The sequence below is a fragment of the Athene cunicularia genome (genome assembly GCF_003259725.1).
Source record: "Athene cunicularia isolate RWA chromosome 2 unlocalized genomic scaffold, athCun1 chr2_part1, whole genome shotgun sequence".
Classification (NCBI taxonomy): domain Eukaryota; kingdom Metazoa; phylum Chordata; class Aves; order Strigiformes; family Strigidae; genus Athene; species Athene cunicularia.
In genome coordinates this window covers 27,437,856-27,509,944 of record NW_020799095.1, presented here as the reverse complement: position 1 = coordinate 27,509,944, position 72,089 = coordinate 27,437,856, and the positions used below count along the sequence as shown (strand labels likewise).

The 72,089-nt window shown below is 37.9% G+C and overlaps 3 protein-coding genes across 3 annotated transcripts in view; 1 reads left to right on the top strand and 2 right to left on the bottom strand.

Annotated features, from left to right (window-relative positions):
* Window positions 1–25,403: 25,403 nt before the first annotated feature.
* Window positions 25,404–33,679, bottom strand: LOC113477240 (sterile alpha motif domain-containing protein 9-like). Its single transcript, XM_026843466.1, has 3 exons — window positions 33,572–33,679; window positions 33,282–33,382; window positions 25,404–30,291 (listed from the first exon to the last, which is right to left on the bottom strand). Exon 3 carries the CDS (start codon window positions 30,288–30,290, stop codon window positions 25,506–25,508), a length of 4,785 nt encoding a protein of 1,594 aa, XP_026699267.1. The 5' UTR covers window position 30,291; window positions 33,282–33,382; window positions 33,572–33,679; the 3' UTR covers window positions 25,404–25,505.
* Window positions 33,680–46,293: 12,614 nt separating this feature from the next.
* On the bottom strand, window positions 46,294–69,968 carry HEPACAM2 (HEPACAM family member 2). The gene is made up of 10 exons (XM_026842860.1): window positions 69,898–69,968; window positions 63,922–64,272; window positions 62,714–62,998; window positions 56,510–56,806; window positions 53,227–53,352; window positions 53,116–53,140; window positions 52,954–52,991; window positions 51,581–51,654; window positions 49,576–49,688; window positions 46,294–46,320 (listed from the first exon to the last, which is right to left on the bottom strand). Exons 1-10 carry the CDS (start codon window positions 69,965–69,967, stop codon window positions 46,311–46,313), a joined length of 1,389 nt encoding a protein of 462 aa, XP_026698661.1. The 5' UTR covers window position 69,968; the 3' UTR covers window positions 46,294–46,310.
* Window positions 69,969–71,982: 2,014 nt separating this feature from the next.
* Window positions 71,983–72,089, top strand: part of VPS50 (VPS50, EARP/GARPII complex subunit) — a 97,779-nt gene continuing 97,672 nt past the window's right edge. The window contains exon 1 of the mRNA XM_026843225.1: window positions 71,983–72,078. Coding sequence (XP_026699026.1) covers window positions 71,983–72,078 — 96 coding nt within the window. The remainder of the gene's footprint in view (window positions 72,079–72,089) is intronic.

Sequence of the window (72,089 nt, the reverse complement as noted above, 5' to 3'; positions counted from 1 at the left end):
TATCCAAAGAGAACACTTCGTTGTCCTAAGCAGCCTCTGGTTGAGCAGTGTGAATATCAAAGTTTGATTGGGTTGCATGGGGCTTTTTAAGAAGAAGTTTTGTATACCTCCAAGGATGACAATTTCACAGCATCTCTGGTATCCTGCTCCAGAGCTTCATAACCCTCAACAGTTCTGTCTTCAGAAGTATTGCTGCTTGGTTCTGTTTCCATACTGTCTGTTCTTGGTACTTTTAGCTCAGCCTATACTAACAATCAAAGCAGGGCCAGGATCCCCAATTTCCCATACTGCTTAATTGTTACATTGATGTGGTTTTGGTTTGTGCTAGTCAACAATTCCCCAACCAGTGCTTGGGAAAGGCATTTGATATGCACTGTGAATCACTGTAATAATGACTGTCCACAGTAGACAGTTCAGATGTGTCTACCCTGTGCTGGATGAGGGAGAAATAAAATGCATGAACAGATAGCTAACTCCTTTTGCTTAAATGATGCGCATTTAACCTTGTGGCTTAAATGTGCATCGGAACCAGAGAACAATCCCAAACCTGTTCTGTTTAGTAGTATAGCTATGACATTTATGTCCCTCTCAAAAGTCCTCAGTACTTTTTTTCTCTTATTATGAAGCACTAATATAGGGATTTGTTGCTGAATTATGAAAGGATAAGTTATTATTAAATAGAATTAGCAAATTTTTTCTGACACACAAGACAAAAAATGTATTCTGACCTCATGAGGAGGTCTGAGTTGGTGACCAGCGTACAAGGCTAGCTATCCTGGTAAGATACATGGGAATCATAGACATGTCTGCCAGCTCAATTCTATAATCCAGTCTAATAAACATTTTCTCTTTACTCTTACATGGGAATCATAGACATGTCTTCCAGCTCAGTTCTATAATCCAGTCTAATAAACATTTTCTCTTTACTCTTGTGTAATCTCATTACAGTCTGCCCCACATATACCTGTCTGCTTTTACCGCTTCCTTGTTTTAATCTCGGTTCATGTACACTGTACAAATAAAATGGTGCATTGCTACTCTTGTAGAAGTGCTGGTATTACACCTGTAATGAGAAGTCACACCAAAACTGACATCTGTGCATGTTGTCTAATCATTATATTAGTAGTGAATTGCAGAGATATAAGTCATCATAAACCTAGAATTTTTCTACTGATGTGCCCCAGACTTATATGAAAACTTTTGCCTTGACCTTGACTGTCTAGATGGAACTCCTTGAAGATGTGGAGAAGGAGAAGCACAGAGACTTTAAAAACTTTATGAGGTGGAAATGCTGAAGTGTATTGCATTTTATGGTGAATCTCAAACCTTAGAAGTACTGTGTACTGCATTCTTCCAAAAATATGAAAAGAGGGAAGTTTTAAGGAACTGTCAAAGTTCTACTAAGAAAAAGCTTGAAAACTCTTGAAGTAAGCTATTAAAATAGCTCAAGTCACCATGCCACAGTGGACCAGAAAGACAGCTTTCTATTTCTTTGCCTAGACACACAACATCTTCCAAACTTTGAAATCTCAGTTAGGATATACATGGAATAATATGTTTTTCCCTCGTGATTTCACCATGGTGCAATATTAGCTTGTTTAATGCTGTTTCTTGCTGTACACTCATTTATTCTCTTAGTAACATACAGTACTGCAGCAAGTCACTATTTGTACAGCTGAATAGAATGAAGGTCATCACATCGCATACAGTCTAAGAATGTAAGATACATCTGTGCTATGAGTCCATCCACATGCCACACAACATATGCTTCATGAGTAGTCACAATAATAGCGATAGAGATTTATGTACAAGTCATAAGGCAGAGGCAAAAAAAGGAAGTACATTGCTGCAGCCACATGCAGGCTGAAATAGGTGGATGGTTTTCACTTCACATTGAGCAAACCTTACTCAGGACTGCTGCAGAGAAAGGATTCCAAGAACTCAAGCATCTACTGACACAAGAAGTGGGAAGTTTAGCTTGTCGACAGAGGATCTACCTTGCTACTTCTGTTCTTCTAGCATGCACTGGTAGAACAACTTCTGCAACACTGTGTATCAGCGTAGAACAGAAGAGTAGCTAATGCTACACATTTACACCAGCCTTCTCCAGATGCTCTTTCCCTACCACTCCTGGCTACACCACTTTGATCTCTTAGCTATATGTATGAAGAAAACCACTATAACTTTGTCACTGAATATCCTCTGCAAAAGGAACAATATTGTTCCAAAAGTACAGGATGAGGGCAAGTTGGTAGGGGCCAGGTTTCAACACAATCTGTACCTGAGCTGAAAATCAGACCTATTTATGGTAGTGCCGCTGGTCTGACCTTGGCAAAGGTAAGTTCTTTCTGGCAAAATTTTTTCATCCTCTGATTGAAAAAAAACTAATAGCAGAGAAAGGGAAAGAAAATGTGACAAGAAAGGAGGAAAAGAAGAAAGAAAGAAAGAAAGAAAGAAAGAAAGAAAGAAAGAAAGAAAGAAAGAAAGAAAGAAAGAAAGAAAGAAAGAAAGAAAGAAAGAAAGAAAGAAAAGAAGAAAAAAGAAAAGGAAGGGAGGGAAGGGAAGGAAGGAAGGAAGGAAGGAAGGAAGGAAGGAAGGAAGGAAGGAAGGAAGGAATAAGGGAAGAATAATAGGAATTGATAAAACAATAAAAGGAGAAAGAAAAATAACTTCAGAAAAACTGATTCAGAAAATGGGGAAGAGGATACTGAGAAAAGGAACAGAAAAGAAAAGAACAGAATGGAATGTAATATAGAATGTGTGTAATTTAAAATTGCCTTTAAATTCAAAATCTATTTAAAATTTAGTTGTGCTGTTTCTGTGTACATGGAACACCCACAGTCCTTGGATCCCAAATGCAAATCCAGTGACATAAACTAATGTTATCCCATTTCAGTTCTATTGGAGCAGAAAGGGCTTCATGAAGGCATTGTGCCACTGAAAGCATTAAGTTCACTAGAAGAAAAAATGAGCATCTGTAACATACAAAGTATATATCAGTTACAAGTTGTGTCTGAAAGTGAACTGATACCATCTATAAATTAGTTGCTTATCATCTTTCTTTGAGCATAAACACATTCTATAATTGTATGCTCCCAAGGCAGCTAAAATCTTGTAGAAATTGATACCTATGCAAAAATCTTAAATAAAGACTATTGATTAAAGAATTGTCAGATCTAGAAACATAATGGAGAGAAGTACATCTTTATGAAAACAATCTGAAAAAATTTTGGAACAACCTGAAGTAGAATTTGAAACAACTAGAAGTACAGAGGTAAGTAATAATCTTCCAAAAGCATTTTTTTCCCTGATTACAGTTGTCAAACAAACACCCAGGACTTTATAAGGAAAGATCTATTTCCTGTTCTCTTCATAATTTTATACTGCAATTTTTAAAATGTGCAGTTGGGGAAATAAAGAATTTTGACATAAACAGTCCAGGAGTTACTAATACTGGGAAAGGTACAAGTTCAGTCAAACTAAAATCAAAAGTTCTAGCGTGACTGGAAAGTTTCAAGTGTTTTGAATATCAATATTTTGTCTTAGTATTTTTATCGCAAATAACTCTCTTCTGGTTTTGACCTTCACTTGGTCACACATGACAAAAACTAGCTGAAGTGTTTCTTGTACATCTGAAAGACACCTAGAAATATAATTATGATGAGAACCTAAGAACCAGGATAAACCAAAATTCACTTTAGGGTCAACTTCTTTGGTTATGACAAACATAGTCCTCAAGTGAGAGGAAAAAAAGTGTGGGCCTTTTATGGCTGCTACAAATTACCCTATAAGGCACTATTGGCTATAAAGACAGTTGCCTATAAAGACAGTTTAACCTAACAATTTATTAAAATCCCCCAAACAAAAATCCCTGTCCTGGAATTGCCTGTGCCCAGGGCTAGGTCAGCTCTTCCTGAAGTCAGCGCTAGTTGTGGATGCACAACATCTCAGAAAGTTAGATCTTAAAAGGTCATACACCCTACCTGAGCAAATACCACTGAAAATATCTGCTCCCACTTAGGAAAGTGGATGGTGATGGTACTTTTACATTAGAATATAACTTACATGGACTTGTTTCCATTTATCAAGGCAACACCTGGGAGCCCAAGGGTGAACAAGAACACCATATGCTGTTATACAGACACAGCACAGAATGAGGGACCCTGGCTGAGGAAACATAAAATCTGAGGATGGTGTTTCTGTGAGTTATGTGTAAACTTTTTTTTTTTTTAGTTGCATGGTGCAGTGAATTCATTAAGCATTCAGGTAGTAGCAGATAACTGGGCAGTTGCCCGAGATCAACCAGACATGAAGCAGCTCTGATCCTGAAACAAGTACTGTGGTGCTGAGACCCCATTAAATGAGGTCTGTTTCAAAGCTAGAAAAATGTTTACAAGGCTTCTGGATCAGAGCTGGCTTTGTCTCAGGCAGTTTGGATCACAGGGGAAGTGGCCATGCAGTTGTCTGTGTTTCTCTATGCAGATATGTTCTGCAGATGCTTGTTCCCTGATTCAAATGCTTTTAAAAATTTTCTCTGGGGAGCGATTAGAGTAACCTAAAAATCCCCAGAGCTTGGAAAAATACTGGGTGGGTGGGAATTTTACTAAACATGATAAAATTGTGCTACTTCAAGTTGACTGAAAAATTCTTAAGTCAAAATAAAACAATCTGTAAAGAAAACGTAACCTTGAGACTGATTTCATGCTATCCAGCACCTACTATCTATTTGAAAATGAGTGTAAATTTTATGGTACACAGATGGCACTGATCACTTACTAGGTACAATTGTAGATGACTTCATGCATTGTAGGGCAATAACTCTATAGTGAGTCTGCAAAGTAATGGCTTGATCCTGTGCCTTGCACCATCAATAGTAAGGTTTTCAGTGCCTTCAGTCATTTAGGATCCAGACACCAGAATGACATCTGGAAAAAGCCAGTCTGATTGTATGAACCTGGATTCCCAAATGATTCTTCATGAGTTCCTTAGAAATCCCATTCCCTTAACACTGTGCTATGGCACATTTTACCCCAACACTTGGATGTATGCTTCATGTCACCCAGAAGCACATGCTCTTTTAATGCATACTGTTTTCAGGGTGGTCACACTGACATGGAAAGAAAACACATCACCCAAAACACAGTTTTGAAATTGAGCTAATCAGCACTGTCTGGGATGTATACAAAAATGAACTGAAAGGCAAAAATCTTGTGAACAGGACTTAATAAGAATTTTGCATGTAGAATTCCCTTTGACAAACACCCTTTTGGTGGTACAAAGGGCTCATCTTGCCCCTTTGCACATTAACTGGTGAAACGTGCAAAAGACTCTGACAGTCAATTAGAAAAGACCACCTTAAAATTAAGCTAATTTAAATTTGCCTTCATGTGAAAAGAATGGCCCTGCTTTCTACAAACATCAGTTGTAAAATTGTATCAAATGATCCAATACTTCCTACAACCATAAATTATGTGGACACTGTGTGCAAGCTAAGTCAGCCTGCGAGATTCCAGTGAAATGCTGAAAAGAACTCCCTGTGTTTGTGGAAGATCACATGCAGCAACAGTCTAAATCTGCCTTTCTCTCAAATGGAGAGTATCCAAAAGTTAAACCATCTGCTGGGGCCTATATTCAAGATTAAGTACTCAGGCTGTCAGCCATGAGACATGATAGATCCTTAGTTTCAGGACACAAAAATCTGAACATGATATATTTTTTTTCTTATGCTCTTTGTGAACATTTCCCTTTTTAACCTGAGTCCTCTCAGAACTAATAAGATCCACATGGTTTGTTATACTGAAGTACTTGTTCCACCTGCAGGCATCTGAGACTATATAGCATGTCCAGAAAGAAACTTTAAAAAAAAAAAGAAAAAATGGTGGGAAAACAAAAATCTTTGCACAGAAGATGCAACTGTCAAAGAACTTGCAAATCTGAGTTAGTTTTTCAGGTATAAATGGGTCCTTCTAATGCAGGCCGACTAATATTTGCACACCTGGGCTATTACATACCTCTCAAAGATTGCCACAGTAAACTTTTCAGTTTTAGGAATATTAGAAAAAGTCTGCTTCTTAACAAGGCATACTTATAGCCTTGTTTGCTTGGAAATAAAAAGATATCCTTTTGTTGAATAGTCAACACGCCTCTGTAGGAACAAGTGATTCTGAAATAATAAAGGCTTTCTGGCTCTCCAGAGGTTCTTAGGTCCTTATTGCTTTTGGATGATGGTCACCTTCAGTTTAGATTTGCTGAATGTGTCTACCCTGGCTGACAGGCCTTCTGATACGCATAGAATTGACTGCAGGGTTGTGTGTGTGCACTCAAGCTTGCATGGATTCTAACAAAACACATTGTTTAGTCTGCCCCTAACCAGGGACATGCTATTTTCTTTGTTTTGTTTAAGTAATCACCACAAAGCCTGTTAGACTAAATGACCTTATACTGCTGATAATAAACTGCCTGAAGGAGTATTGACAACAAATACCAAAACTGATATTTGTCACTTTCTTTGTGGAGCTTTCCAGAGGATACTCCATTTCTAGCTACACCAGTATCAGATCTGCACTTATGAGACTGAGTGGAGCTGTGACTTACTAACCTACAGGCCAATCATGACCTTGACAAAGCCAGTGCTCAGACTTCTGCTCACCACAGATCTGTGTTTTTCTTGTCATAAGCAAGATCTAGATGAGAGGATTTAGAAGCTGACCACAGCAGGACCCTGACTGAAATATCTGCTTTGACTTCTCCTCTGAGAGAACCTACATGTCTTCCCTAATCACTAGAAAGCCCTGGGAGACCAGCCAGGTGCCTAAAACTGAAACTGGGGAATTTAAAATCCAATCTCCCCATCATGAGTGAGGTGAAGTACTGGGGCCTCCATCCTGCTGGCTGATTTTTGTGGGTGAACTCCTGAAAAATGACTATTATTTGTTACTGTGTATGGTGATCTTGTGTGATTAAGTTCTATATAAAAACCATTTTAAGGTGTTTTGTGCAGTTAGAGCTACCACTGCTTACCTGTTACTAAAATAGCACTGTAGTAATGTAGACACAGTGATTGAAGAAGAAACCACTTCAGGCTGACTGAGTAAGCAGTGATGGAGCACTTTGCGTGGGAGCACAATGCAGTGTGTATGTTGATGTGTGGTTGTGTTTTTTTTTTTCCCAAAGGAATATATAAACTTGATTATCCAAGATATCTATACAAAGGCTTGTTTCATATTCATGACTCTAAACACAATATTTGCTACAGGCTATTTTTAAATATGGTGTAAATTAACTTTTGCCATTTTCTTTCACCTAAAACCAAGACCAGTCATAAGGATAGCTTCTAAAGATATTTGGTGTGAAAACTATATGTGAAACTCCATACATAGCTACTAAAAGAATGCATGCCCTCTATAGTTCTCAGTTTAGAGAGCTCAATTACACCACAGATATACATATATAAATACACATAAAGAAATGTTACATTAAATAAAAAGTGGCAATAAGGAGTTACCGAAAAGTCAGAACTCTCTAAGCAGTTTAATCCTATGATATAGTTCCAAAAGACAAGTCAAATTATTGATGTGCATTGTGCAAAAATGCAGAAATACTCAACAATTGTTTCTGTCCTGTATCTGGAAAAAAAGCAGGATTACACATTTCTCATGCATTGATGATGGTGTAGTTTGCAGTCCATTAGCACCTATGTTAAACAACATCTACTATAAATAAACATTTTAAAATCACAGCTAGATAACTAGCACCCAAAAGACCCTTAAAGAGGTGGCTGAGGAAATGTCTTGTATGCCAATACTGATTTTTAATAAATCTTGGAACAGTGAGGAAAGTCTAGAAGAGTAGAAGTGAGCTAACACTGATTCAATATTAAAATGAAGGACATAAAGGAAGGCCTGAGGAATTATGCTGCTGTGACATCAGGCCCAGACATAAAAATAGGGAATAGGGCATGCAGTTCAGTAAATAGAGTGAATGGATGAGAATGGAATTCATGTTTTTCAGTAAAGCTCTATGTTCTTTAAACTGAGGATTTTAAACTAAGCTGTTGCCATTTTTAAACAAAATTCCAAGTTTGTTTGGTAAAGGTAACTGGACAGGTGAAACAGTGTGATGTTTAACTCTAACCTGTCACTCTGCTGGGCATTACCACTGTTCAGTGCATCACGCATTAAAACAGTTTATGAACAAGTTTAACAAGAGTTTTAAAAAGTAATTGACAAATCAGAACCATTTTTCCCTGGAGACTTGTTCTGTCATTATTATGCCTCATGCAAATTAGCATGTTTGCAAATGATCTGGGAGTAAAAACTACCAATGCTAAAGCCAGCAGGCAAAGAAATGATTGTTGGAATAATGCAGAGGAACCAGATTAAGTAATAAACTGATCCCAACCCAGAAAGACACATTTTAATACCGCTAAATAGAGGACATACATACATGAAGGCATGACAACACCACCTTCTGACTGGGGAACAGCAAAGCAAATTTTATATGGAAAAGGTTACTTTAGCTGTCTTACAAAAAGACAATCTTTCTCTTTGTATCTTATCTTGTTTGTATCCTTAACTAAAGCAGGACTGCAAAGCTACAATGTCTAGTCAAGCAGAACCACTCAGAAGTTACAGGTCATGCTGGAGATAAAGTTTACAGGAACACCTAGTGTGATACATACATCCTTGGACACATTTATTTGGAGTACTGAGCAGAACAAGAGAGGTGATGGCACTGCTGTGAATTGTTTTGGTGTGGCCAACATTATGGTACTACACACGGCCTTGCAATGGATTTTGTCTCACTTATTCATCACACACCCTCACAGTGTAGACTTCTGCATGTGTTAATCTCTAGATGGCTTTCATAGTTAATGGAAATGAACTCATTTAGGGTGATGCTCTTTTCATTATAAAAGGCATCCTAAAATAGCTTGAAGATGGCTGTCTGTGGCCCACCGCAGGTGCTTCTCCTTAGATTAAATGAATCCCATCTGTGGTGTCAGATACTTTGAAAATTACTGAGAAACTGGAGAGCATGCAAAGTTATTCCAAGCTGCCTGAGAATCACGTAGAAGAATACACAACTGTTTATGTTATCAGAAGACTAAAAAAAGGTCTTAGACTATAGAAGAAACAGAATAACAAAAGTATAAATTGGTGGTAGCTAAACAAGGAGGAAACTGCTAAGGGGAAATGGAGAAATCTCCTGTCTGAAGAACAATTGGATATCTTCTTAGAATACATGGTTTAGCTGAAGACAAGATAGAGTACAGCAGTGAATGAGTGAAAAGCAATGGCCTGTGATGTACTGATTAGACTGGTTGATCCAAGGATCTCTTGTCATCTTAACCTTGACGAGACAATGAATCGCTCAGTTTAACTGCAGGAAAGATAAGGTTCTGATGTAGAAATGCCCCCAGTAGAAGAATGGAGGCAGGCTTATTGGCAAATATAGTTAAGACAAAGTACAAACCTGTGATTTGAAGTTTATTACATGTTAGTTAATAGCATTTGTTTTTTTTCCATACAGTTAAATTTTTGTGCATCTGCTTGATGCTAAAGCTATATAGCACAAAGAGGGTTTTATTATGGGGTAGGTACCATATGGAACTAAAAAAATATAATTACTAGATAAGTTTTTTTTATCATGCAGGTGGAAGGAAAGTAAAAATAAAAGGCAGATAACTCCTCTGTTGGCTTGTCTTAATTAAATAGCTGTGACTAGTAACCCCTTGCCTATATTCTGGAAATGTTTGGTTAAAGATAAGCAGTCCTTTGTGTTCTTAATGCATCAAATAATGTATTACCAAGGCACAACTTTGTCAAGTTGTCTCTCACCTAGAGAGCTACAGCTGTACCTCCTCAGGCTTGTCTTATGGTGTAGGACAGTTTGTGTATGTCCATACAGATCTCCATACTGGGCTGAAGTCTGCTCCTGTTAGTTCTCTAACCTTAAAATGGGACAGTTTAATTGAGTTGGTTGCTTTCCTGGTAGATGAACCTCCTAAGGATCAGCTCTTCCTAAGAAACTGCAGCAAGTGTATTTATATCCAGAATGCTCAATAACATAGTAAGAAAATGTATGGTAGGTAGAAAAAAAGAGCAGAAAAATTTGCAGAAATATGTTTGGCTTTGTTAATTTCACTACATTTACATGCAGGGCCCTGTAAAATACAGAACAGATTAGGAATGGCATAGAAAGTAGCATCAACATAGAGCGAGCCACCTACCACTATCGATTCCTAGAAATGTGAACAGAACTCTGGTAATAGGGAACAAACATTTCAGCAGTGAGTACAACGACCAGAAGCAAACATATCTGAATGTGATGTATACACTCATTTACCTTTTACTCACTGCTGCTCCTGATGCATGTCTAGTCCATAGCACAATTCACAGGTTTTTTACCTCCCATTCCCACTCCAAAATATTCAGTTGAATGTTAATAAAAGAGCTACTCAGAAAAGTCTCCAAAAGCAAGTTGCATTGTCCTCCAGCTTCTACGATTTTTTTCAGCTCTCAGACTTGTACTCATGATTTACTTATGTGAAGTATCAACTGTTGTTTTGCTAGCTTGAGTAAGTCACCCTCTTTGCTTCATTCTGTTCCCCTTCAGATCATGCTAGTCCTTCTCTGCAGCTATGCATGTAGAGTTTTTCTTGAATGTGAATAACCATGGCTCTACTCAGCATTCCTGATGCTAAGAGGTTGCCAAATGGAGACCTGATCATGGATATGATAGAACTCACTAGCCAGTGTGGCTGCTGTACACTGTGGAGACACACTAAGAGAGGGAAGCTCTTCTTCAAAGAGCTGACAATAGATAATACAGTTGAGATGGAGAAAAGATATGATGTGAGATGGAAGGTCTTGCTTCACTATGGTGAGGTAAGAAGTTGAGGACTAGATATTAAAAAATACTTAAGGATCTCAAGTAGATTTGAAGTAAGAATTTTAAAAATCCTGTAGCTGACTAGGTACTTATATGTTGCTGATATAGGAACTAGAAGCTGGATTCCTTATCTGCTAACTGCAAATCCACAGCTTCAGGTTAGCACAACCCAGGAAGTCTCTTGAGGTATCAGAATGAGGTGGGTGGATTCCTCATAGTTTATAGAATTTTCACCAGCTGCCTTGTCCCACTAGTTTGGGGGTGACAGAGCATGAACACATTACAAACCAGAGATAAGTGTAACGCTAAGTGAATTAACTCCTTAAAACATCTTCTCCCTGTTGGGAAAACCTCGTGAAAGCCACTACGCTGTGATGCTGCAAATAGGTGGCAAAGAGCCAGGTTCTAGGCTAGGTACTTTACTTCCTAGGCACAAACACGATCCATTTCTCTAGAGCGAGGTGTTAATACCCCCTCTTATGATGGGACCAGCATCTATCAGCTCCAGCAATGTTAGTTTTAAAAACCTTTACAAACCATCACTAGCTCTCCAGGATCAAGGATAATGTTCCTGAATTTTCAGGATAAATTGTTGTATGATCTGGCATTTCCAAACTCATATTCAGTTGGATATATATTTGAAGTAGCTAAAGTAGTAAAGCTTTTTAGTAAAGCTAAAGGGACGAGGGGAAGGAAACTCTATCTGATTAATACAGTGCTAACAATGTTAAAAAAAGTGAGCATGCCAATCGTTAATGCAACATTTCAACAAAAGTCTTTGCAGGTTTCATCCAAGCTGTATCCCTATCCAGCTAGTGAAAATGCCGTAACCTCCCATCCAAACATGCCCCTCTAACCCTTACTAATTTCCACATTTTTCTCATTCCTCTTCTGTAATGTTAGTTTGCTTACTGAAGTGTGGGTACCTAACTTGATGTCCAGCTGCTACTGTTTGTGAGCCAATCCATAGGACTGTGCATATTTTTGAAACACTGAGGCTGCTGTTTCTCTGTAGAAAGTAAAAGTGTTTCCCTGATAATGCACAACCAGCTGGCTGACCAGTTTTTGCATATGTACAGTCAAGGTCTATTGTTCTTCAGTTTGCAGTGTTTTGAGAGATTCACCACTGATTATTGTCCCGAAAAAAACCTTACCATCTCTTAATAGATTCACTCAGAATTCTCAGGAACCCTTAATTTCTTCATGCTCATCAGCTCTTAAAAGAAAGCAAGAGTAAAAGATGTATTACTGTCTGACCTAAAGGTATTTATTAAAGATACTTTATGCAGCATTTAAATAGATGTTTATAAAGCAAGATAAACTTTGAAAACAGTAACTTTGTGTGTTACTACAGATAACTATAGATAATACATAAGGAAAAATAAATGCGATGAACTGTGGCACGAAACACTTTAGCTTTTGTTTAAGCTGAGTTTTAATGTCTTAAAAACACATTTATGTTGTGGTATGTTTCCTGGACGGAATATGTTATATAAAGGCCACTGAGGTGCTCCCTTCCCCCTTCTGTTTATAGCCCTTTTAATTTTGATCAATTGTCATCCATCTGAACGTGAAAAGTCGCTTCTGATATTTTTCCCAGTGTTTTCTCTATATGCAGCAATCACTAAACAAAATTTAAAAATATAAAAAGAAGAAATCAATGAAATTTTATCAAGCATGAAATGGCGTTTTAACTGAAGGTTTTGCTGAAGTAATGTTTCAGTAAGGAAGGAAATACCATTGACTTTATTACAGCTGCCTAATGTTTTCCACGAACTGCAGAAAATAATTCATTGTATCTTAGTGACCTACAATAACAGCTGACTGCTCGCACTTGATGGAAATGTGATTTGTTCCTACTAAAAATTAACCATTTAACTTCTCCATATTCTTCTCTCTGGTAACATGTTAGTTTCCTTTGCATTCTGCTTTGAACTGCTTCCTGAGATGTGAATTCCAGTAAACTCAAACCCCAATTGCTATGCAATTTTCTTCCATGAAAGAAGAAAAATATGGGCAGACTGCGTGTTTCTGTAAACTGTAAAACTCATGCTGGATTCTAAAAAACTGCACTCAGATGAGGCCCCTTCTCTTTAGAAGTCATTTTATCTCACAGGTTCAGTAACATAATAAATATAAAGGAACATTTCTGACAGTTGTACATGTGCAGACACATGCATACACATGAATGCTCAGCAGGAAGTTTCAGAGTGAGGATGTTAGAGAAGATGCAAAACTAGCAAAGGTTCAGACCTGGGCTGGATAAAATGACAATGTAAAGGGAAAAGTAATAATTTTTCTAAATAGTGTGGAGAAAAATGAGTAGGCATGAGGCAGGAAGAATGGGAACAAAATCTTTGTCTACTGAGACTTGTTAGATTTACTCCCACCATTGTTGCTGCCTCTGAGAAACAGGAGATGGATGCAAGCTGCCCTGCTGCAACTGACTTTTCTGGAAGTCCGACAGATTTCATATTTGCCATGTAATATCACCCCTTCATTACAGAACTTGAAGAATATGTTTTGTCCTTGCTCACTAATAGTACCAAGATACTGTACACAGATTATGAAGATAATACAGTACGTATATACAGTATCTATCCATATAGTGTAAAACTGTATATGTAGGTACATCACATATAAAATATATATGAATATATGTATCTACATCACATGTATATACAAGTGCTAGTGGATAGATTTGTTGTTTACTAGGGAAAGAGAATTTGGCCAGGGACTGCAAGCAAATTTTACTTTAATAGGTGACCTGGGATCCTTCATGTCCATTCAGAATAAACAAGAAGGAGTATTTAATCTTCAAATTTGACCAGTAGTATATGCCCCCATAATTTGTATGAAAAATAGATATACCTACTTTGATTTTGCTGTGTATGGCATGTAAAGAGGACTCTTTCTTCACACTTGAAAAGCAGCTGTATATATTTGAAGGGCGCTGCCTTTTTCTTCTAGTCTTACTAGTTGAAATTGGGATAACTAGCGTGAATCATGTATTACTTCCACTGAAGTAATGCAACTACACAGAGGTAAAACTGCAAGGAGACCCTGGAGGCTCCATGCTACTATTTCACACTGGTGGGCTTTTGTTTTATTCTTTCAAATGTGTGAATGGAAGGACCATTTCACACTACTGAAATGAAACAAGACTGCAAGCAAGGAAGTGTTAAAGTATTACTGGAATTGGAGTTCAGCCCTTTTAAACTGGTTAAAATACTGTATTATTAAGATTGCTATAGAAATCTAGACTTCCGTTTTATATACTAGTCAGAAAATGTCATAGTGAACACTACAGTGGCTCTCATCAGCAAAGAAATGGTTTTCCAACTCATGGCATGATGTCAGGATACCACCCACTGAAACATCAGTTCCTCAGAGGTTTATATTTAAAATATTAAGAAGGCCTGCTTATGAGATGAGCTCTCTTAATATCAGAAGCCAAGAGAACATGCCTGCTATTTAATCCTACCCTTTCTCTGTAACAACTATAATATTTCTATAACTTCTCCATTTCCCACCTGCTGCTTAAAGTACTGGACCCATGTGAACTGCCTCTATGCATGTCAGGATGCAGTTGGACTCAAAGAATAGCTGAAATATCAAAGTGAGAAGGAACCTGTAGTTGCTGAAACACAGCAAGCTTATATAATGAAAAGTTGAACACTTCTATCATTGGGAGATCATTTAACAAAGTTCCCTGAGATAATTCAGTGCTTTGTTGGGCTTTTTATTTATTTTAAGGAAAATGATTGGGTAATCAGTTGGCACAGGCTACAAGCAGACTTAATGACCCCACAAGTACCTTTATATTGATTGAGTTCACTTCTACTTGGTGAAAAACATATTCATATAGGCCTACATTCTTCCTTTTCAGGCATTTAAAAGAATGAAAGGAAACATGTAGTGTAAACCTTGATAAACAGGTTTCAGAACGATGGCCATATACTTCAATGCAGTGAAAATCAGATTCTACAGAAGGGGAACTCTCCTCGAGAGCTGTATCCTAACAGGCCTTTCAGATGAATGTATCCCATAGCTAGCTTATGTGGTTCTTACAAACTGAAAGTCGATACATCTGTCAGATTTTATCTCACTTAACTTTGTAGAAAACATCTATCTAATGCAAACAAACGTCTGAACAATTTTATAAAAAATGCTGCAAAGCTTTCTGTCTCAATGCGTATTCCAATAGTATGCTTCAGACAATAATTATGTAGAAAACATCACTCCCTGATACTCATTCTTTATTAGTAATTTCACTGGACATGCTCTTTGGGATATAAGAAGCAAAATACAGGTGCCTAAATGGCCTCCTCTATGCCATCATTTTCTAGACTTCACCTTCCCTTCTATTATCCATTCTCCCTAAACCAAATTGCCTCGAAATTTTTAGTCTGCCTTTGTGTTGAACTCCTTCTCTGCCCTAGTAAGAATTAATAAGAGAATAAAAATAAAGTTATATTTGCCTTATTGTATTTGAGCTTGAGTGATCTTAACACTCAGGTTAGAGAGGTAAAACTGTTTCTATGTGGCATTAGAATGTTTACAGTATTATTCTCAATGTTTTTCTTAGAGTAACTTAATTGCTCTCTTTTTAGTGAGTGTTAAAAATGGAGTGGGTTTTTTTAGTTTATAATAAGACATAGCTTTTTCCAGTTGATTTATAGCACATGAACATGCACAAGTAATTTGATTTCCTTGACTTACATACACTGAATTCCATATGTTATCTTTATATAAATTTTGATAACATTGATAACATATATGTTATCTCTATACATTTTGCTATCTTCCCTTGAAGTTTTTGACTAGCCTCTTGCCACCTTTTCCCTCTTCTACCAATGACTGTACAGATTTATAAGAATTTTTTTTTTTTTTTTTTTTTTTTTTTTTTTTTTTTTTTTTTTTTTCCCTCCAGGTTAAACATCAGGAGAGGAACTCTCACTTAGAATAAGAACCTAGAGAGTCCTAAACAAATATTACCATACTGTAGAATTCTATATTGTTATTATTTAAAAAAATGCCTTACTGAAAAAACTGCACAAAGATTACTTAAAACACCAGAAGATAATGGCGCTTCCAGTGGCACCAATGCCTTTGGGAATGACAGCAGTGAAGGAAATAGAGTTACAAGATGTAGCTGTATCAGTGCTAAGGAAGAAAAGAATCAGTTCCATAATCTTTGGTTATACGGTTGCACAATATTATTTAAAGAACATAACATAAATTCATACTTTTTAAATTTTTTTTCTTAAAGGACACCTTCTAGATGAGCATGTAATAATATTGAGTACACTTTTTCATTCCTGTGTGTATATCCATTGTCCAAAAGTATATGTATTGGATGTGTTGTCTTCAACTATCAACTTAATAGTTCTAAAATACAGTTCAGAAGATGAGATGGTTAACTAACTGTGCACTTTCTCAGATTATGGCCATTCTTAAATACAACCCGGGAAGTTGAGAGATTACCCTTCAACAAATTTACCCTTGTTCACACTGAAGCAAGTACAAGTAAGGGGTGTAAAATTAATCCCTGTAGTGCGGTAGACATTTAAAAGTACCGTAGTCAATGGTTGCAATTCAGTCTCAGCTTGGTGAGTGTTTCAGTACCTGACATATCAACATTTTCTTACTGTAGCTTCTTAACAGAAGCTGGGTATGTTTCTTTAGCAGAGTTAGATACATGTAACTGCAGCCATGTCAATTACTGTATCATGGGTGTGTAGCAAAACACACCTCCAGTGTTCTGCTTGGCATATCTTTAGTGAGCTGCCAGCCTTTGGACAAATGTAAGTCTAGAGGGTACTACAGCAGAGAAACCACACTGGAATGCTACAAGGAAAGAGTTAAGATTGAAAGCCCTACAACATAGAAAACATTAATAACTATACTACAAAAAGCTACTCAGTAAATAACATATGGTAATAAACCATATTTTTGCATGCTACACTGACTGATTTTCTGTGGAAATACAGTATTCTCTCATACTTGTTAATTATATCCAGACAATGAGACAACTTGCTTGCCAGGTGGATTTTTTTTTTTTTTTTTTTTTTTTTTTTTTTTTTTTTTTTTAAATCTTGTGGAATAGTAGAGATAAATCCATGCCTAGATCACCACACTAATTTCTGAAGACAGTGATGCTGGTCATGCACTGTGATGCCTGTCAATCCATGCACTTGGTTCTCCACAATAAATATGGGCAAGTGGGATATCTCTTTTTCACATGCTAAAAGGACTCAGTGTATCTTGCTAGGAGCTGGTGAAGGCAAGCAGTTCCTGGAACGGTGAGACAGCTCATCTGTAAATTGCTTTTGCTTCAGTTCCACAGCTGCAAGAGCAGCAAGCGCTGGAGCCAGATGAGTCCAGAGAAGAGACTTTGCTAAAGGCTGGCCAGGAAGCCAAGCCACAGGCAGAGACACTGGTACATAAAATGCATTCCAGTGGTTGGCATCTGGGCCCTGCAGCTGCCAAGCACACCCAGTGTGTGGCCATGGGTGTTGGCTTCAATGCTAAAACATTTTGAGGAGGAGGCCAAAAACCAGTGACCAGAGAAGGCAGCGCCAAGTTACTACAGAAATTACATTCATGTGCCAATTTGCTTGCTATTTCAAAAGACAAAATTTTATCTCATATGTATTGTTTTGAACATACCCACAAGACAGTTAACAGAAACATGCTGATATTTGCTAGTGGGGGGAGGGGTAAAATACTTATGTAAGTGAAATGATGCTCCTTAAGGCACTGGTTAACAAAACAAAACCATACCCATTATACTATTCCTTAATTAATACACGAGTTTCCTTAGAGACCACAGCTCTGTTGGGGGACACAAGTCTGGTGTATTTCTTTCCAAGAGACAGTGTGGGGAGAGTTATATAAAACAAAGATAGAGGTGAAATGAAAGATATGCAACAAGGCTGAGCAAGTTTCAGCTCCGAAGACAGGCTTTGTGCACTATTAATGTGTGAGCAGGTCAGAGTATCACGTAAAAACAGAAAGATTGTATTAAACATTTAGAACACAATAGAATTGAACACATGGCTTATAGTATTATCTAATGGGGTGCATGCTACACAGGCCCAAACTGTATCAGGCTGCATATCCAGCTCTCTTCACTGGAGATTATGTCATAACAAATTATTACATTTAAGAACATGTTAAGAGTATACGAGGTCAATGTATAAGCAGAATCTTTGACTCTCTCCTGGGAGAGTTACCTTTAAAAATAAAAGCCCTTAGGTACTGAAAATACTTGAGCTGTGGTAGCAAAAACTTCATGCAGGCTAATTTACCAATCAGATTACATGTTAGTTAAAGGGATCAGAACACATGTTAAAAGGGATTATTGTTTTAAACACAGTGTTCATCTTCCTTTGAAAGAGGCTCAAGCATGTTGCTCCTGCACAGTTCTACAGTTCTTGTCTCCCCAAGCCCAAAAGCAATGCTGGAGTGCAGTGCTTCCCTGAAGGAGAGCTCTCTAAAAATGTGAGAGTAAGATCCCGTCTCAATGCCTCTCGCAGACCTCCCACCAAATCTTCTCACTTCGCAGCATCTGCAAATTCAGTTAAGAACCTGAATGTCAATCAATGGTTTTCTCTGGCTCAGTAATCATTCACAATAATGATTTTGTTATTGAAACTTCAGCACCAGTTCTGTTGAAGATTTACAGGCCAGAATGGAATCCAGCTCTCTGGCCTTTAATTATCCTAGCTCTATAGTGCTAAAAAACCTAGAAAAAAATATCAAAAGCCACTGAATTAGGCAGATACAACTTTACAAGCTCTTGGGACATATTAACTGGGAAAGACAACACAACCAATTGAAATAAAAAGTCCTAAGTTTCTATCATATATGGACTTGAATAAATAAAAACAAAACAAGAAACCTCAAATTGCACCAGAAACCTGTCAACAGTCCACTCTCCACAATCCACTCTCCTAATTTTCTTCTGAGACCTTGGCTTTTAAATGCCTATCTCATTCAGACTATAAATTAGTGGTGAACTCCTCAGCAGTTTTAATGGCAAGATGTAATAGTCATCCTAGTTAACAGAAATTTTTTCTTAATTCAGTTAAAGACTGCAAAATGAGAAACAACTACCTTAAATCCTAGTTTAACTCAATAATTATTTTGCCTCTGAAGATAGCTGTTGCATATTAAGTGTTTGATTTTAATCCCTTTGTTATAACCAAGAATCTACTCACCAAATTACCATGTTCGTGTCAATATAGAAAATATTGTATGTGTATCACAGGAGAGCCTGTGAATTCAAATGGTAATGAGATCTTTTATTTTCTGTTTCTGTGTTACTGGACTAGATTGTGCTGTACTGGGGCTTCTTAACAGTTTGATGTCTGTGGAACAGATGGCTGAACAGAACGAGTTACTGATGCAGATGCAAAGTTGACACAGAACCATCTCCACGCAGTGATAAGAGAGATGGATGGCTCTGGGAGGGAAAGCTCACACACTGGTGTGTCTTATCAGCACACTGTAGAACCCAAGTCCTTGACATTTCAACTCATTCTCAAGAAAGATGTTTTTTTCTTTGCTATTACACTCATTTTGCTTCTTTTGATACTTGCCTTTTCATGACAACTGCAGGCTGAAGAAATTTAACCATAAAGGTTGTATTTTCTTGTTCTTCTGTAGAAACCCTACTTGCAAGACTTGCAGACAGCTTAACTAGGCAGGACTTTAAAACACCATTTTGTTTCTCCTTTTAACAAGATTTTTCATTTCTGCTCTATATTTGCCTTCTACTCGGCCTTTTGCGAGAGCAGGTCCATATATCAACATTTAACTTCCAAATGATCCCTGTGACCGTGGTGAGCATTGCTATCTTGAAATCTCCTATACAAGGATTTCAGCTGTAGTTTCCTACATTCCTCTGCTGTGCAGTCAGTCCACTGGTCAGTCTATTAGGAGGTGTAACTCATGCAACATTGCGTTCATAGTATTGAGCATGCCTGAGGTATTTTTTGTAACCCTTTGTATGTTTTCTTTCTGAAAGCACATACATCCCATCATATGCATAAACTGGATCCATCTTGACTGCTTGAACTGAAACAGTCAGTTTGTGTTCTTATTTTCCTGAGTTTAATCAGGAAAAAAGTCAATTTTCTCTGACTTAAATACAGGAATTACCATTGAAGAAGATGGGAAAATAGTATGAGGACAGGTATTCTTTCTTCCTTTTTTTCTCACTCATTATTATAATCATTAATTCATCACTGTTACTGTATTCTTTTCTGTTGCAACTTTCTCCTTCAGTCTCCCACCTGCTGCGAAGCCAGACCTCCCCCAACACACCCTTAGCTGTTCTTAAGCTGGTGCTACAGTCTGGCTCAGCAAGAAGTGGTGGATGGAGCCCTAACGTCCTCAGGGAACACAGCTGCTGAGTAAGAAAGAGCTCGTTTTTCATTGTGAGCTTTTAAGCAAAATCTAGGAACAAGCAAATGCCTACAAAGAGGAAGTCAGGAGTTGTCTTGTGACAGCTTACATAAACCGAAGGTTTGTGGCTCCATGTGGCTAGGAATTAAATATCCGTGGTTTTTGTTTTTGTTTTTTTTTTGTTTTTTTTTTGTCCGGAAACACGGATCGTTGCACGTACCAGAAGCCCCCAGGTTAATCTCTCATCCCGCAGCCACACGGCTGAGGCGTGTGGTGGCTGAGGGCGGGGAATGGCCTCCTCCTCCGGGCCTTCCTCCCACGGCCTTCCCTGGGCCGGGGGCTGCTCCTGGCCGGGCCGGCACCGGCCTCTCCTCAGGGGTTACTATTACTGTGGTTTTATGTGAATCATCATGGTTGCTGCTGCCACACAAGACTCCATCATCACCTGCCTCATCAGGCCTGTAGATAAACCCAGCTCTCGTTTGTGATAAAATTCCTCCTGCCTTGTTTTTCCATTCCACAGACATTAGTTTATTTCAGCCCTGAGTCTTTCAAGTATCATACACATTTGTGTGAGGAAAAAAACCCAACAACCCAAAAATAAACAGAAACATAATTGTTCTGTAGAAAAACTTGGGTCACGCTGTTTTGGTTTGAAATAGAAGTGTGGTGTGTGAGTAATAGAAATGCCGCTCCTTCCACCAAACAGAGGCAGGAGGAATACTGGGCAGCTGGAGTGTGTAAAATTTTAACACAAATACTGTTATTTTAACATTTTTACTGTTATTTTTACATTTTTACTACGAGTACATATGTATATGTTCCATTTTACAGATGGAAATATTGGCATAAAATTGCTTACCTTATGTCACATGGAGGCCAAATGACAGACCTGAGATTTCAGTTCGGGCATTACCAGATAAGGCGTGTGGTGCATGCGGCTGCCCACCTCAAATTTACAAAAAGACTGTTTTTTCTATTGAGTAGATACTCATTATAAAGAAAAATCAATTTTAAAAAATCATATTTTTTACTTGTATAATTTTATACAGATATGCTCAAATGTCAAAGTGGATAGGTAAAGTTAAAGAGGTGCTGACAGCAAGACTGTCACAGTCTGTAATCCCCATGGTCTCTAAAGAGGAAAGACATTCCACATACTTTGACACTGAACTACTTATAGATTGTGTGTGGTGAAAAGAGGAAAATCTTTCATTTTGATGGATACATTCTTTGCATAGGCAAAGGAGGGGAGTGTGGCAATAAAGCTACCTAATCTTTGTCTTTGAATATCTAGGGATGGGACAATGGTATCAGCAGGAGTTGGGAGAACTGCAAGAGAATACAGAACCACTGAAATAATTTTCATGTCTGCCTCTAAGAGGTGGCTGGAATCCCCTCTGATGTTGAGTATCTAGGAGATATCCTCTGTGGATGCTTTCCCTAGGAATATCCAGTCTATCCCAGTACATCACTTTTACTGATACTTTTTTTTTTTTTTTTTTTTTTTTTTTTTCTGAAGTGTAACTGAAATATATCCTATGGTATATTTTTACCCTCACTCCATGTCCACCTTGGGTCTGGAGAAAGATTTGCAACCTTCCTTTTCATCAGCTTCTTGGCAGCAGACTTTTATCTGTTAGAAGACAGTGTGACCTCCTTCCCATTCTTGTTTCTAGAGAATCTCTATTTGTTCTGTCTTACTTCATCAGTCCTACAGTCCCTGCTCTGGCAGCACATCTTGAGAGTCTTTGCCCTTCCCCTTCCCCTTCCCCTTCCCTTCCCATACCTGTTTCTCAGTTCTTCTCCCCTCTTGTCTAGTTTACATCCTGCCACTATTCCTATCTTAAATCTTAGCAACTGTGCTCCAGTCTGTTTCCCCCAAGATCTCCTCAGTGGAAGTTTTCCTTTCTGTTACCAGCTGTGAAACCCCTTCCATGTTCTGTATTTCTAGCTCTGATATTAGATACAGAAGGATCCTCAGTACTCTTAACTTCCACCCCCTGAACTCATCCACTCCTCCAGGAAAGGATTCCTCAGCTCCTGTTCCTACACATGAGTTCATAATCCACAAATGCTGTTTGGGCGCAGGGGGGACCCTGGCTGGTCCATCAGCACATGGGAGGGAGCTGCTGAGATGATAGCATCACAGTGGTTTGTGGAAGTTAAACAGCGTCTTGGCCCTCCCTGCCTCTCCTCCTTCCTGTAGACCTGGCTTTGGCTCCTGTACAAGCAGGTTGTATCAGTTGTCTCCTCCAAACTCAGCATTGACAGCGCAGCGCTGAGCTCTTGGCTTTGACTTGGCCCATCACAGCCCAAACCTGCAACTTCTCGAGCTGGCATCTGTGTATAGATAGACTCTGCTGTTAAAACCTAAGTTTGCATGTGCCCATATATGAATGGCAGTCTCTTCAGGCCTTGCAACTTGATAAAATTAGGCTTGTACAGACAAATTTCCCCTCACATCTACCTTTTTTCTCCTACCAGAGTAAACCCTTTTTTAAACATTTCACTCCAAAGAATTCCTGAGCCTGCTGGAAAAAGCTGGTAGAGTTGTTTAACATGGGCAATACAATATATTTTTTTCTTGACCTCACGCTTGGAAGCTACTGAGCCCTTTGGCTTTAATTAACACAAAATACATCTGAGGCAGATACTTGGCATGGGAGAGCTTAGTTTTCAAATACAAAGATTAACAAAGTTATGAGCCATGAAAGAAATGGTCTTACAAAGTAATGGAAAATAAGAAAGACTTACAAAAAGCAATTCTGCAGGCCTTTGTGTGTGATATGTATCATCAAATACAGTTCTACACTGTGCATTTATGTTATCAAATATCTGTATTTATTGATGAACTACTGTTGATAAAAATACATTTTTATAACAAACAGCTGGATAGATACAAAATACAAAATCTGTATTTCTATAAACTCACACAGGCATATAGTGCAGTGTCTAGCATGTAATACACTGTACCAGATCCCAAGGCTTTTTAGTAAATGTACATGTGTTGTGAGAAAAACAGTCTCAAGCTGGGGAGTTTCACTTAATTTATTGCCAGTTAACATAAATGTTTAATTACTGGCTGGTGTATTGAGAAACCAAGAAGAGAAACAGCTAAGAAAACACTTATGGAAATACCTTTCTTCCCCTTTCAACTCCATTACAACACCTCTTCTTCCCCATTCCGAGCTGCAGCTCCCCTTGTTTTCATCTCTGCTCAGTCCTTCCCAATTGCCCTGCCAAGGTGACAGGCCTGCAGCAGAGGAGGTTGGCCTCAGTGTGTAGTGGTTTATTTTTGTTGCTCCTTGCTTCTGATTCTTTTCTTCTGCTTCTCCACTGCTCCTTTCCTTCTTGTTTCCTCTGCCCCGGCATGGGTCAGCCATGGGCTGCAGTCCCTCAGGGGTGTCCCAGCCCTGATGTGGGTTTCCTCTTTCCAGGAGTGTATCTCCATCCATACCCCAACATTGGCCCGTTCCACATGTCTCCAACAGCATCTCCTCCACCATTGCTCCTGCCCATCACAGCTGCTGCTCTTTCTTAAACTTGTCAGATCACCACGGGCTCCCCTGAATGGCAGAGGTTTGGTGGACAATGGGGTGCTCACACCAGTGCAGGAACCATCTGGAACTGGCTGCAACCAGCCCAGGGCGGTTCACGGCCTCCCTCCACCAGTGACCCGGCATCCACCCGCCACTGCACCTTTCTGGGTGCACCCAGTGTGCCACCCTATACAGCTCAGATGAGTTTGAGCACATAAAAGTACTTGCTCTTCTGAAGAGATGTGACTGACTGAGATAAAGATTGAAGTCTTCAGTTTCCATGAAGACATGGCAAATTATTTGCTGTAAATCTTTATATGGAAAGGTAAATACTGTAATAATTGATAAATTGTACAGTGATATTCTGAGGACTAACTAGAACAAATAATGAATTATGAAAATTGATCCTATAGTACACTAGGAACTAAAAGTATATGTTAGAAACAAAGTAGATACAAGTTAAAATGAAGCAGGCATTCTTGCCAAGAGAAATGTATTTTGGGTAAAGTTAAAAAGCAGTCTGGATTATATAATACAAATCCTTATCTATATTTACAACTAAAAGAAGAACTACACTAGAGCAGAATGGTCCGCTGCTTTATTCTGTTTGTCACTTTGTTTACTAATCCATTGAGATGTCACTTATTTTTGCCTGCCTGCTTGCCTGACACAAAGGGCAAAGAGGACTTGTGGGGTGATGAAAGAGCTATACTGCAGACCTCTTTCAGGCGGTTAATTTCATTGAACTCCTGGTTTTCATGAATCATATGCATACTGCAAAGTTCAGTACTTTGCACCCTCCAGACAGTAGTAACTTCTTGTTTCTGGTTCTTTGCACCAATATAGTTTCCTTTTATGGAACATTAATTGTGTCTAAACATATCAGGCAGTTTTATACACATGAGGAAGACAATGCATTAATGACTACTTTAAGCATTTAAATTGCCTATTTTTGCAAGGATCAAAGTTGATAAGAAATCTATCACTGGAAGAAACTAATGGAATTTATAAGGAAAGGAATGACCAAACTGGATCAATTTATATAAAGCAGAAGCTGACCCAATACAAAAGAATAAAATCTATTTAATATGGACAGCAAATGCTAACTGGCATGTCCTTTTACAGTACAGTAGAAAGTAGCAATATCTTTAATAATTGCATATTTAGAAAAGCCCTGAGAAGGTAAAAGACCAGTGCTTCTGTTCTCCCACAAGATGTGCAGCTTGGCTATTAACACAGGCCCATATACAAATGCATTACATTATTCAAGCATGTACAATAATAACAGGTAAAAAAATGCTGCTTTGCAACTAAATGGCCTTTTACATTACCCTTGTGACAGGATGACACCAGATACCTTGAAGCATCAGGAAGTGCTATTTGATATGTGTTTTCTAACACACCTTCCTTGTTCTTACATTATTTATACATATATGAAAATCATGGTGAGATATCCTTCATTACAAGCAATGGCAATAAAGCTAGTAAGACAGTAGGGTTCTTAAAAGTGATGGTATTCAAATGTAACATCTTCAAAATATTATTTTTCAGATTGAGATTGTAATTTGAAATTGTTGGCCAAAAAAACCCCCAAACAAAAAACAGTTAAAGGATAATTTTGCCTGAAAAAGCCTTGTAGCTGAGAAACTGTAATACCTATTGTTTTAATGACAAACTTTGTGTGTTGTATGCCAGGAGACCAGCAATAGAAAAACCAAGGTAAAAAGACACTCTCACTATGTTTGGGCCATTTTTCAATAGGCATGAGGGAACAGGCTGCACTGGTATCCTAAAGGTTTCATTGATGCCATAGTCTACATAGATAACCTTACCCTCAGCTCTTCCATGTAAAGGAAGCAAAAGATCTTGTACAGCCTGTTCCTTCCAGACATTTCCACTCTGCCAGAGGGAATTCAGTTCCTGTTCTGAAAGTGAACTAAAACACTGATCTATTCTTCCTTTGTGAACAAATCTGTTCAGGCCACTGCCTTTCCCCAGATAGAAAAGAGCCAGAGGCTGCCTGGAACGATGGAGGGTTCCATAGAGCAATTTGTAAGACTCGCTTAAGCATCTAATAAAAGTTTCCATTTTCCTGGAATCTTCATCTAGTTGTTTGCTAGTTTCAGGCCAGAACAACAAGGTGGCTAGGAAGAAAGGCTCTACACACTGTGAAGTTGGTTTCACTTCCTGTAGAATGCTTAGAAGCAGACTTCTCAGCACCTTAGAAGGATGTATCTTAGTGGATTTAGGTTTAATGCAGTTCAGAACAACATTTGCCAAAATCAAATTCTGTTTGTCTTTCTGAGTTGCTTTTGCACTGTCCTTACACAAAAATGCATATGCTTCTACTATATCTTCTATGTCTCTGTCATCATTTCTGTGATTTCTGTGGAGGTAATCCAAAATGCCAGAAAATGAGTCTGCTCTGGAAGCCTCCAGAGTGTCCCTGTGGGCTTCTATATACTGAGACATGGGCCACTTTGAGACCTGTTTTCTTTTCAATTGCTCAAAACTGAAATCACAGAATATTTCTCTGTATTTGGTAAAACGTTCTTGAACCTTCTCATACAATTTTGCGTCTATGATTTCTTTTTCGTTGATATGTGTTTTGAAAAACACAAAGTAGTCTTCAAAAAAGTCAAATGCCCTTTTTAACCGTGGTCGCAAATTACATAAAAAGCTGGAATAATGTTCAAGAATCTTGAGCATTTCACTCTCTGTGTTAGGGTTATCTACATTCAAAACACTTTTTCCCAATAGGTACTTGGACATATTTTTTCTACTATGTAAGTCTTTTTTGTGGAAAAAAGGAACATGCCAAAGGATGTCAATAACATAAAGACTAGTTTCTATCTCTCCCTGATAACCGGCAGTATTGTACATCTGGAACTTTCTCTTAAGGTTTTGATGCCGCAAATATTGTTCATTGTCTTCATTTTCAGCTTGCCACTGAGATTCTCTGAAAGCCTGTGAAGCATTCACAGCAAGCTCTAGCAAGTATTTGAGTTCCTCAGCAGTCAGGACTTCACTCTTTGCTTTGCACTCTACACAGTATTTTAGCTTACTTTTGAAGACTTGACCCAGTGTATCCGATATGTATGAATTGTGTTGTGCTCTTTGCCTGGCTTCTTTGGCCCAGTATAATGCATTGTCAAATTTTCTTTCTTTAATGTAGAAGTATCTTGCTAAGGCTTGACAAATGTAACCGTTTCGATCAAATCTAGCGGATGCTTCTTTTAACACACATTCCACGTTACTACACTTCTCTTCCCTATGAATGGCTTCAATTAAGGGGGAAAACAATGTGTCTGACTCATCGCCATGTTCCTTGCGCTGTCTAGTAATCAGCAGGGTTTGTATATCACGAATAAGTTTGTCTTGCTTTACTGAAGTCTTATAAAATAAATCTTCTTTCAATAACTGCAACGTAATTTCACTTTTAGGCAAGTCATAGGTTCGCTTCAATTCTGTTAGGCAGTGAGATGCTATCAATGGATGAATGATGCGAAGACCTTTGTATCGCATGTATTCATGTACCTGATCATATATTAGAATATTGGAACAAATTCCCATCTTTTCTATCAATTTATCTTTCCCCCAGCCAATCTCTTGAGAATTAATTCCTAAGAACTCTTCACATAGCGATACTGAAACTGTAGATGTTCTTACATATGAGTTTAAGAGTGTTAGATAGCAAACAAGCTGTGCTGGTTTAGAGGCAGTATTCAAGTTATGCAAGGTATTTTTTACCACTTTTTCTATATACTGTGGGTCAAAGTTTTCCTTCATAATCATAAATGAATAGAAATTGTCAGGATGTGCATGCACCTTTTCAATGTGTTTTAGTTTCTGATCAAAGGCCCTTTGCTCTTTTTCAGAAAGTGTATGTTTTAAAGAAATACTGTTCAATAAATTGATTGTTGAACATTCATCAGGATTCTGAGATCTCATACAGTTTAGAATGATCACTAAAGGAGTTACATAAGTAATGCATTTTTCTGTTATAGCCGCTTGAATTTCTCTTTGAAGAAAATAGACATTTTCTTGCTCTTCAAAATCATCCACAAGAAGTAACACTGGTAAATAGCCTGTGTCATTGTTTGCTCCACAGGTGAGTAAAGTTGTCAGCTGTGTTCCAAAATCATTTGGTTTGCTCTTCAGAACAGCACATCTGAATTGCTTCCGGAGATTCCAAAGGATATGCATAGCTAATGTTGTTCCACCACAGCCTGGGTGGTGGTAAAGGTTGATAATTTTTACAGGTGATTGATTAGCACTCTTTGATGAAGAAACAATTAGGTGTTCAAGCTTTTCATAACTGTCCCTTCTGATAAAATCTGAAGTATAATTTTCAGAAGAAAAATAGAAATTCCACCATGATACTTTACCACCTCGATAAAAATCTTCTTCACACTCTTTCATGAAAATTTTAAATTTATTTGCATCCTTTTCTATTCCTGTGTCTTTGCATTCATTTTCACAAAGTATTTCCAATGCTGGCATGGAGTCTTCTTTCTTCTTTAGAAGAACGGTAGAATGACCAACAGAGGAGAGAAGTCTTTCAGAAGACTGTGTCACTGATTTTAATTTTATGATGGTACCATTTACCATTTGTAGGGTTAAATTAGAAACACATTTGTTTGAAAGTGCTTCCTCATTAATGCCTCTAGCATGCAGAAGATCTTTCCATCGCTGGTATGTGCCTGCACCAATACAAATGCAGACCATGTATTCTAGTCCCTTTAATTCTTGGTAAAATGTCATAAAAGTCTCAGTAAGGGGATCTGCTGAATCTTCCACTGTGGAAAGCAAAAGAAATACTATTAAAAACTTTCCGCTCTGCTTTACATCTTTGTGTGTAAGAAATGTTACAATTTTTCTGACACCAGCAGCTCTGTCTCGTTGCCACGAATTGGGATCTAATGGTAGTTCCTTGTTGCCTTTGAAGTCTGATCCACCATTGCAGAAAATCCAGTTGGTCTCTTGATGCAGTTTCAGCTTTTCAGCTTGTTCAGAAACTGAACCCACCTTGTTTTCATAATAATCTGGGAAGTGAAGTTTGGCATTTCGATTTTTTTTGTAAGTCCCTAACACACCATTAATTTCTGATTCAAAATCAAAGTCAAGCACAGCAAACCATTTTATTTCCTGTAAAAAGTCTAACTGCAAAGTTTGACTTGGGTGGCACTTGTTTGTTACCAAAATGTAGTAGTCATAATAAGATCTATCTAGTGAGTCCCTGTTACCCGTAAGCAGACTAACTAGCTTTAGTCCTTCATTCATTGATTTCTTCTGCTTTAAGTTATAGTCTTCCTCTGCTCTTTTACGAAAATCTGCTAAAGTTGTCAAGTTACCCATAAAAGTTAGAAATTCTTTTGTATTTTGAATATCTTTGGAACTAGCTCTATCCCGGATGAAGACAGCTTTTTTCCATTTCTTACTCTCATAGTCGTATCTGTTGGTACTGAAATATTTTTTTTCACAGATGCAGTGTTTGGGAACCACATCTATTTCAATGACAAACCTATGTGATGGCGCTCCATTTTGTAATAATACTTCCACAAATCTAGGTTCTCTAATGCAAGCTTTTGCAATGTTGATGTATGGCGCATTAAAGTATTTTCCAATAAATCTATTCAAATGCATAGCATATGCTTCTTTCGTGGTAACTTTTATTCCTTCAATTTCCCCATGTGGATCATCACGTACTCCAAAATGAATAGTGCCATTTGTGCGGGAGTTCATGCAGGCTGCAGCAAACCTAAATACTTCATTGCTAAATTTCATCATGATATCCTCTTCTCGTGCCTTGTCTGTGTTGGCAAGTAATTTGAATTCATGTGCTGGATCAATGAGATTGAGTGGCCCTGTTTCAGGGACATTAAGAATATTATACTGTATGTATCGAGTACCATCACTGAAATTATCAAAAGGATATGGCATACACATCCTTCCAGTTGGGTGCTGGCTGTTTGACAGTGGCTTCTCTGAAACATTTTCTTTGTCATCTGATTTCACTGCTTTTTTGTCTCCTGTGGGCTCTGTCTTAGAATCCTGCAGTAAACTGGAATTAAATGACCCATATTTCTTCTTGCACTCTTTCTTTGCAATTTCTACATCTTCTCCTTCTCCATCAAGACTCTGCTGAGTGCCTTCTTGTTCCACAGCCTGGTTTGAGCCTGTAGCTATAATGTCATGCTTTTGCAGGAAATACATTAGTTTAAGAGCAGGCCCATGAGGTATGCCCATGTCCACAACATCTGCTTTAGTCATCAGTTTCAAAATAGACCCAGTCACATCTTGGTTAAACAAGATTTCTGCATATTTCTGGTCAATCTTAACAATTTCAGTTGCCCATTGTGTGACTTCCTCTTTTGTCCACTGTTCAATACATTGATATGAATGTGATGTCTCTTTTTTTTCAGTGTCTGCATTTTCCATTCTTTAAGGAAAAAAATCACAAAATTACTAAACAAGTGATTTGTAATAGCCTATTAACTGAATAACACATATTTCCTTGCTACTGTCAGCCATTAATTTTTTCATTATTGTAATCTGCCACACAGAATACAAAAGTTCAATTAGGAGACATAATGGGAATGCAAAATAAGATCATTTATAAGGCATTAGCTACTTATAAGAGACAGATTTATTACAGAATTATTAGAATCCTGTTTTTAAACCACTTCTGTAGCTAACACAACACAAAATTTGTGACTGATGCCTATTTGTTGTCATTTGGCCACCTACTTGTGGTTGTATGGACCATCCAATAATTAAAAAATAAATAATAAAATCATAGAATCATAGAATATCCTGAGCTGGAGGGGACCCACAAGAATCATTGAGTCCAACTCCTGACTACACACAGGACAATTTAGATGTTAAACCCTGTATCTAAGAGCATTATCCAAACACTTCTTGAACACCAGCAGGCTTGGGGCCATGACCACTTCCCTGGGGAGCTTGTTTCAGTGCTTGACCACCCTCTCAGTGAAGAACTTTTTCCTAATATCCGATCTGAACTTCCCCTGACACAGCTTTAAGCCATTCCCTCGTGTCCTATCACTGGACACCAGACAGAAGAGATTAACACCTCCCTCTCTGCTCCCCTTCATGAGGAATTTGTAGACAGCGATGAGGTCACTTCTCAGTCTTCTAAGATGAACAAACCTAGTATCCTCAGCCACTCCTTGTAAGTAAGTCATGCCCTCTAGTCCTTTTACCATCTTTGTTTCCCTCCTTTGGACACATGCTAATATTTTTAGATCCTTATATTGTGGAACCCAGAACTACACACAGTACTTGAGGTGAGGCCACACCAATGCTGTGTATAGTGAGACAATCACTTTTTTTGACCAGTTTACTATACTGTGCTTAATGAAGCCCAGGGTATGGTTGGCCCTTTAGGCCACCAGGGCACACTGCTGACTCTTATTGCACTTAGCATCAGCAATCCCCAGATCCCATTCTGCAGGGCTGCACTCCAGCCTCTTGTCCTCTGATCTATATGTACATCCAGGATTACACTGTGCCAGGTGCAGAATCCAGCATTTGTCCTCATTAAATTTCATATAGTTGGTGACTGCCCAGCACCCTAATCTGTCAGGATCTCTTTGTAAGGCCTCCCAGTCAATGACTGCTCTTAATTTAGTATCACTGCAAACTTATTAAGTGTGCACTCAACTCCTGTGTCCAGGTCATTGATAAAAACATTGAAGAGAACTGGCCCTAAAATTGAACCCTGGAGAACACCACTAGTAACCGTCCACCAGCTAGGTGTTACTCCATTTACTACAGTGATTTGAGTCCAACCCTTCAGCCAATTGTTCACCCATCATGTTGTGTACACGCCACAAATGGCTCTCATTAAGTTCCCAGTTTGGTGAAGGAGAAAAATCAACTGCACACAGAAATGCAACCTTTTAACCTTTTTTTTTTTTTTTTTTTTTACCTTTACACATAGTTAGGTACAGAATTTGCTTGAATAACACTGCAAAGAGACATTGGGGTGGAAAGGTGCTGCTGTGATTACTTAGCTGTTGCTACTGCAAATGAAAGGAAAATCTTTTCCATATTATCTTTTCAGGACCTTTTGCGTTCACTAAGACTTCTCAAATTAAACAAAATCAAGTAGTTCAGCAGCATTTGTGGTGCTAAGTGACAGGAAGAACAGCATCTTACAATCCATTTGGTCTTAGTAAATGTGGATTTTTTGCAAAAACTTTAAAGAAAGAAACACAATCAAAATAATTCCCCTTAATAGTGTCAAGTTTTAATTTATAGTCTCACGTCCTTTGGGAGAATTATATTCATTCATCTGAAATTTTTATGTTATTGCACCCAGCTACAGGTGTTGCATTAGTGGTAATAGTCTCCTCCATGCACATCATCTTATTTGTAGCTGAGTGTTCCTGAGGCAAAATGACTTCTTAGATTTTTTCAGTGAAATTTTGTTTTCTGAAAGAATACTTTGTTATTTAAGCCACCCTAGCAACATGCTTTCCTCAATTTATTATTTGATTTCCTAAACTGTAAACTTTAATTACAAGCAATAGTAAAGATTTCTTATAGCTAATGCATGAAAACGGCGATCCTACCTTTGGCCAAGCTGCTTCCTGATCTAACGAACCATAATAGTAGAGAAAAAAGGGGGGGCTGTGGGCTACAGAAACCTGTATTTGCATTTTCTCTTAACAGACCCTCCCTTTTGCTCACACAAAAAGAAAAACTAGTTTCTAGTTCTTTAAAATCCACTACAGTAAGCACATATTGTCAAAAATTGAGGGTGCAGGGGTAAAGAAGCTGAATGTTTTTATTCTGTGGCTGAAGTAACTATCATATGCACCATCCACTCCACCCAGGGTATGTAAAAACTGAGAAAAGAAACTGAAACTAAAGCACTTCTGCTCAGAGACGGTGTTCAACCCAGCAATGTGAAAGTATGATTTTAATTCCCACCAAACTTATGCTTTCTAATAGAGGTACAATTTACTCCTAACAAAAATCAAACGTTTTTATGTCCTTAAAACATTTTAGTGTTTGCAACCCTCCTAATGAGATAAAGCTCCAGATGCGATACTTTCATTTCCTAGACTTGATGCAGTGTGTCTATGTTCCGTGTTACTGGCTAATTAATGATTCCAGCCAGCTGAAATACTTTAAAGATGTCCTTTTCCAGCATGGAACAATTAATATTATTTCTTCAGAATAATTTCTTTAAGGACATATTCCTTGGGATTATTTCACTGTAATCTCATAACAACCACTTTTCATGTGCAGATGTTTAACAGTTTTGGAAAAGTTTTTTTTAGTAGATTATATATAATTTCATATATAAAAATAATGCCAAAGAAAGAGAAAGAAATGGTATCAGATTAAGCCCTTAGGTCTTCATAAAATATTCCTGGAAGTAAATATGCATGTACTTACTGTAGCTGTTCTCTTCTGTGGATTTTTTCCTATAGTTCTTCAATACATGTATTTTGTTCAAGCAGGAAACTCAGTGGCTAAAATTCAGCTGAACTGTTATTCTAAAGTATGGGGAAAAAAAAAAAATCCAACTAAAATTAGTTTATAAACGTCTAACAGAAGTGTAGGGTCTGAAATAGGAGGAGGAAAGAGCATCAATAAACATATAATAATTTTTTCCCAGGGGCAAACACTCATCTCTAGAGGAGAGAAATGACAGTGCCTTCTAGAGAATATTTATTATTCCTTACCTTTTCCTTGCATGCTTCTAATTTACTAACACAGTGTCTAAATGCTGTAGACTAGGCAAATCAGAAGCCGGGTGTTGCAGAGAAATGAGGAAATAGATGCAGCGTGTTTGGGAGGTTCTACTGCTCTCACCCTCTTTCGCTTTCTCTTTTACTGACCAAGGCTGCTTTCGGTCTGCCTCTTCCTAACTTCCTGTTTGGGAAATCGCTGTTCTCTTAGGAAATTAATACAAGAATTCTGTTCTAGGATGCCTTTATTACTTACACAGTACTGTCTTGAGCTGCTATACAGAAACTTGAGAAATTAGGAAACACCATCTGAGGAATACTTACAATGAATTAGACATATGGTATTAAACCAAAAGAACTTTCCTGGAATAAAGGAAGAAAATGGGAAATAATAGAAGAGATGCTTCTGAGAAATGTGAGTATTCTTCAATATAGGCATTTTTGGATAATCAGGCTTACTGACTTCTCATCTTGGTTGCTTCATTTCCCACACTGCAAATACATTAGTTTATTCCTGGTCTCCTTTTCTGGAGCAAAAATTGGATTTGAAGTGTAGCTTTGGTATAGTTCTGTGGATAGTTTACTCAGAAATGTTTTCCCTTAGGCAGCGTACTCATGTTACACTGTACCATCCTCCAGTGTCCAGTGAACAAGCTTTGTGTTGTCATACCCTGCTATTGTCTGCTTCTACTTCCAATGTTTCACAGTACTGACACTGATCTTACAATACCCTACTCCATTGACCATTACCATTATCCTGTTTTTTCATCCATTTCCCTTGACTGTTTTGAATGACCATGATAAGCAGCAGGCATCTGAGAAAGATAACGGACGATCATTAAAACAACATTTGTTTAGAAGGGTGGCAGCAAGAGTGATCGCACTAGCAGTTGGTGTCCAATCCCAGAGACTGAAAATTCTTTATTGGGTGTAAGGACCCACACTGAAGCAGTTCATGAGGGATGACAGCCTGTGGGAAGGAATTAAGCTGGGACAGGGGAAGAGTGTGAGGAGGGAGGAGAAGCAAAGAAAAGCAATTATGGACTGACCAAACTGTTATGAACTTACCACAGTCTCCCATTCCCCATCACCCTGCACCACTTGGGGTGGTGGAGGGAGAAGGTGGAAGAGTTGGGAAACAGTGAAGTTGAGCCTGTGAAAATGGAGTGGGCTGGGGGAAGTTGTTTTAGTGTTTTTCCTTGTTTCTCACTATCCAACTCAATTGGCAATGCATTAAATTCATTTTTCCCAAGTCAGATCTGTTTTGCCCATAATGGTAAATGGTAAATTATCTTCCTGTCTTTTTCTTGACTCAGGAGCTTTAGCATCTTATTGTCTCCCCTATCCAGCTGAGGAGGGGGAGTGAGAGGGTGGCTGTGTGGGCATCTGGCAGCCAGCCAAGGCCAGCCCACCACAATCCTTCAGAATGATATCTGTTCTGAGAACAGCTGGGTGAGGTCACCAAGGTAATGCAAGTTTTAGAAGGCAAACAGCATCTCCATCCACCACAAAGTCAGATATAGAAAAGCCAGCATCTCTTCCTGTTGTTGATGCTGATCACAATACTATTGCTTTCTATCCTTATATGCTTCCCTATATACTTTAGCTATGTGCATTTCTTAAGTGCTGGCATGCACCCATCTGCTATTGCACAAATTCTTAAAGAAAAATTTATAGCACTACCTATTGAATCCCTAATTGCTGCACTTTTCAGGAATGCATCTTCCGCAGATAGAATGGTATGGCTATACATTAAACACTCCTATATATTCTCATGTCAAGGTCAAGGGGTACAAATGAATGCTTGGTGTGGTGCAATAAAAACATCACCTTTTCAGGCTATGGTGCAGATCTGACATTATTTTAAGCACTGTGGTATGAAAAATTGTAAGAAATAATGATACTGTCTTTGACTCAGCACATGAGAACACCAAGTGCCATGAAGTGCAGTAACTGCTTTAGATGCTGCTGACCCTGAGCACTGTGGATGTGAACCATTACTGCATCGTTCTGCTTGGGAAAGCAATTGCTTTCTCAGGCAGGTGCCTTTGTTTATAAAGGCATAGCCTGCTTCTCTGGAGATCATTACAGTTTTCTCTCTATAGCTGTGTGTGTTTGCTGAGGCAGCTGCTTACTTTCCATCTGTAGGAATCCAAGCAATGCCCAAATTGAACTAGAGGGGTTATTGAGTTTCCCCTGCTTCATCCTAGTTTGAAGCGTCACAGCTCTTGCCTGGTGTTCCAGGTTACCTACCCTGTGATTGCGGTTGCTGACTGGGAGGCTGTGTGGATCATATATCCTTTTATTAACCAGATCATTGTTGGTACACCAGGCTGGTATTTTATCATCTATCTTTACCACTAGTCAGCTTCAATCCTACCAGTCTTGTGAGACAGACTCATCTTTAGCTGCTGTACTCTCTGTGCTTTGACTAAGTTATTCATCCATTGTTTTCACAACGTTTTGAGTTGGGGTTTTCTTCGGTGTTAGCTGTTTATATTAACCATGTCTGCTGTTTTGGTATAGTATATCTTGCCTGTTTGGCCATCAGCAGCATCCCTTTCCCATAACCTTTTTTCCTTCAGATGCCATCTGCAGACATTTAAGCATGAAGTTTGTTGATGTGGTTCTCCAGCATAAAATCAACTCTTCTAGAATGACTCCATTATTTATTAAAATAAAAAAAAATTATTTACATCAGGGCTTTCCCTGTAGTCTCTTTATTCAGCAAAACTGAGTCAAAAATTGCTATTTTATTTCTCACTGAATGGTGTGTGGAAACTCACCGTTGAAATCCTGTCCCCTGTTGCAACTCATAGAATTTGTTCTCTAATGTATATTAATAATTCCTTCATGTTCTTTGCCTATTGAAGTTAAAGACCACTGTTCATATACACTGTGACCTATAGATCAGACTGCCAACAGTTCTCAAGTTTCCAGTTGTAAGAGCTTCCAAGGTTATTCTGATTCCTGCTATTTCCTATAATTTCTTTATATTTGTCAAATCATCATATGTACAATATTATTTTGCCATTTCAACCTTTACTGTCTTTTGACACCTATATTCCATTATTAATACCTCACTGTATTTCTGTTACCGTAATAATTCCTCTTATCACATTGTGCACCAACACTGGAAATAATCCAGCCAGCTCCTTGGGCTATTCTCATTAGTGAAAAAAACATTTGCATGATCTTTTATAAAACTTGATGCTTTTTTTTTTTTTTTTTAAATAACCAGCTCTTTACTCTGTTCCCTAAGTTACTACTCACCCATTTCTTATGTTTCTCCTTGCTGTCCTACTGATATTTATCTGTTCCAGCATCTGCTCTATTTTTCAGGTGTGGAGGTCACACAGAGGCCTCCAGAACTTTTTCTTTTCAGAGGCAAATAACTTCTGTGTCTGCTCTAGCAATAGCCTCTCAACTTTTCTTTAAAAAGATATACTAGTTACATAGGACTGTATTTTCCTGATGCTGATGTGACTGTCTGGCCATCTCTCTCATAATTTCCTCTGTTTGCCCATCATCCTCACTTCAGTTCTTTTCAAAAACTTCCTGAATGTTACTCTCCTCCTTTCTAGGGTTGTGCTTCCTGAGTCTTCTCTTGCAAGAAAGGAAATTAAATGCCAATCAGAAACACTCACAAATACATATACAGTGGTCACTTCATTGTATTCTTCATGTTTTTCTGCCTGCTGTAACTGGCCCACAGGAAGATAAATTCCTGGTTGCTGAATAGGGAAAGTTGATTGAATTGCCAATGACCTTTTCTCTGGGGATGAGTCTTGCAACCACTGTAATGCTAGTAGCAACCAGTCCGGAAATGGCAGGACCTGCTGCTCTTTTAGGAGCAGTAGGCAGGTCAGCATAGGTCATTTCCACGTAGTTCTTGGTTTATCAGCCAGCAGAACTGACATTCAGATTGGAACTCACATCAGCCTTGCTCGGTTGTGCACTCTGATGAGCTCACAGCCTGAGGGAATCTCCACAGGCATAAGCCTGTATCTAAAAAGTCTTAGTGCCCATGTAAAGAGCAGCTGTACTCCTTTGATTACTTCAGGCTATTTATCTGTTGAGCCACTCTGTGGGTATTAGTTTCATTTTCTTAAATTGCTAATCATATGGCATGGTACTATGTTTCCCCGAGCTGTGTTTTATGGGCTGATGTGACAACCATTCCTTCCCTGCACCAACATTGAACGGGTGGCTCTTAACCTGACATTCTTCAGCAGCTTGTGATCTCAGTGGGGTTTGAAGCAGTATCATCCTTCTCCCAGTTCTGGCCTCTTCTCTTGCACTGTATGATTATGTGGTGAGCTGGTTGAAGGAATTGAAGCACTCTGTTATATGTCAGCTTAGACTATGGACTGATCAGATCTGGTCAACTTTCTGGGAGGTTGCTTGAGCTCCTTACTAGTGTGGGCCAGACCACATCAGTGGAAGCAGTGGAAGGTGCTGTAAAGCCACATACTTGTATGGACACGTGCATTTGCAGGCCACCAAAATCTACACAAATGACAGCTGAAATTACTATGCATATTCTATTGTGTTCTGCAATGTCAATCAAAGTATGGGAACATTCCAAAAGGTAATTGCAAAATTGCTGTGGTTGCTCCTAACTTGCTTTGCTCTTTGCTGTTATCTTTTGTAAGGTAACTGCCTGCTCAAAAGGCTTGGGCACTGCGATCTGAAACACTGCTGTTAACTGGTTAGCTGCCTCTCTAGGAAATACACAGCTCCTTTCCCACCCTCACAGTTTCCCTCTTTGTTTATGCCTTTTGTTATAAATTATACATCACAGCCTTTATTCATATTCCTTGTGGTGTAACTCCTAAGTAGGTGATATTCTTGACTGATGAAGTTAGAGCAAAACCATTTCTTGATTACTCTTTTTTTCTTCTGGTTCCCTAAATAGGCATGGTTGACAACTGACACTCTTGTGTGCCCTTCCTGTGCTGGCAGGCAGATGGAGATGGATGCTGAAACTTAGTAGCATTTCTGTGAGTATACATGCTGCTATGACCACAGGTTGTGCAAACCTAGCTGAATTAACTAGTTTGAGAGCTGGTAGCAGTGCAGACAGGTATCAAGGAGCCTTGAGGGGCTGGACCCCAATGAATAACATTCAGGCTGTGTCCAGCACTGAACACCTCTGTCCAAGGCACCTGGGGAGTCAGAGAATTGGAGGAAGCTGGGCTACCAGCTACCTTGAGGAAATAAACCTGCAGACCTCTCAGAGGGCCCAAGGTATTTCATATAGAATAGAAGGGGAGGGGAAGGGAAGGGAAGGGAAGGGAAGGGAAGGGAAGAGATTTCAGTTGGAAGGGCCCTACAATGATCATCTAGTCCAACTGCTTGACCGATTCAGTGCTGACCAAGTTAAAGCATGTTATTAAGGGCATTGTCCAAATGCCTCTTAAACACTGACAGGCTTGGGGCATTGACCACCTCTCTAGGAAGCCTCTTCCAGTGTTTGATCAACCCCTCAGTAAAGAAATGTTGCCTAATGTCCAGTCTAAACCTCCCCTTGTGCATCTTTGAACCATTCCCATGTGTCCTTTCACTGGATATGAGAGAGAAGAGCTCAGCATCTCCCTCTAACCACTTCCCATCCTCTGGAAGCTGTAGAGAGCAACGAGATCACCCCTCAGCCTTCTGTTCTCCAAACTAGACAAACACAAAGTTCTTAGTCACTCCTCATAGGACATTCCTTCCAGCCCTTTCACCAGCTTTGTTGCCATCCTATATATAAAAAGTAGATCTTTCCTTTTCCTTGTTGCATTAGAGACAGAGAAAAAGTGATCACAGCCCCTTTTGTTAGAAAAAATTTTCTACATACTATAGGACTTATTTCATATTAGTATCTCTTCACAACAAGATAAAACATTTTAAGGACTTTTCTAAATTATTTTTTTTTTTCTCATTTATGTTGCTTCTAAAAGGCTTCCTTGATTTGGCGATATCTTTCAGACACATTTGAAAAGAGTTTCTAATGTAATCCATTTTTCTGTGTCCTAGCCTGCTGTTTAGTGATTTGGAATATTTGAATATAATTGGAATGTTCTGTACTTTTAAATGCAAGCTGTGGATGGGACTAAGCATGACAGTCTTAAAGGACTTGGAAAGTACTTGAAAGCCAGGTTTTGAATTGAATATGACTTGATAAATATAAAAAATCAGCAAGGTGAAGTTAAAGAGGAAAGTGTAACTCTAAGGAAAACACATGAAAGATGTCCAACAGAATTTTGTTTTTTTCCCCAGTAAGCTTTTGTTTTGACTTAGCAAAACAATGTTATTCATTTCCTATTAAGATGGGAAAAAGTTATATAGAAGCTAGATTTTAGAACTACAGGAAATGTATAAAAGAGGTACCTTGATGAAAATCTCAGTGTTTACATGAGACAGTACTTTTCTAAACAAGAACATGTGTCCGCTTTTGGTCAGAGTATGCTACTGTATAGAGGTGCTCTAGTTTGGAAGCCCTGCCCTAATATTTTGACATTAAGTTGTATCTGAGTTATGAGATCCACTGTGACCAACAGCTTTGTACTTTTCCCTGGAACTCAGAACATAGCCTGAAGAGATAAATACATATTATCTTTTTAGGTGGAGCAGGATTTCCAACACACTGGTATTTGCATTGCATGTTTAACTGAACTGTGATGCAAATTTATACTTGAATGGAGTCCTTAGATGTCTAATCTTTTATTTGTCTTCTATGATCTTTGTCTATTGTTTATTTACCACGGATTCTAATCAAGAAATGATCCTTTGCTGATTTCCTCATTATTTTAACAACACAACTGTCACTTTCCATCCCAAGGCTGCATCAGTTTTGTTGCTTACAATGTAATCCTTTTATATCTGTCTGTGAAGTGTTTGGAAACTTTTGCTGCAGTTCTGTTGCTCTTATGGCCTCCACAGAAAGGCAGCAAGGGAGCAGGGCTTCTACTCTGTAGGAGCTGAGCTCATATCATACACTCAGGAATGTTTATGAAGAACTACTTGTTGAGGAAACATTTCTGTATAGATTGATATGGACTGTTAAATTGTCAGCCAGTGATAAAGATTGGATCCTGCACTTTTATATTTTTAAGAGATGCTTATGAACAACATTCTGCAGTTTTCCATGTGTGGATAGAGAATATACACAAAAATACAGCATGATTTACTGTTTAAGGACATTCTAATACAATGGCATTAAAAAAAAAGGTTTTGATTGACTGCAAAAATATTCTTAACACAGCCATTTAGCTACCTAGAAAGTAGATGTTCTAAATCAGGAAGCCTTTTATAGTAGGCAGGATTGAGGAATCAGTCCCCCTTCAAATGTACAGGTCATCTGGGACATGCTCAATTTGCATGTCAGTCAAAAAAAAAGTTAGTGTTTGCTAGTATTAGCTGCTTTTCCTTTCTCCTTCTCTCTAGCCCAAGCATAGTTACCGACAACCTCCTGCCCATCTTCTGTGGGAAGCCATTGCCCTCTAGCTCCCAGAAGCATGCATGATACAGATGCATTGACAGCAGTGTGGTGAGAGACTGTCAAAGGAATTATGCTAACACTGAAGAAAGTCCATAGAAAATATGTGATTGTATTTTATCTAAGGCGAAAAGGAATAAAAAAATAATTACGCTATTTAAAACAAAAAAAAGTTTTTTAACCTGGGATTATAAAACAATGAGTTCTTTCATTTTCAAGGTTCGGCTTTCTACAGGTAAAGCGTGGAGATGCATGCACGGTGCTGTGCTTGTATTTTGCCTTAACATATAGCTTAGCTGGCCATACATGTTTCAAGGGGGTTGTTAATGGAAGCATACATTCTCTTGACATTAACATGAACTCGTTGTGTTATAACTGCTAGTGTAATTTCTGCTTAGAACTACCTACTGATCATCACCCTTCCTGTGCTCACATAATCACAGCATGGCTAGAAATCACATCCGGAGATTATCTAGTCCAACTCCTGCTCAAAGCAGGATGGTAGGGAAATCTAAATCCCTAATTATTATGCAAATTAATATTTATAGTATAAAATTGTATTAAATTTCTTTAAAAAATACATATAGTTTACATTGTATACTGAATAGCCATGCTTAAGCAAGCAAGGTAAAGGACCCCAGCTCGTCATAAGGAAAAAAGCCTAGACCCCGAGATAAGGACTTTGCTTCTGGGAATCTTAAAAGCTGTCCATGAAGGATAAAAGATACCCCTGGACAACCAAGATAACACCAGCATCCTAGCCCCTCTAACATGTCTTTGAAACCCTCCCATTTTTTGTCATCATAGATAAGTAACTACAGCAAGACTGACTTTAGGGCCATCTGATTGATAGAGAAGCAGGTGGATGATGACACCATAGAAATATAGTTGCTTTTCAAAGTTCCCCTATGATTCATAAAGAGTAGTGTGTGTTTGTGAAGTATCAATTAGTCAAGTCGTGTTGCACCTGAGCACTTGAAATGCTTGTAAAACTACATTCAGAGTGCCCCAATTTGAATGGGGCACCTCATGCGCATGAATAAAAGAACCACTCTTGTAATTCTATGCTTTGCATCCTGGCCTCTCTCCTTAGTCAGCATGGGCCAGTTGCAAATTTTTGTAACAAGGGTTGGATACAGCAGGTTGCCCAGGACTGGGTCCAGTTGGATTCACAATATCTCCAGGGATGGAGACTCCACAGCCTCTTTGGGCAGCCAGTTCCAGTGTGTGACCACCTTGACAGTAAAAAATATTTTTCTTATATTCATACAGAATTTACTGTGTTTCGGTTTGTGCCCATTGCCTCTTGTACTGTCACTGAGCACCACTTAAAAGAGCCTGGCTCTGTCTTCTTTGCACCCCCATTTCAGGTATTTATAATAATTTATAAGATCCTCCTGAGTCTTCTCTTCTCCAGTCTGAACAGTCCCAGCTCTCTCAACTCACCATTGTACGTCAGATTCATCACTGTTGTGGACCTTTGCTGGATTCACTCTAGAGTGTCCATGTCTTGGACTGGTGAGCCCAGCACTGGACCCAGCACTCCAGATGTGTCTCACCTGTGCTGAGTAGAGGGGAAGGGTCAACTCCCTTGACCTGCTGGCAATACTTCTAATGCTGTCTAGAATACTGTTTGTGTTTTTGATCTTGCTGTGGAATATTAGTCTGTTGCTCTGTAAGAAGGGGTTAATGTTTCAAAGCCACAGCTAAGTGTAAGATGGAGCATTCTCATAAGCATTCTCATATAAGCAGTGGTAAAAGCCCAAAGTGACATTCTTCAGTATGCTTATGAATTGCCTTTAAGCTATATAGTAAGGAAAGACCAAGGACAACACACCACCTTGTGATTTGGTAAAAGTACTTGGAGTTGCACTGACTGCTGTTGCTGTTCCTACACTCTGCTTCCAGTTATGTCTTATCTTCCCTACCTTTGATCTCAAGTCCACAGCCTCACTTCATCAAAGAAAGCCATTGTTCACCCTCATCAGTGGACAAATGAAATGGCAAAAGCCTCCACCAAAGGGAATGAAAAGAAAATGTGACAGGACTTTTTCTATTTTTTTCCCCCACATTTCAAGTTTTGAACATACTACATTCTCATAATTCCCATCTCACATTAGAATAGCCCAACGTATACATCCCCTAGTCTAATGGATAAACTCTCCATTGATTTTGGTGGGATTAGGTATAGATCTTACATCAGTAAATAAAACCTTATAAATCTCTTTTGAATGTGGTAGTACCAGTGAGAAAAGGGCAAGAATCCAATACGAAAAGGTTTTCTTTTTCATGCATTAAAATTCTGTGACATTTCAGAGCTGTTTTTTTCCCCATACTTTATTGTTTTTATACCTCTGCCAAAACGATTTCTCCACCAAAAGTAGCTAAATGCACTGTGCAAATTTTGGAAGAATAGTAAATAATGACCACAGTTTGAATAGGAATTTAAACCACTAGTATATTTTTGTTTAACAGCCAGTAATACACGAGATACAGTGAAACAAAAATAAATGAGAACAATCTAATAGAAGCAGAAGGCAACTTGCCTGTGTTTGGTCTCTGTCCCTTGCAATACATATTTCTATCTGCAGAGCTGGTTCTGCTGCCATAGCTAGAATAATTATTTAAGCCAGACAATGAGATTTTCTTCTTTCTATAGCAAATAAATTTCAGTAAATTTTGGTTGTAAGTGGGGAGTAGGAATGTGGCTGCTATGACCTGCATACACTTTCACACTTTTACAGAGAGGTTGTAGCTAGATGGAGAGAGGAAGCTGCAGGGCAGCAGCAAGGCCAGGGGTACAGTGGGGCTGGGCGTGCTTGTCCTGTGCCGCTGCGAGACGAGGGAAGGGAGAGGCCTCCAGGGGACATTTTATTTGACCTTCCCCAGGGCAACAGGCAAATCTTTATTCCTTATCTATAAACATAATGATATATGTAATTTCCAGTGAAGATGCATATCCATACATGGACCCACAGAACTATTATACATTATGTGATGCATAAAAAAAAATAATTTGATTAAAATATTGTACAGGTATTTTGCAGAAGTTTAAAAGACTGTTAGAGTGGACATTCGTCTTAAATTGCTGAAGTCATCTCACATTATTGACCTATGGCTTAATTTGAAATGGCTTGCTGATCTATTATCAAGACATGAGCACAGATTCTGAAACAAAATGTTTTTGGAGCCTTATAATGCACTTAGGCACAGGACAAATTTGCCTACAGTGTGTTTAGAAGAACAAAGTATGGAACTGATATTGAACTGATTTTTGTTTGTCATGAAAATACTCAGAAAAATGTATATTACTGGTAGTTTTAAATACAGAGGCTCCAGAGGTGGAGAAACAGTTGTTTCTGTAAATCCATCTGCATTTTTTGCCCTGTGACACTGCAGTGACATGAAATGTAGCAATATGGAATGGTGTCGAGCACTTCAGAAATCTGTATGCTCATTTCAAAGCAATTAAAATATCAACTCCAGCAAGAAGAGGGGGAGAAAAGAAGACAAAAATCAGACTTTACACATCCCAAAGGGCTGTCCTGATTTGAAACAGAAATGAAGTCGGCTTTGAATGCACAATGGAAGATGAGGGGATGAACCCTGAGCTTCTTGATCCTTCAGGACAACTTCAGTACTTCAGAGTTCTGCCCCAATGTTTATACTTACAGCCTCTGCCTGCTACCTTCATGTCAGAGGATTACTTCTTCGGGAGCACATCTGTTGACTACTTTATCTTTGAGATCACCTCAGTACTTCTCTCAAATCTGGGCAGCACCAGCTGCCTCTGCGAAGTGTCAAGTCCTCTTTTCCTCACATACAATGGTGAAGTTGTCCTTTTCCCCTTTTTTTCAGCATCATGAAATCAGAATACTAACTGAAAACAGTATTGTTTTTCCTCATCTTTGAAAGAGAGAGGTGGGAAGAATGTTTAGTAAACATGGATTAGGGAGTTATTTTAAATAAATGCAAATTATTTTTCATAATACAGAGTGCTTTAATTAATCCCATACTGCCTGCCTTAATGGGGGAACACACCGTATGCTTTCTCATTACTCACCCTAATGATTTTCCACACAATTAGCTGTTACTGAAGTATCCTTTTTTTTTTTTTTTTTTTTTTTTTTTTTTTTTTTTTTTTTGCTGCAGCTAACTGCCACCATCTAATAGCTGACCCAGTGGAAATAATAGTGAATTTTCCTGCAGGATTCAGACACCTGCTAACAGAAGCTTCTGGAAGAGGACTCCTTTATTTGCGAAGGGACTTGTAGCACACTGTCTGTTTAAATAGAGTAAAACTGGTTTCACTTGCACCGGAGAATTAAAATTTTAATGTATAAATATCCTGAACATTGTGCAGCTTGCAGAAATTACTCCAATATTACTTGCTCTTCTAGTCAATGAGAAACAGTCTCTTCGGCAGCAAAGAGAAAACCAGTCCAAATGCAAAGAAAACAGAATTTCACAGAATCACAGAACTGTCTAGGTTGGAAAAGACCTTGAAGATCATCCAGTCCAACCCTTAACCCAACACTGACAGTTCCCAACTACACCATATCCCTCAGCACTAAGTTGACCCAGCTCTTAAACACCTCCAGGGATGGTGTTTAACCCTTTATTTTGAATAATATACATATGTACATTTTTAAAGTCTAATTGCCTGACAGATCAGTTTCTATGTTGTAAATTAAAAGATAATGTTACATTAAACAAGATGACTTTATTTTAAACCCCAAATGCATTTTTGCAATATGACATATTGCATTTATTACTTTTCATGCCAATATGGAGATCTTCTCTTGTAAAAGTCAATTAAAAACTCCATACACATTTTTTTTTGGTATTTTTTTTTAAATAAAACAAGTGTGGGATGAATCATGGGCCTGATTGCTCCCTGTGCCTCCCACCCATTATTGTAATAAAACATATAGGTTTTATAGTGCAATTTTTAAGCTTTCCCTTTGTCTTTTGTAAGGAAAAAATAAGGAAAAAAATGTTAGGAATGAAAAAAAAATCATATTTTTCAAGAAACTATTAATGAAAAAGAAGCAAAAATTTTTTAAAAATGGGCAATTTGGAGCACTCAAAGGAAAGGGATTGTCAGTCTGAAGAGAAATTGCTATTACAAGAAAAGCTGGCATAAGCCTTTGCCATTCTAGGAGTTGTTGGCATTTCCTTTCAATATATAGTAAAGAAAAAAAGTCACTTTTCTGTTTTCAGATGCTTTGTTTTCCTATTCCCATGTCTTCATATACATCTAGGAAAGAACAGATATATATATATCCACAATGCTTCATTTCTTTTCTTTAAAAAACACTGTTGCAAACAAAAAGATAAACAAACCAGCAGACGTAAACACAAAAAGTAAAACAGTTCTTCAGCCTGAATGACAGATCCAGGGGCATATTTCTAACACACTGATATTGGACTGAATTTTTAGTATGTGTAAGATCTCTAGTTTTGAAAAGATAAACCAGTTCTGAGGCATAACTAAATATAATGGCTAATATAGCAACCCACATTGCTGCATTTTTAGTACAGATATTAGAAGTTGTTCCTACATTATCAACAATAATGTACCGGAACACCTGCTATAGGGTAGGCTGAGTCAGTGTGGTCTACATTACAAACCCCATGCTGAAATGCCTGGCAAGGGTTTACATCTTCATTGCTCTTCAGCAGTTGGCAGAGCAGAAAATTTTGAAATGGATAATGTTTGATCTGAGAGAAACAGAGTAAATGAGAGGAGAGGAAGATGATGTAAATTTATCTTCATTTGAAGTGAAAATGAAACCTAAGTTACCAACAGTTTCTGCTCGTGGAAGAGTTGTGAGCTTGCCAGTGCTTATGTGTAAAAGCTGGCTAAACTTCTTGCTCATTAGCTTTTGTGGCCATTCTCAGATTTCTTAAGTACGTGGAAGAGCATGTTCAGTTTGACAAAGGTTTTATATTTAGTTTAAAAAATGTGCAAGAGTCATTAAAAAAAAAAAACAAAACAAAAACCCACAACCAAAATAGCTTAAAAGACTGTGTTTAATGAAGTTGAGTATGTGACAGTCATGTAATACTCTGTGACTGTGGACCCCAGAGTTGGAGCAGAACAGTTTCCTCAAAAACTGATTTCATGTTTTCCCTTTGATTCTTTGGAGGAGCAGGGGAGGCAAATCTGCAAAAGACTGTTGTGAACAGTGACTAATATCACCATGCAAGTGTAAAAGTGCAAAACCAGCTATCCCCACAGCTTATTTTTTGACTGCAATTAAGTTATGTGTCTGTCAGTCTAAACCCAAGAGAGTTTATGAGTATAATTAGATTCCAGCAGTGTTCTTACTTTTTAAGAGCTGGGGCACACCTAAATTTTGTAATTATTTAGAGTGTCAGAGGCATATGTGCATGTGTGGTTGAATGGATAAAAAGGCTGATAAAAGCATAAGGAAAAGTGGAAGGAAAAAACCTATTCCCAGGGTGTTAGGCATTGGCTAGTCCATGATTTGCTGGTACTGTCACTGGGATTTCTAACAGCGAGAGAACAGCTAACACTGTAGAAGTTAGATTTAAAGAGATCATTTGAAAGATTCTCAGAGAGTATAAACCTGAGAATGAAACTGGTTTTGATTTATTTTTCTTTGCACATTAATTCTAAAAAATTTATGAAATTAGAGCAGTTACAGTCAGAACCACTGGGAATAAGAGTAAAATGATCACTTCATCAAGAAACCTATTTGGCTCCCATAATATCCATTCTTTGTTTTGTATACACAGAAATTCCCACTAAAAGCAGAGTGCAGGCAAGTTCTGTATCATTCCTCCCATGAACGTTGCTGATTACTGTACAGATGGCTGCATACCAAGTCCATGGCAATTATTACTTTGCAGTACAGGAGTTTGGAATTACTTTCCCAGCTCCATTTTCTGTTCTGTGGTGTTTTGGTTTTAGCTTATACTGAATGCTAAATCATCCTGATGCAAGAACCAGTATCAACTTAGTTGTCCTTATTTATTTGCCACTCAGAGTGGTCCTCCTGAGCCAGTCAGGAATTGGAAGATTCAGGAAAGTGGTCTTTCTAATATGAGTAACTTACCCATCGTCATATTTAGCAGATTTTATTAGGGAACATTTTATTCCTACATTTCTTTTTAAAAATCTTGATATATGAGAAGAACAGTAAAATGCATTTATGCAAATGAGTTCTTTACAACTACAGAATGTTTGTGAAGTTTGAGTTGAAATCTGAACTGTCACAGGGTTCAAGTTACTTTGAATTTCTTATTTTTTTAGAGTGCTCATGTATCCGTGAGAAAGTTGAGAAGGAAGACATGTAGGAGGAAGCATAAGAAAAGATGTACTTTATGAATGTTATGCTTTACATCTGGTTTAGAAAATCATCTTAAGGTTCAAAGTGAGTAACCCCAAGCAGAACAATTGCTTTCTCACTCATCATCTTGCTTTTACAAGCATGGCTGCATGTTTGTGTACATAATTTGGACACACAATTGAAGATGTAGCCTGCACAAAATTTTTAATAGTGTAAGTACTGAATACTAATGCAGTCACATAAACATTGTGATTGCTCAGCCAACTGGTTAGTATATTGGTAACAGCACATATTTTCCTTTTCAGCCATAAAAGAAACAGAACACATAATAAAAACATGGAAAATGTGATATAATAGGCTTGTTACCAAATGAAGTCTTGTGTGCTGCTCTTAATTTGTAAGACTGTCGATATTCAGAACAGATTTATAGCAGCTATACCACAATTACAGAAACTTTACAGTGTATTCACTCTTCTTATGCCAAGTGCCGTATACGAAGTAGGTGATTTGAACAAAACCAGCACTAGCAGACACTAACTGCATACGCACAACTTGCTGTGGTCTTTGTTTCTGGTATTTAACTCAACAAAAGTGTTTCTGTGGAGTTCCCAGCCAGGGTACTGCAGAACAAGAATTCTTTTGCTCTAAATCATTAGTTAAGATACAAATTAAGACATTGCTTACTCAGGTAACTAAGCATTGTGCATTAATATTTCAGTGACCATTTTAACAACAACAACAACTGGTTATTGATCAGCTGACCAGTTTCATCATTGCAAAAAACCGACACCTAACTCTACTTGGCTTATGTCTGGCAGGTCTGGAAGCCGTGCTGATGATTGAACTGCTTTGATTGAAGATTTAACCTGCTCAGTGGGAAGTGCTAATGGCTCAGTGCCATGAAACTAGAGCCACCCTTTTAAAATATTTTGAAATTTTCATTTGAAATTGTGGTTGAAGATTTTATCTTTTGTTTTTCACAGACAAAACTGGCATGATGAAACAACAGACTGGAGTATTGAGGAAAAATGGGGGATTGCATAGGAAATGGTGGAGGAACTGATGTAGCTTATACCTGTTTTCTTTCCTTCTCCCTCTCGCTCACTCAAAACAAACACCAGGTACCAAAATGCAAATTTTCTGGATGCAAAAGTGCGTTTGAGCTACCACATGAGCACAGACAAGCTTTAACTTACTGTTGAGGATCCTGTTGTGGCTGCTCAGGAATATGCTGAATAACTTCATAAACTGTACTAAGTATATCCTGGCAGGGCACAAAGTCTGAGCCAGAAACAGTTTGACTTGAAACCTAAAAGTAGCAAAGAGTATTCCTACTGTGAGTACAAGTGGGAAAACATTCAACGGAAATTGAATGGATCATGTAACTTCTCATTTTTTAAACTTTTCCCTATCAATGACTTGTGTTTGGATTTAACAATTCATCTCTATTAGTTTACATGTCGCTGAGTAAGTTTTCATCACATTTGTAGTAAGACAAGCAATATTTTTAATTTCAGTTAGGATCTTGGAAGATCTAGGATGCAGCTGTTGCATCTAATATAGCAAGTATTTTATATTAGTGTGCCACAGGTCAAGGAAGGAACATTTGATAAAGAGAGAAGCAGAAGAATAGATAGTAAAAAAGGAGAAAATATTCACAGAAAGGGTTCAGCATAAAACTCTCACCTTCACGTCAAAGAGAGGGAATGGCAAGAATTTCCATAAATGAAATAATACTGAAATTGTTCAATATGTTAAGTATATAAATCTGCTCTTATGTCAACAAAATACCCAGTCTCTGCATCCATAAGGAATTCTCAGTCTTTCTGTCTATACCCAACCTTCAGTTAATTATCTCCACTTTTTTATTATTCCCTTTTTTTGCTAACTAATTATATGAATCAGTGGATCAAATGCTGACTTTATTGTCAATGCCATAAATCTGAGTAGGTGAACATAAACCAGTGGAATTTCTCCTGTTTCTTGCAATGGTACTGGAAATTAGAATAAATTTCATTGCTGTACATCCATTCTATTGTCCTTGTCACCTCTCTCCCTCCTGACCTACTAAGGCCCCACTTCTGCAAGGATGTAACTTTGTGATATGATCAGCCTAAGCGATATCATAGTGTGACTAAGGCTGTGATGATTTAGGGTGTGATCTCTGTACTTAATAAGCCTCCTATGGTCACAAAATTTCACACATACAGTTTGGCTGCTCTGTTTTCTAAAAGCCTTATATCTCTGCTGCTCTAAAAGTCTGTCCTCTCCACTAACTTTTATGATAACACTCTAGCCCCAGAAATGTCTACTTCAATCATTTAACCCCAGCAGAGAAAAGGGTTTATTAATCTATGACTGTTTTTTGCTAATACATAATGTATTATGAGAACTAATCATAGTAACAAAAAAGGTGTGACTATTGATGTGACCCTGTGTGAACACATTTCAAGAGCTCTTCCTTGCCTGACCATACTGATGCTGTCCAAAGGTACAAGATTGCATTGCCAGTAATTTTCCCTAGCAAAGGGAGTGTCTTCTACTTCCTCCCAGTTTGAGTCTGTTGTCCCTACATTTTATGTCCTTATTTCTCATTTTTAATTTGTCCTTTTACACCACATCACAATGATCTCCAACTGCTATATAGTAATGTCAGCAAAGCCACAGTGAAGTAGCATATGTAGTAGGATTCTTTCTGCTAGAGAAATTCCTGTGTGTAAGCTCTTCCTCACCATACATGAAGCTAACAAAATCTTGGAAATATAGCTGAGATTTAGTCTGCATATTTTTTCAATGAAAATTTTAAATGCCCCCCTGAGACTTTTCTGCATGGGCAGCAATATTAGGGCCAATGGAGAAAATAGCATCACAATAGTTAATTTGTTTGTGTGACAAAAGTGGTTCAGTGCTACCCATCTATCCATTGCTACTAATATTCTTTTAATGTAGGGCAGCTGAGCTGAGACTGTTGTCTTTAGAGCTTGATTTGTTTCTTATTGCACCATGTTGATACAAGTACTGAGATAATAACACAGTAAAGAAAGAGCAAGTACTGGGTAAACAGTAGCCATGAATATGGTGTCATATAGACATCTGTAAAAAGAAACAGAAGCAAACTGAGAGAAGGATTCTAGTACAGGTATTTAGCATACCTTAAGAAATGGAAAAGAAACCATCAGTTTATGATGTAAAATCACATACCCTAGAACCACTGGCAAGATCAGGAATAGCGACAAATTCATATATCCCAAAATCATCCAAAGCACTTTCATGTCCTAAAGTTAGAACAAACATGAAAAAAGATATTGACACAGAATATGAACTTGGAAAACAATGACTGGCAAACTAATTTGGCCTAATTTTTAAAATATCTGAATATTGGTTGTTTGATCTGCTTTAAACCTTTTCCCTGTCAAGCTCCTAAGTGGGTGTGGAGTGAGGCAGGGCAGCTGCATAGCCAGTGTGCACAGTGCTTGGCTATCTCCAACACCTTGGACCAAGTGAGGAGCCTCTCGCTAACCTCAATAAAAGTTTTGATAGGGCCACTGGAACTCTTTTTGCTGGAAGGCTAAACAGACCAATTTACTTTCACTTCCCATAGAAAGGAGGCCCAGTCCATAAACTCAGCACATCTACACTGTAGTGCGGCAGTACCTCCTGAATCTTTTATAATGCTGAGAATAAAAAAAGGAAACATGATACTAATGGGTGACACATTATTAAACCAGTTGACAGATTGTATCTTGGGCTTCAGATACAACTTGTAGTTAGGGTGGGAGTCTTTCTTTACCCTTCCACTATCCAGGAGATCTAAGACTATTGGTTTTAACTGGAGTATCATTCCAGAACAAAGGCTGCAGCACTAAAGACAATGCTGAGATTCTCTCCTCTGACACCACTTGCAGGGGTGAATTAACCTCTGTGCTGAAGTGAATTTCTTACCTTCTTAAGCTTCATATACTTCTCTATCCTCTCACATGTAGCATCTTATGCCTGCTTTGGTAGAAAGGGATGGGAACAAAAGTGCTACCCTTCCAAAGGATGGCTGGTCTCCAGCCTCTCATACCCAGGATGATGTGGGAAGGATTGTGGAGGGAAAAGAGGCAGTGACAGAAACACATTGGGTGCTGATGACGTACAGAAAGGTAGTACAGAGTGTGGTAGAGGCTAAAATATATATATACTGAGATGTCATATTAACATCTCACGATTTTGGTACTGATTGGTTTAGAAGTGTGATCCTCCCATGACGTATCACCTCTCACTGCTATACCGTAATAACATTGATTTATTTCATATTGGCGAGAACAGCAGAATGCAGATGATTTTTACCCATGTTAACAGGTAGAATTCAAGCCAACAGGTACATACTGCTGTGAACTCCAGGCATGAACTAAGCCTGCACTGACCCATTGTCATTTTGGTTTTAAGTAAGCTAACGTAGAGGTAGGTGTGCAACTCAAGTTAAAAACACACTTCCCTTAATTTCCTTATTACTTTTTGCATGTGAAGATGGTAGTTTTTTGCAGGTATGGATTTTGAGCTTATGCTCATGTTTCTTTCATTAGCATTACCTGAAAATGTCTGTGCCTTCCTGTAATCAGCCCCTGGTCTAGAAAAAAATAAACATGTTTTTCAGTTTGATGTCATAAGCCAAGGAAAGAAAACTAATATAATAAAATGCAATTCTCTTGATGGAAAGAACTGCAAGACCTAAGAACGATTTATTTTTGTACCTGCTCTGCAGCTTCTGTTGTATCACTGAAAAGAAGAAAAAAAAAGAAAAATCATTCTTCTTGCTCTGATGGTCCAAAAGATAAGCTGGAGCATGCTTAACTTTTACATACCTTTATGTGGCTGATATCTTTTCCATATGAATAAAAAGGCCATAGCTAGGATCAAAAATAATGAAATTCCTGTTATTACTGCAAGAGATGACAAAGATTTTCCTTTCTGGGCCAGCTTTTCCAGTCCTGTGACAAAGAAGGTAAGCACCGTATTTAGTCTCTTGTTTTGTACAATGTGCTACAATGACACTGAAAAATGCATCTTTTTAAATTCATCTGAAGATAGTAAACCTGCATAGAGATCCAAAATAGATACAAAATTTGGGTTCTTGTGAATTGGTAATATTTTTTTTTTCATCATAAATCTTGTGAACTGGAAAAACAATGATATGCATATCAGAAATGAGTCCGGAACAAACTGGTACCTAGAGCTAAATGAAGGTCAGTAAACATAATCCATGAATTACAACATCACAAAAAAGTAGATGAATATTCTAATTTATAATATTCTAGTTTGTTCTAGATGGGAGGGAAATCCTCCCAGCTGTAGGAGCTGTAGGGTAGGAGGGGATAAATGAACTACTGTATTTTTTCTAAAGATCACTGACAGTCTGGATGCTTATCAAATCCCATCAGAAGCCAATAAATTATGTTTGTTTGTATTCATGTCTAAATATATTCCAAAGTATTTTTTTCCTTTGCTCAGATCTTTCACTGTGCATTAGCAGCAGTTTTCCAGTGGGAATTACTGATACAGCACAAACACAATACATATATAATTACATACATGAGAGTATGTGGAAAACATCTGCATAGAATTTGCAAAGACAGGAATGTTAAAGTTAGGAAATGCCAGGCATAGCTCCTTGTACACCCTTAATTTCCTCCTTTTGCTCTGAATTGTGCAGAATTAATGTAATTAAAGGCCACATCGCAATCCATACAGGTAAATTAAGGCTGCATATTTGTCAATGCCAGCTTTATTAATACAATTCAAATGTGTATTATTTAGCTGGATGTGTTTCCAGTACTTTGATGAACTCCTGTGCAGAGAGCTAGCATTGCTTACATCTACTTACACCTCTGACACTGTGCTGGCTGCATGTGCAGTGATTATCACTAAGATCTAATATGTGGATTTCAAACCAGATGCATCTTGAAGATATGGGAAAATAAATCACTGCAAGTTCACCATATTTCTTTCATACTCCTTCAACTGCTTTCCGCAGAAAAAAAACACCAACAAATGGTGGAGCATCAGCTGAGTCCTGAAAAATGTCCTTTAAAACAAATTGTTTCAAATTTATACTCAATAAATATTGTCTACACAGGCTTACCAGTGCAGAAAACAAAGATGTGCTCTTTGCATGCATTAAACACACTCAAGTTAACTCAGCTTGAGAAATGACACAATGACTTGTGTACATAATGAAATACCTCCTCTTATTTTAAAACCTAACTAGCCTTGGCTAAAACTGTGTGACATTTTAGGGTAATTATTGATATAATTGTAACTTATTGATACAATTGTTTTCTTGGTGATTTTTATTATTAATTAGGCAGCTGTTTATAGCACCATATAGGTAAGTTTCAGTCCTTTAAGTGGGGAAGTTGTGTAAGGTCTTCTGAAATATCAGAGTTCCTGTAGCTGCTGAAAATGGGGTTTCCAGTATTCTGAAAGGCACAGTCCAGGCTCTGTATCTAGGACTGTGGGGACAGGGAGAAGGGATATGGAATAATATTCATAGTCTTTGCTTACTGTGTTTAATCAGTTTCAACCAGAATTTAGCCTGAGCAGGATCTCTGAGGTATAGCCTCAGATTTACTTAGATTCAATCAGTGCTGCATTGCAAAGTGTAGGCTCGATGTCTGAATTTACTGCTATCTGAATAAATATCAAGAAAATGGCTATGAAGAGGGAACGGATATTTTTATTTTTTAAATATACACAATAAAATGTTTTTAAAAGCTTTATTTAGGCAAAATATTTGTAATCAGGAATTCTATGATTTTAAGTGCAACTAAACGTAAAGCTGTGGAGTTTTCCCTACTTTTTGGCCTTTGAAAGGAAATCTCAGCTGAATGTCTTAAAACTTATTGATGAATATTCACATATATATCATAGCTTACACGAACTTCCTGAAGAAATGTTGTGTGTATTTCTACTGACGCATAGCTCAGGTTGCATTTTCTTTCACCACTAATCACAGTGTTTAGTTTTAAAGTGCAGTATTCTCATTGTAAAATTGCAACCCATCTTCCAACATAGTGAAAGCCATGGATTTGTGATGAATCCGTAAGTCAGCCTGAATGTTGGACATCTGCTCTCCTTGTTTACCCGACTAACAAATGGCTGAGCTCTTTGTTTTGCACAAGCAAAACTGCTTTGTTAACTTATCTAAAAGGTGTTCTAGTCTATTTTGTTGAACATTAATAGCACACTTTTCTTATCTGAAAATACTTGTATTGATCTGTATTAATAAGAGGTATCAGAATTCGTCAATTTCTTGTTCTTTTCTGTATGCTTCTGGAGATTTTCTGAAAAACTGCTTTGTTGCTGTTTAACACAATCTGATACAGGAACTGAGGTTATAATATATGAGAAATAAAGGTGTGCATTCAGCAGAACCTAGCAATCAATCTATAGGTTCATAAATAAAGACAGTGAAATAATTTTTACAATCAGATTGTAATAAAACCATTCATGATCACACTTCGCATTATTATATACTAAAAGGTTCTTATAATACCTAACCACACTGGAAAAATATTAAAGACCTTAATTGCTGTGAGTCTATGCCTGGTTATTTTAGTCAGTGATGCATGCTTGAAACTATCCCATGTACTGGTCACCTGGTGGCCCCAGGGCTCACAGCTCCTGAAAGCTGTGGAACACAGAGCCTTGGACAAAATCTGCCCTTGGGAGGAAAGGCTCATCTTGGCACTGAGCAGACTTCTGCATCATTCTCTCCATTCATCTTTATCATTTTTAAAGGAAAAAAGTAAGAAACAGTGTAAGAGACATATAATTCTGTCATGTTACTTGGTCATGATGATGTTTGACTACCGAGGAAGTTTTTCTACTCAACGGATAAAGTTCCAAATGGCCAAATATATTTTAGTGTCAAACTCCTACAAAACTTCAGCAGCTAGTTGGTCTTGTCCCAAGCCATGCCATGCTGTGAGTAAAATCCAGATCCCACTGAATGGCCAAAATCCCCTTTGCTGCTTTGTTAGCAAAACCTCACTTCTGATACATACCCTCTCTCTAAGAATTACTTCCTTTTTCTGGGGTTGACACTCTGCTCAGACATTAGTTACAGCAATGAATTAATGTTCTTACCTACAGAAGTAACGACGACTGTGAAGTGAGTTTCATCTCGTTTTCCAGTCACATTGTTGAAAGCACGGCACATGTAATCTATTGTTTTCTGGGCCACTTTATCAGATATAACTTCCAGATGGGGTCCATATTCGATTACATGAGTGGCATTGTCAGCCCTTTGAATCCATGAGTAAGTATTTGGTGGATTTGAATCTGCTGAGCAGTCAAACAGTATAACTTCCCCCATGTCAACTGTAAACACTGCTCCTATATTCAGACCTTTATCTGATTTAACTCTAAGTCCATAAGGTCCATCTGCATTGAAAAAAAAACCAACAAACCCACAGTGGAAAAATTAAAATCAAATTATATAATGAAACTTTAAATAGAAGTGTATCTTAAAACTCAGAATTCTCAAGTTAGACTGACCTTTAGAATGACTGGTATTGTACTCAATCATTTCAATTAAAAGGCTTTCAGTTCAGTAACTTGATCTGTACTAGGTTTGTCTCAAACTACACCCACTTTATACTGATCTAATTGCTGTTTAGGGAAAATGCACAGGTCTATGCATTGTTCAGTACAATAAAAAGAATGTAAACTGAAAACAGTTGTAAAAGCTGTGAAGAGCAGGTCTTCTTCAGGGGCATATATGACCCTTTCTACACAAATGCCAAACTTATTGGCGTAAGTAATTTCTCTGCACATTTAAAAGTGAACAAATTAGCCTTGAAATATATAAACACTCACTGTAATACTTTGTAGCATAATAATTATTTGGGGAACTATCCTACAGGTATAATATAGAGTGGGGCTTGCTTAGATAACTTCAGAAAAAGTTTTCCATAAATGACTGCTAAAATAAACTTTAACTTTCCCCTCACTTTATTAGGCTTCAATTATTTCAACATTAGTGTTTCTTTCAACAGTCAGCCCTTGTGCTGAAAGAAAGCTGTGTTCTTCTAATTATATTCAGAAGAGGCATATATTGTCCAATAGTCATATGTCCATTACTCAGAAAACTGAGCAGGTAAGTATTTTTAGGGTAATTGTCATAGGAAAATGGGAAAGGAAACAATATATTTAAATATGATAAAACTATTTCCCATGCTATTTTTAGTAGATCATTTCAGATCATGGGGTTTTTATTGTTTACATGTTAAAATATATTTTTACAGGGATCTAAATATATAAATTAATGTAGAGAATCGTCAAAATGTGCCTTATTAAATTACTTTTTCCAGTCAAAAGAACTAATCATTTTAATGTTGCTAATTCCCTAAGGGCTTACATGCATAATAAAAAAAGCACAGAACTAATATTGAGAGAAGCCAAAAGAAGAAAATATGCAGAACATCTTTTTAGTAAGGTCCCTAAAGTTGACTAAAGCTGCTGACAAGTTCCTCACACAGAATGGCATAGCAAAAAGGCAGATAACTCAATATTATGCCCATTGTAGACAGTGTAATCAAGCAATATTTCCACCTTCCTATGGTTATCTGGAAGCATTAAGATAATGTAGCTGGGTTTGAATGTGGAATTCCTTGCTACATTAATTGGCACACTGGCACATTTCAGACTTTCTCTCATCAGGAAATTCAGGCTGACATTAGACCTTCCTTTAACATGCACACGTATTTATTGTCTGTCTTTTTTTATGAGACTGATTTATTCTTCAAGAACACATAAGCAAACAGCATGCAGCACAAAACAGGCCATTTTGTGTGTGCCTCTGGGCTTTTTTCTCTATTTGTGAAGGCTTAGATGAGAGAATGTAGACTATCACACCATGACCTCAGTTTAACCCACTTTTAACCAAATGCCCATATTTCACTATGTAAACTCAAACTTTTTATTTTCTCCACTTAGTTCTTAGCAGTAAGCTTTCTGCAGTCTCATTTTAAGGAAGGCCCAACATCATGCATAATATTTACTTGGGAAATGCAATACAGATTCACTTCAGAATTAATTAGCACTGCTCCCACCTACATCGCAAGGGCCACTCTGAAGAATCAAGGCATTTTTAAAACTTTAGATGCTGGGCTGCTTCTTCATAGGCTCTGCAGTTCCCAAGTCATTTGTTTTACTGATTCCAAGAGCCAGATGACCCTGTAACGTGCATTTCTGGGAACTGTAGACCTATCACCACTAATTTGGCTTGGCTGACCTTACTCAGGCTGCATGTTTCTGTGGACGAGGAGTCCTCCCACAACACCAGTCTCTCACGGGGACTTGCCTGTTATAGGTATTTATTTCCCTTTTTTCATATGGGAAAGAAGAGGGATGTACTGAACTTTGACTATTTCATAAATGAAAGTAAACCCTTCACACTCTATTTATAGGTAGGAACACACTTTTTTACTTTACAGAGAAAATCAGTGGTTCCTCCTATCCAATTCTCCTCTCTTAGAAGAATTAGCTTTTATTTTCAGTAATAATATAACCTTTGATATACATAAACAGAGATGAATAGTAAGAATAGCTGACTGGTTTCTGTGCCTCCTCACTATAGTGGGAGATTTGCCACAGTCTGCAAAAAATCAGAACAGAGTTTTGCTTTTTTATCAGTATTGTAACAGAGCAGCATAGACGAATAACACCAACAATGTAACTACACTTTTGTATGAAAGCTGCAATTGAAAGAAACCACTATAAAAATACTGATGCACACTAGCTGGGGAAGTATGTTTGAAAAAAACAAAGAAAGGTTTTTGTAAGAAATAGTCAAACCTTGGTGAGGTCTGAAAAGTGGGATTCTTTGATGAGATCAACACAAGCATAGAGTAACCCTTCTGCTTCTCCTGGATCAGTCTTTTGCCTCTTCTGGGCATTGCATAGATCATGAAGATCTCTAAAACACTGGGTAGCTGAGGGATATACGCAGCTTCAAGGATGATTCTGAAAAGCAGGTAATTAACCATTTCCTCTCTAGGACTAAACTAGCTTTGGGAAGTCCCAAGAAAGGAAACCCCACTTAGTCTGTTAAATTCAACTCCATCAGCACAGTACAACAGTTTCTGCTGCATCCTCCATGACAGCAGCTTCTTCCAGTCTTGAAGTAATTTGTTTCTGGGTCATGCTACTGCGATAGCCATGTTCTGGGGTGCATTATCATTATAGCTAATGGAGAAGCAGTATAGTATTAATAAGAAATGAACAAAACACTTCTGATTCTCAGTATAAAAACATGGTGACAGCCTTCATGGATCCCTCAGCTCTACTTCTCCTTTCCAGTATCATTCTGAACAGAAATCTGCATCTAGTCTCAGTAAAGCCAGTTAACTAAATGACTTGTAAAATAATAAATCATCTTTTCAGAGTAACAGTTTACTGCTCTGTGGGAATATTTCCAATTGTTCCTATCACCATGAGCCTGTTACAGTTTCCAAGCAGATGGCAGGTATTTACTGTGAGTGGCCTTTTTTTTATCAGTACCAGTAACTCCCCCGCAGCAATGACATATGGCACATAGAGATCCCAGGGCCTGTTCTGGATTGTTATTGACAGGTGGGAGCTGGGAGCTGGGAGGTAACCTACTACTGCAGGCAGAGGTTGCACCGAATTGTGACTTCGTACAGCTCAGGAAGTAAGACCCTAACTCACATCACTAACTTGGATATGGATAGTGGTGCAAGTACTGCAGTTTTTCAGCATTGCATTTAATTTTTTTTTTTTTTTTTAATAAATTTTAAATTATGCACAAAGCAAACCCTTAGTTCTGATGAAATAAAAAAGTACATTCTGAAAATACTAATATTTGTAACTATTTCCACATGTGGAGAAAAACTGAATCTGAAAGTTTTTGATATACACAGATCTTTTGAGTTGTATATGACAATCGCTCAAACAGCAAAAAGTTCCAGAAATGTGGGCACAGAAGAAACTTTGTTATTTTAAAGTTCTGCTAAACAATGGGTCAAAAATAGATTTTCAGTTTAGAACTTTGAAAAAGTTTTCAAATCTGCTGGAAAATACATGTAGTTGAGTGAGGGAGAAGGGAGAAAGTAGTACCACAGTTGACACTGAAGGGCACACACCTTGTCAGTGCAAGTGTCCCAGACACCCATCAGTTGGCTGTGCTGCAAATGAAAAGAGCTAGTAGGAAAGGTAGCAAGAGTGGCAGATATTTTTCTAGCCTGACCTGATTTTATTGCATTGTAAGAAGCTGTCAGGTTGTGCTGGATACAATGTCCCCAGGTTTTGTGTAGGTATTCTTTGAAGAGAGAGATGTGTAAGGCCAGTTCATAGCTCATTAATGTGAGAAAAGCAGTAGAGGCAGTGCATTCATACACAAGCATCTTTCATCTTAGCACTTTAAGCACTTAAGTTAGCTGAGATGCGACTGTACAAAAGGCATTTAAAAATGTGCTACTTTGAGGAAAGAATATGCTGGGGTTTTGGGGTTTTTTTTTAGATTTTATTATGATAATGGTAAGTTAAAACTCCATAAGTGCTGGTTATTTCCTTGTAGAGCATTTTATCGTGATTCCTCTGTCTAACGTGTCTGAACCTAAGGGATCAGCTCTTGTCTAACAATGTTCTTGATAGTCTTCACTAATTTAGGCAGTCTTTTTCTCTTCTCTGGCAGAGTGTTAGAGACACCCCTCCACGCCCCCCTTAGATGCAAGCCACCCACTCATCCAATTCTTCTAAGTTATAATTAAAAATAAATAAGTAGCAAAATGACTAAGGAGAGATGAAAGGGGAAGAAAATGTGACGTAGTAAGAGGTGTAGTTACTGAATATGCTAGTAGTGCTATCATAACAAGTCTAGGGCATGGTCTGTTTACCAGCTGCCAGTTGACAGACCCTGGCAAAAGCAAGAGCCCTTGGATGGACAGGAATACAGTTCCAGTCCTTGCACTGTGCCATACACACTGTGCCAGTGGGTAAACTAGTTATATCTGAACAGGACTGGTGGCAAAGTAGATCCTGACCTGTCTGATTTCAGCTCTCCTCTGAGAAGGGCAGTTTGACCCCTGAGGACCTGAGGATCAGAGCCTGGCAAGGTCACACAGGTAGCATGTGCTATTTGCAAATCTCAGAGGCACTGGGAGTTGATATTACAGAAGGAGTAAGGAACAAAATGAGAGTGCCTTTTCTAAGATTTAAAGTATAATTGTTGAATGTTGATTAAACAAATCTTTTGTTTCTTCCAACTCATTTAATTCATGAACTCAACTAACTCACAGTTAGTCTCTCTCTGCTATCGTTTCCAGTCAAAATATATGGCTAGTTTATGGTCTATTCTTATGCCAGTGTTGGTCTTTACACAACTCTTTTTGCTCCCTCATGTTTCCCACTTGACATGTAAAGCAAACACTCCTTTCAACTCTGATTTTCCTAAATCAGACTGGGGTGTCTTCTCCATTCCTTTCCATTCTGTTTCTTTCCAGTTTGAGATCATTACTCTGGGATGTGCAGGAACTGCACACAGTATTCTACATGTGGTCTCATCTTCTGTGTGCCATTAGTATTATTTCCTTGTTGGAAATACTTTGCCAACACACCCTAGAATTACATGTCTTTCTCAAGCCTGAATCATACTTCCAGCTCACAGACATCTTGTGATAGCTGTCACCCAGGCTTGCTACCACACCAGGCTTATTTCTCAACCAATCTCCATCTTATGAGCAGAAGTTCATGGTTTTTATTCTCTAAAAGTGCATGCCCATTTATTTTTAACTAGCAAATTTCATATCAGTTCTATTACTCTGTCATATAGTCCTCCCAGTTTAATGTTGTAGGTGAACTTCATAGAGATACTCCCAATCTTTATGCTGATGTCATTAATGAAAGTATTAAACAGAACTGGGCTCAAAATAATCACGAGGAAAACCACTGATACCAGTTCTTCATCCTGGCACTTCCTGTACTTAGCTTTTTGATACTGTTTGGTGTTTCCATTTTTAACAAGATTTTCATGTATAACCATCTGATTATTTTTTTTTTCACTTCAGTCACATCTCCACTAGATCTGAAGATGTCTGTACTGTGGAATTCCTGAAGTTCCTATTTGAATTCTGCTGTTCAGACTTATCTTCACAACCACATAACACTTTTTATTATACTGTTATAAGTTAGAGCTGTTACAAACAAGCTCATTTTGAATGCAAGCTCACATATAATGTCAACTGTTTTCTGCCAGTTTCCATAGTTAGAGGCACTCTTTCCAGCCAGATTATTTATACAAAGATAATTATGAATATTTCATATACTCACAATATATGGTTGGTGCAATTATCTCACTTTCCATTGCACTGACAGGGTTAGATACCAGACAGCTGTAATTCCCAATGTCTTCTTTTACAACAGGAACAATTAGAAGTGTAGCATTGTTTGATGAAAAGGTGTAATTAGGGCTGTCATGGAGAGGCTTCCCATTTTTCATCCACTGGTAAACTACCCTTGTACCTTTACCCACAGTACATTTTAAGGTAATATTCCCTACATACTCCACTACCCCTGAAGACGGTTCAGTATGTACAATTGGCTTTGTGACAGGAACTGTAAAATAAAGAGATACGAAGAGTTGTAAAAGTGAAAAGCCAGTATGTTACAGTCTTCATTGTCAAGATGACAAATAGCAGTCATCATCCTCTCTGGAAAGTACTCGGAGTTCAAATTTTTTATATCAAATTTGGTTAAAGGTTGAAAAAAGAAGGCCATATTCTCAGCTGATGAGTATAAGAATTGTTCTAGTACTTAAAACTAGACTGTTTATATGACTAGTAACAGGACAAAGGCTGCAGCCAGGTATACCATGACCTCCAGTTCCTGCCTCATAAAGCAGATCCCTGTGGCCACAGAAATGAAAAGACTGCAAAGCATGACCTTGCCCACAGTGTGTGACTTCCTCAGGTGGCTGTCTGCAGCTTTGCTGACACTGGGCACCGCCGAAATACACTGTCGATCCAGTCGTGAGGGTGGCTACAAACTGGGATAGGTATGGGAGTTAAATGGCACCTATAACTTTGTCAGGTCAAGATGTCATTCACTTCATTATTCCAAGGACAAAAGTTACAGGCCTTCCCCCATATAATCCATAAATTACAGTAGTTCAGGGAAAAAGACTATTTGAAAGTTAATCCATCGTCATGATTGATAGCAGAGCTGAGCCTTATGAAACCTTATTATTTAGAAGGTCATCTAATTTCTTATTAATTACTGGTTTTTATACCTCTTCATTTTTTATTTTTTTTTTACTTATGATCCAGAAACATTAGTCAATATATTAATTTTGTTTAAAGATGACATACTTTAGTATTCCCTCCAACAGCAGTAGAAAACAATGTAACTTAATTGTTAGTACTTATTCATGTATGAATGCATTAAATTATACACTATTGTAATTGTCTACTAAGAACCAGTACTTCAAAACTATTGCAATCTTATTTTAAAAATGAAGATACTATATTTTACTAACTTACCATCAACAGCTACTTGAATTTTTTGACTGGCAGCTATTGTCCCATTTCCACGGACATTGACTTTTACAATGTAATTGCCCTCATCACTGATATGCAATGGATTGATCATCAAAGATGCATTTGGTGGTATGAGGGTAAACTTGTGCTGGTATTCCAAGTCTGGAACTACAGTTTGATTTACAGAGCCAAGCAAGTATTTTGGATTACTTTGTGGCCTCTCAAAAAGCCAAATTATCTGGATTTCTGAAGCTGTAGCATTGAAATTGTAGTCAACAGTAAGATGGAGTGGTTGCCCTGCAATACCATGGATGGTATGAGATGGTACTGTCAACTTTAAGGCAGAACAAATACCTGCATAAAAATGAAAGAACAAACAAATAAATAAATACAAAACACAAATGGAAACACTGGAAAACTCAAATGAGAAATTCTCACAGAGAAAAAACTCTCAAGGTTAAAGCTTTCACTTTTTTGTATGATTATAACACAGATTTCAAGTATGAAAGGGGCAAACACTCATTCACCTCGGTGAAGTTGGATCTAGCTACAGAGTTCCAGCTTTAAAATACATGAAAAACCCAAGGAAGGATATTTGCAATTTCTGGGCAGAGAATCTCTTATTGTTTAAAGTTTGACAAAAATGAGAAAATATGTATTATTTTCCTTTTATAATATTCCAGATTTCTAGATCTTATCCTGCCTAACAGTCTTGCATTGCAAACCCAATTTCTAGGAATTTTTATTCTGGGTTGGTTTAGCTAGGGAAAAGTTTCTATACTGAGAAATCACCTGAAAATGTAAGAAGCAACACTTCCATGAATACAGCTGATCAAAATCATATATAGTTATTATTGCTGACCGCTCTGTACCATAAGACTAAATTCAAGAAACATTACTAAGTTTTCAGAAGTCAAGTAATCCAATTTTAGGAAAGCGCAGAATTAGGGTTTGCTGTTGATATGCAGAAAAGCAAAATTTTCAGCCATATGATTAATCCTGTTCTCCAAGAATCCTGCCTCCGTTAGGGTGCAAAATGGCCACTCCTCAGTTAATCATCAGCTCAGTTAATCATCAGCTTTCCCGTATTATATATTTTAATCTTTTTTCATTGTGTTGGCCTGGGACAGATTTACAGAACATTATTATAACTTTACTCTTAGGACTGAGTGATTGATTTCCACATGAACAGCACTCACAAGTAAAGCAATGGTGTAAAGCATTGACGTTAATGAATTGATTTCACAACACCATTATAATTGATATGACTTTACAGATGAGGAATTTAAGACACGAGAGAATTAACAGCAAAATTACCCAATCATTTTAGATGATCAATTTGAAATATTAAAGCCTGGATTTTTCAAAATACATTATTTTAGTATGTTCAAGATGCAACTCCTATTGACTTCAGTTGCAGGTTTGATTGCTCAGCATTGAGTGCTCAATATTGCTGAAAAGCACACTGCAAGGGCTAAGTCAAAACCCTGGGGAAAAAGCAACCTCTTATTAGTGAGAACACATTAAAAATGTGATTTAAGTAATCTGCCTACCACTGCATAAGAGCACACTGGAAACTGAGAGAGAGAATGCACTGCCCAGGGCAGCATGCAATGATTTCACAATGCACCATCCATTCTTCTACTGCTACTGAACATCTTCAGTTGGACCAGATGATTCTTGACGTCTCCTCCAATCTGGTATTCTATGATTCTATGATTCTTGACATGCTTTCCAAACTCTGAGACACAAATGTAACTCCCCAGCTGACGTACATATACTGTCTACCTGGAAAGGGGGGTGCAGAGGGAGCTACCTGTGAAAAATATGTGACCATGCTATTAAAGGTTAATATGAGGCAGAGATAACACTGTTTCTTAAATTTCCTACCTTCCTAGCATTTGTCTTTATGATAAAAAGAAATTTTTAAAGGTTCATTTGTGTCTAATTTCCTAGGTTATATAGCAGGAGAAGATAAAGATATCAATTCAGTAGCATGATACAGTATCTGTATCTGTCTCGGGTTAGAACCTTCAAATGTCACTGCACAGCTGTTTGCCACTTAAGCTAACTGCAAAAGAAACTGTCACTGGGGATCAGGGTAGGGACACAAAAAAGGTGTGGGGTAACATGCAGCACGGCAATATGTAATGCCAGTAATTAATGTTACAGGTACTCTGGAAGGGCATAAAAAGTAGCAGAGTAAAGATGGTGTGGGAGGCACCTGGCTTGTGGGTAGCCAGCAATGTTGTCTGTGCTGCTGAAGGTGCCCACAAAACCATCTGTGAGATACTCTATTTCAGGAAAAAATCCTATTGCTAAGAAATCTCTGGTCATATTCTGCCCTTTCAGGAACTAGTGAGTTTTACTATCAAAAAAAGCCAGCTACAAAGTCTACCCCCAAAAAGTAATTTTGTGGCTGGCATCACTTTTCATAAAGCTGACCAATACTATACTCAACTAGAGAAGACAGCTTGCAGCGATTCTGAGGGTATAGCAAGGAAGCCAAAGGAAAATGTGGCAGAACACTATTGGGGTGATGTATATAAAAACAGTGAAATCCTTTGACAGAAGGACAGGCAAACACACCTTCTCAGGGGCTAAAGAGGAAGCAGGCAGAGGACTTCAGGTTGCATGGACTCTGAGGTGGAAAGGACAGTTGGGGGTCAGCTAAGATGGGAGAAGAATGGGACAAAAAAAGGAGAAAGTGTGTAGAAAAAATAAGGAAAAGTTTAAGTGGAGGATACACAAGACAGAGATGTTTACACGCTTAACTTTTTCTAGAACAAAAACCTGAAATGGCTGAAGCCTGTCAAATTGAAGCCTCGTCCCCTACCCCTTTTTAATAGTATTTTGGCCTGTTGTTCCTGCACTCTTTTCTAATGCTGAACAACTCTTAGGGACTTGCTAGACCCTGGTTAATGGGAAATCAGCTTTGTTGGTTGTTGTAACATTTCTCAGAGGCAAATTCCCACCCCCCTGTGAACCTTACAACACAAATTCCTCAGTAAAATCCCTCACAAAATATTTAATGCTGGAAAGGTATTTCATATAACCCACTGAATACATTTCAATTTTTAAATCTCCTTGAAAAAGTCAAAAACATCTGTTAAACACTGGGAGATTTTTAAATGATCAATTAAAAGAACTGTCCATATCCTTCCTCATTCTTTAGGCATAACATTGCTCAATTTTTGAGTTTACTTAGCTGTCAATAAGCAATTGTGCAGTAGGACAAGACACCAGTAACAGCTGTAGTGTAATCATGAAATATGTATAACAAATAATATTTCTCACATCTGTTCATGCAGAAAATCACCAAAACCCAAGGAGGTCTAATGAACACCAGGATAACTGGGACCACCAGTGCAGAAGGTACCGTCACAGTGCAGTAAGTAAAAGAGAATCGTGTCTGGAAAACTTAATTTCTTCTCAGTTAAAAAATGTGGCAATATAAACTGTAAATTAACTTTGTTCCACTTGATTCATGGGGAAAATCAGCTCCACGTAACTGCTTGGAAAGACATTTTGGTCTGCAGTTAAGGAAATTCTTTTAACAAAGATCAGAGGTGGTGAGGGCAGAAACCCTGTTTTCCCCTAGGGTCTGTTCAGAAGGCAACTTTGGGCAACTGCCGTTTTTGCTTCTCCTTCTGGGTCTGCTGGGGTGATTTTGAGGAGCACCATCAGCATGCAGGAACTCCTCCATTGCCAGCAAGGTGAGGGGCAAGGCAGGCTGCAGTTCAGAGTAGTTAAATGATGGTGCTTTGTCAAAGGCAAAGGTTTTACAGGAGCAGTGCTGGGGATGATTCTGGCTTTAACAGAGATCAAATCTTTTGCAGTCTGGAATATTCTTCACCAAAAGGATTATTTCCTCACCAAAAGAGTTATCAAGCACTGGAACAGGCTGCCCAGGAAAGTGACTGAGTCACCATCCCTGGGGGTATTTAAAAGATGTGTAGATGTGGCGCTTAACGACAGGGTTTAGTGGTGGACTTGGCAGTGCCAGGTTTACAGTTGGACTTGATGATCTTATGGGTCTTTTCTAACCTAAATGGTTCCATGATTCTATGTTATTAGACTAATTTTGATTTTTTTAAATTAAAACTGAAGACTGTTATGACTAATCCTTGAATTAATGTTAATAGTGAAATCAAGCCAATGTGCCAAATTCTTACTTCATTCTCATCAGGCACAAATTCCATATAGTTTAAGCCTATCTCTGTAGCTTTCTAAACATAATACACCTTTTCCCAAGACAATGGCATTCTGAAAAGTAGTTTTTGTGTAATGACTGTAAGGGTTGTACCAAAATGACCTCCATTTGGAGCTCAGTGATCTGTGCTTTGCTTCCATCTCATTGCTATCACCATTATTAGCAAGCACAACAGAATCGTTGTTGACATAAAACAAGGGCTGCAGCTTTAGTTTAAATAAAAAACTATGACATAACTTTTGAGTGTATGGCATAAACCAAAACCTGCTTAGCGAGGTTTTATCATTCTCTGAATTTAACATGCACATCTCCTTGTCAAAGTGAGTTTGGATTCTCAACTGCTTTTCACCAGTGTTCATTTAGCTCTGCAGCTTTCCAGAAACGTGATACTTGGCGTAAAATGACACTAGATCTGTGGGAATAGTTTTTTACACTTTTTGCAAATATGTCCATTTATTAAAAGACCCCCAGATATAATGGATCTGAGCATCTGCAATTCCTATACCCCCATTTATATCAGGAGAGACTTGGGCATACTCTTTCCCAGTTTGGGTTTTTTGCCCAGGAACAAGTTCCACTGAGCTTTGTTGTTGGACCTAATTTTAGCTTCTGAGGTCAATGTCTTTGGTGGGTTTTGTGTCATGCTCCCAGTGCACCTGATTCTTGTCATGATAGGAAGTACAAGCTGCCTATTTCCCATACTAGGAAAGGCGTATATCTGAGTAAGGGTATACAGTGAGACTTCCTGGTGAACAAACCCATACTCTGAAGCACTCTGCTCACATACCAGTATCTGTTGTAGGATTCTAATAAAAAACGTCCAGTAAAGTTGTAATGTAGATAAAGTGCATATTCACTGTGGTTTTTATCAACCATGGTTTTAATTTTTAAAGAAGAAATCCAATAATCTTCATATAAAACTGCAACTGTTATGAAGCCAAAACTCTTGACAAAGTATTTAGCTCAAAATCAAGAAAACCAGGTGTCTGTATTTGAAGTTCACAAAGATAAAAGAAAAATTGCCCTTACACATGAATGAGTAGTACTACATTTGTAATATTATATATTCCCTCTGTTGATATTTACAAACATACTTAAATACAGAAAGAGTGTAAATAAAGAGTTTCTAGAAATGGAAGTTTATCCAACATTTGACCATATTCCTGTCAAAGTGCATAAAACATCTATTTTTTATCAAGTGAAGGGATAATAAGGTGTATACTTGTGAAAACTGCACCCAGATACCAAACAAATGTACTAACAATGGGAAGACATTCTTCAGTTGATTGAAAGCTTAATTTAGTTTTAATACCAAGTACATTTAAATATTACATATAAATTTTCCCTATTCATTGTAAGGCATCATAGTGAACTGAACAATAATGCATCAGCAGTGTTTCAACATAGTGCATTTTTAAAGAGATTTGTAACACTCTCTGTATAAAATTTGGTTCAGAACCCATCCAGCCTTACTTGCTAAAAAGAATCCATAATTATATATTAATACATAAAATGTGACAATATATATATATAATCAACACCTGTGTTTTATATACAGATTATGTATAGCACTAATTTTTGTTTGTTGCTAAAAGTTTATAGCTCCACTCACAAAACAAGGTGATACTATCTGATTAAAAGCTTTTAGGCTATTTTCTTGAAAAAAACCATCTGACAATACAACAGAAATAGCTTTAAATTTAGGAGTTTAAAACCAACCCACATTTCCACTGTGACAATCAAACATAATTCATACTGTTTCTTACCTACAAGCAGAAAATATATTTTGCACTGTAAGTCCCAAAAGAAGTTGGCTAAAGGGCTCCACAAAAGCATCTCGTCCCCCACAAATCCCACCTTCTTCTCAGTGTTAAGCCAGGGCTTGGACCTGCAGCTGCTGGTTTATTTGCTAGGGAAATCAGCAATGAGTTAACAGGCCCTATCCTGTCCCCTGCCTTATGTGATTTGAATATGTGTATACAAAGAACAAAGGGAGTGGAGCACCTGTTAGATGAGCACCCATCTTCATTGCCTCTGACTTTATGGTAACCCTTCCCCAGCAGTCACAGCAAATATGGCACAGAATGTAATAAATGAGGCACAGAATACAAAGTACATTGCATTAATACAAATAAGTGAACACCCCCAATATACAGGTTATAGAGATATTAACATCCTTTATTTAGTTTCATATAAATACTGTGCTGCTAGATGGTTCTGCTTATTTCAAAGTAGTACTCAGAAGATTTTTTTTCAGCTCTTCTCCAGTGAGAGCCTCTCCTTTTCTGTTATTAAAAATATATTAAACAGCTATCAAAGAGCTTTGATGAATTTTTTTCTAGTACCTTCTAGCTTGTTACTCGTGTGTATTTTCTTTCCTAATATAAACGTAACCTGGCGATGATTTTGTTCCCTTTCCCTAAACAACATGTAATGTGAAGGGTCCATCTTCTAACAATGAATCCTGTGGCTACAATGGACAGCTTACTACAGTTATTGAGGTAGAGGCTGATTACTGTTTATTCTGCATTAACTGACATCAGTTTAAATTAATATTAATGCATGATTTGGATTTTGTCCAAGGTTGTCACTCACTGTACAAATCTAATCAGCAGCAAACCAGGCAACCTTCCATAGTTGCATGTGCAAGTAACAGTTTCCAACAGCAAATATTTGCATCAACAGGGGTATTTTATCCATAGAAAAACACACTAAGTTTTTTCTGTACAGCACTTAGCAGACTATTACAGATTAACAAATATTAAGCTAGACTGTATCCTGCCTTGTGCAGGAGGGACTGGTAACAAGGAATTGCCTCCCTGTCACTGCAAGGGTCCTGCAAGGTGCTAAGATCTCAACAGAAGGGTTGAACACTCATTATTTAAGGGACATGAAAAAAACTGTACAATCAAATATAAGAAACAAGGTTATTTCAGGTTAACAAAAATATAATTAACTCAGTGGTCCCACCAGAAGTAATGTTACCACCTGACATAAACCAGAGGAGGGTATTCTGCATATTCCCAAAGCCTTCCCAGGTCCATTGTCCTGCCCTTCCTGAATGCTGCTGTTTATAATCTGCTTAACCCACTTAACTGTAGGATAGATATATCAAATTGCAACCTTTTCTAAAATCTGAATTAGAAATTATAATCTACTACGTTTCCACATGTAATAAAGTGTTGGTCACAGGTTCCAATTATTTTCTAACAGAAATGAAGGGAACTTTCACATTGGGATAAAGCCGGTGTTGACATTTTAAATGCCCTATGTGAGCAAAGAAAATAAAAATAACAGATTAGAATAGTTATATTTTTTCAGGTAATCATGCCTCCTTATTTTCAGCATTTGGGTATGCTCCTGATGTCATTAAAATGTTGCAAGTTTTTACACCAAGTCACAAAAATTAAGTGGATGCTAAGGATGTGTATTATGTTTTCTGTAGAAATCTAGCTTGTGCTGGTTGTTAAATGGCATCTAAACAATGCAAATCAAACCTCACTCCATTTTAATAAAAGCAACTGCATTAAAGCAACTTTATTTTCAGCACTAACATTCCAAATACTTCTGAATAGTTCTGCAAATTTTAGTTAGTTTTATTATATGAGAAGTAACTTTATCATGTGCTAAACTTGTTAGAGGTTTTCCACAGAAATAATTACAGAGGATATTCCCAGTGGTAGCCAGAAGTAATAAATTCTTGCCGAGGAATGCAGGGAAGGCTCCACCCGTCCTGACATTCATCATTACTGTGCTGGTTCAAACTGAGAGCAGCATGCCTGCTTTTACCTGACCTATCCTGCAAGGATTTCCCAGCCAGTTGAGGGGCTAAATAATAACAGAATTAGAAAATGCATGCTAAACTGACCTATGTGCAGCCTCTAGTAACTCCAAAAGGAAATACAAACCTTTCTGCAGGTTATTACTATGCCACTGTGAATGTGTTGGTAGCTTTATT

Coding starts and splice junctions, on each gene's coding strand:
- LOC113477240 (XM_026843466.1), bottom strand. CDS start 30,290: ATGGAAAATGCAGACACTGAAAAAAAAGAGACATCACATTCATATCAA.
- HEPACAM2 (XM_026842860.1), bottom strand. CDS start 69,967: ATGCTTTTGTGGAGCCCTTTAGCCAACTTCTTTTGGGACTTACAGTGC. Junction 64,273..69,897: donor AATATATTTTCTGCTTGTAG/GTAAGAAACAGT, acceptor ATTTTTATGCAG/GTATTTGTTCTGCCTTAAAG. Junction 62,999..63,921: donor AATTCAAGTAGCTGTTGATG/GTAAGTTAGTAA, acceptor TTTATTTTACAG/TTCCTGTCACAAAGCCAATT.